Below are 71,315 nucleotides of genomic sequence, written 5' to 3' on the forward strand. Positions count from 1 at the left end.
CACGACTGACTGACAGTGTAAAGAAAGCGTTATATCAATTAGAGATTCAGACAGACATTCATCATCATAAAATCCTTCATCATAAATCAGCAAAGAAATCGATAATTAATGACATCTGTTACGTTTGTCAAGTTTTAGAAACATTTGCTTTTTTGAAAATCCTCACAAATGTAACAGAAAAAAGTAATTTAACTGGAAATGTCAGGCATAATGGGAACTGTTTTTGATCAGTGATTTTTTTGAGCAGACATTTAATATTAATTTTTTTTTATCTATCTGCCTGCCTTATCGTTAGTTTAGCAATGTCTTATGCTTGCATGTGTTGTTTTTTACAAAATGAGGCCCTTTTTGTGTGATTTGAAATATACTGTAATACAAGTATTTCTTTGTATGTTCCTCTCTCATAATTCATTTTGACTGCTTATATGTTGACAGCATTTGGAAGTTTGTGTTAATCTGTTATTCTCTCCTGCTACACAGCCCTGATATGTCCCTGAGTTATTTACCACGTTCCCACTGTTTAATGGTTACGATATTTGGTAGGTGCTGTACATTCTGTATGTTTGTTTGAGCAATTTATTTTGAGTGACACTCACTTCCCTCTCAGGGAAACTTGCTAATTTACTACCTCTCAAACAGATGCCACATTACGCCTCCAACATTTATACACACAGACACACATATATCACCACCAAACGCGTTCACATCTGCCCATACGTGCAAAATATGACAATCAGTTATCTGTGAATCTTTGTCATCGAGTGTTGAGTCTCCAGCTGAGCTTCAGCATCGCTTTTCCAGGAGAATCTTTATAAAAAGTGACTTACAGGCTGTTTTCTACCGCTGTGTTCGAATGAGATCCTGTTGTAATTGCAGAATGGAGTTATTGAATTGATGAGTAATTTACATCATCCTCAGGCTTCTGCACCCTTATGGTAGTCACAAAAATAAAAAACATTTGGCCCCTGAATCCTGAAGCCAGTATAGACAAACATACATTTATATTTGTTATACATATGTCATCACCAGCACAAGAAGAAGAAATTATTGGAAGACCATTATTTCAATCATGTCACATTTGCTAACATATATTGTCAGAAACGACCAAGATCTTGTGTTTATGTGCACTGCTGACTTGAAATGTGTGTGTGTGTGTGTGTGTGTGTGTGTGTGTGTGTGTGTGTGTGTGTGTGTGTGTGTGTGTGTGTGTGTGTGTGTGTGTGTGTGTGTGTTTGCGTGTTAGTGTGTGAGTGCGTGTCATGAAGAGTTGGTCTGGCTGAGTGCCATGCAGCTGGAAGCCATCATAGAACCAATTACTTTCTGTCTTTTGCTCAACTTTGCTCTTTCTTTCCCTTCTTCCTCTCTGCTCGTTCTCCTCATCTTTCTCTTCTGCTCCCATTTTTTCTCAGCCCGTCTGATTTTAATTCTGCAGGCATGTCTGTTTGTGAACCCAGACTTAGCTTCACAGTTAACCCCCTCACTCACTCCCTTCCCCTCCACCGACTGGAACAACTCGGCACCACAAACACACTTCCACTCCTTCCAACCTCCACCTCGTCCTCCTAAAGATGTCTGTTGACTTCCACTCGCCGCGCTCAGCACCTCGGCTTGTTGACTCAGATGGGACATGTTTGTAAGCCTGCGTGTCCTGCCAACACGGCGCGCGGACCGATTTACAGTAACATGTTTGAGCTGCAGCTCATGTCAGGAGCGAGGGGCGAGAAGAGCGTAAACACTGATTACAGATCGTGTACTGAATGAGTGTGTCACCAGAGAGAGAGAGAGAGAGAGAGAGGCAGTGAAGGAGGAAGGAAGTGAGAGAGTTAACAGTGTAAACAAATGAGGAGTGTAATGAGGATAAAGCACTGCTGTGAACAAGTGAGCCTTTGTCTTCACTCATACCTGCTCTCACTCGCCTCTCCTGCTGTCACACACACACACACACACACACACACACACACACACACACACACACACACACACACACACGTATTGTGTTTGGGTTTCTGGGAAGTGCAGTCAAATGGGAGTTTAACTCTGATATTCTCTACCTGTCCATCGGGAGGATGGGTCAAACAGAAACACCACCTTCATCCAGCACGTTTGAATGTTGTTCATAACCCTCGCAAAACTAAAAGAAAACACTGACATTGACATTTTTACTCACGTGACCCAATCTCAGGTTGAAAGGCAGCACTTCATTGCTGTGTATGTCACTTAAAGTCAGTTGCACCTGTGACCACACCCAGCAGTGATGTCACAGTGTACTGAGACACGCTTAAGTACACTTCTACATCACTGCAGCAAGGTGAGAAGGTAACACTACATCATATTCATAGGTGTGAATGGGACTTTATGTCTAGGGTGACAATGAAAAAACCTGAATGAAATACATTTGGATGGCTCGCTGAATAACAGCACTTATTATCAGGTTATTTGAATCCTCTGAAAATGTTTCTACATCAGTGTGTATGAAGTATGAACACCCCTGTTGCTCAAAGCGGGGACGTTTTTTTTATCCAGACAGAAAGTTGCAAATGAAAGTGACAGCAAGTTTGCAGAACCCTAAGAAAACAAATCAGACAACCATCATACAAAGAATGTCTCACTGTGCTGAAAGAGGCCGCTCATTCTGAAAAAGGGGCAAATAGTAACAACACTCGCGCACACACACACGCACACACACACACACACACACACACACACACACACACACACACACACACACACACACACACACACACACACACACAGATGGAGATGTGGCCGGGCGTCGGGCCAGATGCTCCAAGAGAAGGAAACTCACATTCTTGTGATGGGGAGTCATCAAGTATCAGGTTCCATAGACTCTGGCAGAGGCTGGAGAGCCCCCTCACCACCCGCCACCCCATCACACACACACACACACACACACACACACACACACACACACACACACACACACACATGCATAGGGGCACACTATAGCCCCGTCTATTTTGTGTGCATAAGGGTGGGTAAGTTGCATGAAAACAGTGAATTGCTGCCTTTTCTAATCTTGTCAGATCTCTGTCTGATTAATTTTTCAAATGTATCTTTATTTTCATTTTTTTTATTGACAATTTTTAATTGGACATAATTACTGTCGCTTTGGACAAAAGCGTCTGCTAAATGCCCTAAATGTAATGTATGTATGCCCATGACATATAAGTGGATATCTTCCTATTAATCTAAAAAATCTCTTTGCGATCAGAAAACTGACAGCTTGCTGCTCCACTAGAATACTTGTCCAACCCATCTCTGCTTTAATTTAGGCATTTCCCCCCATTTAAGGTGTACCTCTTGCAGCATACTTGTGAGATGATTTTATAGCGTTTTAATTTATTTGATACTCAAGATAACAATTGTATTTATTTACCTTGTTTGAGAGCATGACATTTGTGTTCTGTACCAAAGGGTGTGAGTAAAGGGTTACACATAACAAAGAAATAACAAGCATGGTGCCAAAAGGCAAATGAACACAAATCAAAACAAAACAAAGAAGAGCACGATTCATATCCCTCTATTTTCCATGAACAAGCACAAATGGGTGCAGTAATCTGCAATATACAGACCTTTTAAAGGGAGGGGGGACAATCAGCTCTGAGCTTGGCCGAGGTGCTGTGACTCACTGTACATTGATTTTGCAAGAGTTTGTGTGTTATCTACGAGACGACCTCATAAGCCTGTAATGAAAAAGCTGTTCAAACAAACACATTACCTGCAGTGTGAGGTCTAAAGGTCAAGTAATCAGGGAGGAAAGGATGGAAATACACAAAGTTGATGTGTTATTTCTGTTTTTATCCACCAGATGTCACTGTCAACCTAATCTTTTTAGAGCTACTGACACTCAAATAATCCAAGAATCTCATCATTGACAAGAAAAAGGAAGTTTCTAGTTATTTGTTGTGCATACAAGTAAAAATAATGGAGGTGTTTGGTCCTGGCGTCAAGACATCCGGGCTCAGGCCGATAGGTGTTGTTGTCGGCAATCAGGCCGATGACAGTCGTGTTGCCAGCAAACCTTATGATGCCGTTGGTGGCAACACAATCATACCTGAACAGGAGGGCGGAAGGGGGCTGAGGGTGCTGAGAGTCAGGGCTCAGGATGTACTTGGTGTCTTTCCACACAGCCAGGGGTCTGCCCGTCTCGGAGCTTGATGATGAGCTTGAAAGGCACAATGCTGGGAGAGGGCAGTGTGGAGGCCGAGGGAACGGGGTCATTTGTAGATCTATTTGGCATGTGAGCACATTGCAGTGGGTCCAGTGAGTCACGGGATGTCAGTGGTGGGACTTCAGACCTGTTACAGACCAGTGGTGGGACCCACTGAGGCTACAGACATGTTACAGACCAGTGGTGGGACCCACTGAGACTACAGACTCGTTACAGACCAGTGGTGGGACCCACTGAGACTACAGACTCGTTACAGACCAGTGGTGGGACCCACTGAGACTACAGACTCGTTACAGACCAGTGGTGGGACCCACTGAGACTACAGACTCGTTACAGACCAGTGGTGGGACCCACTGAGACTACAGACTCGTTACAGACCAGTGGTGGGACCCACTGAGGCTACAGACCTGTTACAGACCAGTGGTGGGACCCACTGAGACTACAGACTCGTTACAGACCAGTGGTGGGACCCACTGAGACTACAGACTCGTTACAGACCAGTGGTGGGACCCACTGAGACTACAGACTCGTTACAGACCAGTGGTGGGACCCACTGAGGCTACAGACATGTTACAGACCAGTGGTGGGACCCACTGAGACTACAGACTCGTTACAGACCAGTGGTGGGACCCACTGAGACTACAGACTCGTTACAGACCAGTGGTGGGACCCACTGAGACTACAGACTCGTTACAGACCAGTGGCAGGACCCACTGAGACTGCAGGCCTGTTAACGACCAGTGGTGGGACCTCACTTCAGACGAGGTGTGAGCGGATCCTGGACCGGTCCTTTTAGAATAAAAATGCGCTCTGTCCAAGATCCACTCGCTGCTTGGCGCCGGACCGGAATAGGTACCAACCGGAATAGGTATATAGCCTCAGTGGGTCCCGCCACTGGTCTGTAACAGACCTGTAGTCTCCGTGGGTCCTGCCCCCCTACAGACTTATTGAAAACATGAGGAACTAGTGTTGTAGTCTCACCCCCTCTAACCGAAGCAGCATCCGATGACGCAAAATGACGATATTTGCGTCATCAGAGGCTCTTTTTCAGAATAGAAATACAGATATCTCCCGTCTCTGAGGAAAATGAGGGAATGACCATTCAGAAATACTACAAAGCTTAATGCAAATGGGTGAAGTATTCCTTTAAGGGAATCGGTTAATTGGTATTTATGTGTGTGGGTGACGGGACAAGGAACTGTAGATCACCCACATATTGATGTGACATGTTGTATAGTTATCAAGCTGATTGAAACAGCTAAGCAGGGCAGAAGAGTGAGGCTGGCCCAAGCACCCGCTTTAGAGCTCCAGGAGAATACCTGAATATATTTAGATGGGGTGGGAGTAGAGGTTCAAACAATGCAGATGTGTGGGATTATTTGGAGTGTATGTGTAAATATAATGTTTTGGTCTTGCTATAATATAAATATGTATTAGTTCATATGGTGGTGGTCTCTACAAGGGTGTTCTGGTCCACCTAATCACCTGCAGACAGAAAGGTAAAAAAAAACTTTAATTAAATACTTTGTAACAGTGTTTCGTGTCCACTTATGTGCATCCGAGTGACCAACATGTGAAACCACAATATTTGATAACTCAAACTAGTTCAGGGTTGAAATGAAGGACAAACAACATAACTATCTGTTCTTCGTTCCTCTTTTACTGAGTCTGAAAATCTCTGTCAGGCTACTCCTCTTCCTTTTTCAGCGATGACTAGATGTCTGCGGCAGCAATCAATGCTGCTCATCAGCTCTGTAACTATACTGTAATTGTGTTTAACGAGTAAATAAATGCTAAAGGAACAAACATACCCGTCTGCACTCGCATTATCCATCTGTAAGTGTGTGTGTGTGTGTGTGTGTGTGTGTGTGTGTGTGTGTGTGTGTGTGTGTGTGTGTGTGTGTGTGTGTGTGTGTGTGTGTGTGTGTGTGTGTGTCTGCTGTTTATGATAATGTGATTTTGATGTCATGTGATGATGATAATTTTGTGCAACAGAATAAATATTTACAGTCTGTCTATGACTTGCTATCAAAGACATTTCCCTTCTGGATGATTTTATTTCAATAACTGTTGGACACTCACATAAAGTACCTTAAAAAAAACAACAACAAAAAAACTTTTTACCAAAGGTCTAATATTTTTTGTTGGAAGATGATTTCCAAGGCAAGGCAAGTATTTGTATCGCACCGTTCATACACAAGGTAATTGATAGTGCTTTACAGACATTACACATGCTACAAGTATATAATTAAAATAGAATAATTTATATTATCATACACAATTAATAGTTATTGTGTATAAAACAGCAGAATCTTGGCAGACACTTGATCAGTGATTCGGACTCAGAGCCTTTTCTGAGACAGAGCATCTCAGCACTGTTTTATGAGCCACTACCAGTGTGGCGTTCCTCCATGGTGACATGGTTTTCTTTCCAGGAACAACTTCGGTCTTTATCTGGGAAAATGCATCTATAACAGCCATAACATTGGAACTGAAACTATTTACATAAGATAAGATAAGATAGATAGATCTTTATTGTCCCGGGGTGGTGATTTGTTTTCGGCTCACATGACAAATGACAAACTGCATCAAGAAGAGTCAGTGATGGACATCACAAACCTATACTCCGTATATTTGCTAATTCTGTGCTAAAAACTCAGTGCTGCTGTTTAAGATTTATAGTTAAAATTACTGAAGTGTTTGATATTTAAAATGTGAATGTCATAACTTTTGCAATGGGAACATGTTGTGTTTTGTAGACAAACGAGACTAGTTCCAAGTTTGAGGTGCTGGTAGTCAATAGAGTACAGACGAAAGAATATGGAAAGAACCCAACTGACTAGAAGCCAAAGCAGGGAGAGGCCACACAAACCAACCTCTCAATCCCTCCTCTCTCTATCTGTCTGTCCCTTCTCTACCTCACTCTCTCTATCTGTCTGTCCCTTCTCTACCTCACTCTCTCTATCTGTCTGTCCCTTTTCTATCTCACTCTCTCTATATGTCTGTCTCTTCTCTATCCATCCTCTCTCTATCTGTCTGTCCCTTCTCTACCTCACTCTCTCTATCTGTCTGTCCCTTCTCTACCTCACTCTCTCTATCTGTCTGTCCCTTCTCTATCTCACTCTCTCTATATGTCTCTCCCTTCTCTATCTCACTCTCTCTATCTGTCTCTCCCTTCTCTATCTCACTCTCTATCTGTCTGTCCCTTCTCTATCTCACTCTCTATCTGTCTGTCCCTTCTCTATCTCACTCTCTCTATATGTCTCCCCCTTCTCTATCTCACTCTCTCTATCTGTCTCTCCCTTCTCTATCTCACTCTCTCTATCTGTCTCTCCCTTGTCTACCTCACTCTCTCTATCTGTCTGTCTCTTCTCTACCTCACTCTCTCTTTCTGTCTGTCCCTTCTGCACATTGCACACAGGTACATTGCATTTTGCACGCCAATTGTTGACTTTGCCATCTTTGTTACTTGGGCAGATCGTTCTCTTTGGTTGGGCTTGTGAGACAGGTATAGGCATTCAGACAATCAGACAAGGACAACCAACGAGAAAGACGGGCAGATCTGCAAGTAACAATGACCGCAAAGTCAACAATTGGTGTGCGAAATGCGATGTACCTGTGTGCAATGATCACAGCCAGGAACAGGATGGTAGTTTGTGACAGCTGAAGACAAAAGGGACTATGACATGAAAAGCTTCAGAAACAGAGATGAATCGTCAATGACAGTTAAGCTCACTCACCAAATGAATGTGGTGACATTTCTTCATTGCTGTGTTCTGTGCAATATTTTTTTTAATTATTATTGTACAAATGTGGCTTACCATCCATAGTTCAACACACTCGGTACCCTCTGATTCTTATTTTAAAATATAGTGCCAACATTCGCATCACTAGTACAACAATCACAAAAGAAGTCTCATCTGAATGCTCCTGTAATAACAGTAAATATTATCCCAGTAAATTAAACCTGGGATAGGCTCATTTTCATTTCTTCTTTCACAGACCCACTGATGTTTTATGGGGAAAGGTGTATGTTGTTGAGCTGAGTTCATCAATGTTTATTTACTATATGTGGCCATCCACTGACATTCTCCACATATTTTACAGAAATAGTTTTTCCAAAAATGTACATATGGAGTGTTATTTTAGGTGGGATTAACAGGCCCTAATGCGATTGTAGGAGCCATGAAATGTATTTCTCTTATGGGTAATTGGGCTGTGGGTGTGTGAGGGAGGCGTGTACCAGTGTTCGGGAATCTACTAATCAGCCTCACCTGTGTAGCCTACGGAATGTTTGTCAGTGGTGTAGGGTGAGCTCAGGGAAGGCACACTTTCTGTTTACCGCAAACGCAAACGCAAACGCAAACGCAACAACGATACAATGTAACATTCTGGACTGACTGTTTGCTACTACCAGCGGGAAGAATAAAGTGGTTATCCACAATAAAGTGGTGAATATAATCAGAAGTCGTCGTGGATTTTGTGTGGCGTGTAACGATAGTGGACCCTTGTTCCTTTGCTTAGCCTACCGCGGCTTTGAAAAAGTAGATGGACTTTATTGCCGCAATATTTGTAAACAGAAAAGCCAACTATCTGAAGAGGATTCACGGAAGATTGGTCTACATTTGGTCGCTATTCTTCGTGGAATATCCTGAATGCTTCATGCCTGGAAGGAAGTGAATGGAGCTACACGATTGGCTATAGCCTACACACGGTCGGCACCTTTGATTCATTCAAGCCCAGCTCGCATCTACTACGCCGACAACAGGAAGACGGCGTTTCATTCATTCAAGCCCAGCTCGCATCTACTACGCCGACAACAGGAAGACGGCGTTTCATTCATTCATCAGTCTCTCCGCTGGAAACGAGGTACCACATACGCTCGCAGTCAGACTGATACTGAACTGGTTAAAAAAGGTGGCTGTGAAAATGAATACACGATAATTGGATAAGATCATTCACAATTGAAAATGGAGTCTGAAACCTCAGAATTGGGCCCTACAAAGGGTCTCGATCAAAATGAATTGTCAGAGAGAAGACAAATTAAGCTGACGGCCAAGGCATTGGTTCTCAAAATTGAAGGCCTTCAAAAGGATCGCCAAGCAAAAGTTAACAAACTTAAAGGCGTCATGAAAGTGATGAAAGAGCTGATGCAAATTCAAAGTGGAGATAATGTTCTGAGTGTCCAGTCTCATCTCAAAAATGTGCACGCATTGTTTAATGATGCAACAAAGCTTCACAATGTTGTGATTCCAATGCTCCCTGAAGAGGAGCAGGAGAAACAAAATGCTTGGTTCACAAGTGTACACAATCACTATGTTGCATGTGTTGAAAATGTGGAAAAATGGCTCTCTGATGTAATTGGCCAGGCTGGTCAGGTTGAAAACTCGGAACAAAATGATCCTCTTGTTTCATCTAAGCCACACCTCCTGGATGCGGTGGGAGACAATAAAACACCACATGCTACAGAAAGCGCTCAAAATGATGTCACTAAAAACATTCCGAATGATGTCACTGAAAACATTCAGAATGGTGCTGGCCTGACGGAGGATGATGTGGGAAACATTGATGTGACATTGAACGCTACATTGGGGGTGGACGATGACATTAGACCGAATGACAGCATTTCTAATGCTCCTAGAGCATCACAGAAAAGGAGCTCAACTGGAACCAATCAAACTAGAACTACTGGTTCATCCACTCGCTCATCACGCATCAAGGTCGAGGCGGAGATGGCTGCGCTCATTGCCCGCCAAAGGATGTTGAAAGACAAACCTGCCTTGGAAGAAGAGGAGGCAGAGCAAGAGGAACTGCTCAGAAGGAAAAAGGAGCAGCTCAGACAACGAAAAGAGCAGCTTGATTTGAATATAGAAATTGCTGCATCAGAAGCTAAATTAAATGTGCTCCGAGACTCTGGAGGCTCTCATGCGTCTGGCGCGGGAAGGAGTGAAGCAAATGGAATGAATTCCTATCTGGAAGAAGGAGTAACCCAAGTAGGAAAATTGAATTGGAATGCTGAGACGTTTGTTCCTGTGGCAGCAGCAGAGCAGCCATCTTTGCATGGTGCAGAGGAACAATATTCTCATTTGTTGGATGCTAGGCCCAAAGTGAAGGTGTCATATCCAAAGGAAACGCTGTCCAGCCAGTTGCCCGAGATTGATCCTCGCGCTATGTTGGCTAGCCAGCCGCCACCACTGAAGCCAAGTGCGGCGCTGCATCCTCGATCTGCACTGTCTAGGCAGCCGCCATCGTGGGAGCCAAGCACGGTGACGCACACTCGTTCCGCACTGCCTAGGCAGCCTCCAGTGTTGGGACATGCTATGGAGCTGCATTCACAAGCTACGCAGTCGAGCCAGTTGCAGCCCAAGTCGTTGCACCACAAAATGCAGAACCATCAGGCATATCCACAGTTCCAAGCAGAGCCATCCCAACCTGCACCTTCAATACAGATTCGTGCTGACTCTGATCCCTTGCTATCGGTCCTGTACAAACAAAACGAAATTACATCTATGTTGGTAGAGCAGCAATCTCTCTCATCCCTTCCTAAACGAGAAATTCAAATCTTTGATGGAGACCCGATACAGTTTCAAACATTCATACGGGCCTTTGAATACAACATTGAACAAAGAACTCGCAGTGCCAAGGATTGCCTGTACTTCCTCGAACAACACACTAGAGGCCAGCCTCGGGAGTTGGTTAGAGGCTGTGAGCACATGTGTCATGAGGAAGGATATGTCAAGGCCAAGTCATTGCTTCAAGAACACTTCGGCAATCCTCTGAAGATCGCATCTGCCTATATGGAGAAAGCCTTCACATGGCCAGCTTTAAAAGGCGAAGATGTGAAAGCTTTACGAGCATACAGCATCTTCCTACGACAATGTTGTAATGCTCTTGGAGGAGTCCATTTCAGCCATGAGCTTGATGCCCCTACAAACATGCAGATGGTTGTTAGGAAGCTGCCCTACAAGCTCAAGGAAAGATGGAGAGAGGTTGCCTGTAATGTCCAAGAACGGTCCAACCGCAGAGCTGTCTTTCAGGACATTGTTGAGTTTGTCGAAAGGCAAGTCAAAATTGCAAGTGACCCTCTATTTGGAGACCTGAATGATATTCCAACTACAGGAAAAAGGGATGCAAAACATGCTAAATCCCAACCATATTTAAAGGCTAGAGGGAGTAGCTTTGCAACTACTGTCACCCCTATGGAAAAAGGGACAAGGCATGAAGAGAAAACGGCTGATGGAGCTAAAAAGAAGTTTTCACCTGCTGGAAAGAACTGCTTGTTTTGTGGAGCAGGACACGGTTTAGATCTGTGTCTTCTATTTGATGGGAGGTCACACAGTGAAAAAATGTCCTTCATGAAGGAAAAGAGGGTGTGCTACGGCTGTTTGTGTATTGGACACAGAAGTAAGGATTGCAAAAACCGTCTTTTCTGTAAGGTTTGCAATCTGAGGCATCCCTCCATGTTGCATATCCGCTCCAAAGGAACTGAAACTGGTTCAGTGCAATCAAAGGATGTACAAGCAAACAAAAAAGAAGCAAAACCAGTAGGTGATGGTGCTTTGATCTCTGTACAAACCAGTGGACTTACTGGGGTCGGAGAGCGTGATTGTACACTTTCCATACTACCTGTTCAAGTGAAGTCTGCAAAGGGAAGTGAAACAGTCATCACTTATGCCTTTCTTGATCCTGGGAGCTCTGCTTCATTCTGTACTGAAGGGCTAATGAATAGGCTGAATCTCACTGGGAGAAAGACTGGCATCCTACTCCGGACAATGGGTCAAGAGAAGGTCGTTGGCAGCCACATTGTGACAGACTTGGAGGTGGCTGGACTAGGAACAGACTATTTCTGTAAACTTCCTGAGATCTTCAGCATGCCTGTTCATCAAGGCAACATTCCTAGACAGGAAGACCTTCTGAAATGGCCGCACCTAAGAGGAGTGAAGATCAGTGGGATCGACTCGGAGGTGGATCTGCTCATCGGGACCAATGTTCCTAGAGCCCTGGAGCCATGGGAAGTTGTCAGAAGTGCAGATGGAGGCCCCTATGCAGTAAAGACCATGTTGGGATGGACAGTGAATGGTCCACTGAGAGGAGACTGTATTACTGACTCTGCCAGTGGAGAACAAAGGGTCTGTGTCAATAGGATCTCGGTTGCCACGCTTGAAGAGCTGTGGAGGCAGCAGACAAAAGCGGACTTCCCTGAATGTGTCCAGGACGAGCTTCAAGGGCTGTCTAGGGAAGATTGCCACTTCATGAAGTCCGTTACCGAGTCAGCTGAGTTAGCTGATGGGCATTACAGCATCGGCTTGCCTTTGAGAAGAAGCAATGTCAAAATGCCCAACAACAGGAATGTTGCAGTTCAACGCACTTTGAGTCTCAAAAGAAGGTTCATGAAGGACCGTTCGTTCCACGCTGACTACACCAACTTTATGAGCGACGTCATCTCAAAGGGCTATGCTGAGAGGGTACTCAACGAGGATCTGGACCGTTGTGATGGGAGGGTTTGGTACATCCCACATCACAGGGTGTACCACCCACAGAAGAAGAAGTTAAGGGTTGTCTTTGACTGTGCGGCAACATTTCAGGGAACCTCTCTAAATGCCCAGCTTCTTCAAGGCCCAGATCTCACTAGCTCGCTGGTTGGTGTCATAAGCAGATTTCGGAAAGAGCCTGTCGTACTCATGGCAGATACCACAGCTATGTTCCACCAGGTCAGGGTACCAAGTTCAGACTCAGACTTGCTACGATTCCTCTGGTGGCCCAAAGGAGACCACAGTCAGGATCTGGTGGAGTATAAAATGGTTGTCCATCTGTTTGGGGCTACATCTTCTCCAAGCTGTGCAAGTTTTGCCTTGCGAAAGTGTGCAGAAGACAACCAGACCCACTTCAGTCAAAGGGCTGTTGACACTGTTCTTCATAATTTTTATGTGGATGATTGCCTTGTGTCAGTCGCCACTGAAGAGGAGGCAGTGTCGCTTTACCACGAACTCTGTGCTCTTTGTGCTAAAGGAGGCTTTCAGCTAACGAAGTGGAGTAGCAATTGTCGCAACGTGCTTGCTGCCATACCTCAAGCAGAAAGGTCCCTGGAAGTTAAAGATCTGGACCTAGATAATGATGCTTTGCCAGTGGAGAGGGCTTTAGGTGTCCAGTGGTGCTTCCAATCAGACTCATTCAAGTTCAAAGTCAAACCCAAGGACAGGCCTCTGACAAGGAGAGGGATCTTATCTGTCACCAGCTCAATCTATGACCCCTTGGGATTCTTGTCACCCGTCGTCCTTGCTGCAAAAAGAATCCTTCAGAGTTTGTGCAGAAGTCAACTGGGTTGGGACGATGCTCTGCCGGTCGCTGTTGCCCAAGAGTGGACTGCATGGCTAGAGGAGCTTCATCAGCTGGAGAAGTTGAAAGTTGAAAGGTGTTTCAAATCTCCTGACTTTGGAGAGGTTTCTTCTTCCCAGCTTCACCACTTCGCAGATGCGAGTGAGGAAGGATATGGCACGGTGACTTACCTGTTGCAGTATAACATCAAGGGGCAGGCGCTTTTGTGATGGGGAAGTCACGTGTGGCTCCGTTAAAGTCCATAACAATCCCTCGCATAGAACTGACAGCTGCAGTGGTCGCGAGTAGAATGGATAAGCTGTGGAAAAGGGAGTTGCAGATGCCACTAAGAGAGTCTGTCTTTTGGACAGACAGTACATCTGTATCAACAACCAGACTTCAAGGTTCAAGATCTTTGTGGCAAACCGCGTGGCAGAGATACTCACATTGTCAAGTTCATCTCAATGGAGGTATGTGAACACGTCAAGTAACCCTGCAGACTTGGCTTCAAGGGGAGCTAAGGTTAACACTTTCTTGAGAGCTAAGGCTTGGGTGCTAGGACCCGCATTTCTCATCGAACCTGAGGTGAAGTGGCCAGTGAACATCGACAGTTCTGGGAAACTCTCTTCAGAAGACCCTGAGATCAAGGCAGCGGTGTCTGTGAATGCCATCCAAGTTGAAGAGGCTGACTCACTTATGCGCTTCATCAGTCACTTCTCCTCTTGGACTCGTTTGAAAAGGATGGTTGGTTGGCTGCTGAGGTTCAAGAGGCTGCTACTGCGTCTTGGACAAAAGCGGACACAGTTAAAGGAAACTCTCGCTCAGTCTGGCCTGGATGGGGAGCAGCTTGGAATGAGGCTTCAGGAGGAGATGCAGAACATCAAGGCGCAGGTTGCAGGAGGTCTTCTTTCGGTTGAAGAGTTTGATGAGGCAGAAAGGGCGATTATTCGCTTTTGTCAAATGAAGAGCTTTCCTGATGAGATAGCCTGTCTGCGGAAAGGGGAAAATGTGAAGAAAACCAGTTGCCTCTACAGGCTTGACCCGATTCTTGATGATGGTGTGCTTCGAGTTGGAGGTAGGCTTGGCCGTGCAGCCATGCCAGAAGAAGCTAAACATCCTGCCCTATTGGCCAAAGACCTCCACATTTCTACACTCGTTCTCCGGCACATACATCAAGCCACAGGACACAGTGGGCGTAATTACATGTTATCACAGTTTCGCCAGAGATATTGGATCCCAGGCGCATGCGTGGCCATAAGGAAAATCCTGTCGAGATGCGTTGTTTGTCGTAAACTGAATGCAGCACCGGGAAACCAACATATGGCAGATCTCCCTCTTGACAGGGTTTCTCCTGATGAGCCTCCTTTTACTCGAACTGGAGTGGATTGCTTCGGGCCTTTTGGAATAAAGCGGGGGCGATGCATAATCAAGAGGTATGGAGTCATCTTCACGTGCCTGGCTGTGAGAGCTGTACATCTGGAGGTGCTGTCATCATTGGACACCGATTCCTTCGTTCATGCCCTCAGACGCTTCGTGGCAAGGCGCGGTCAAGTATTGGAGTTGCGCTCAGACAACGGCACAAACTTTGTTGGTGCTGAACGCGAATTGAGAGAAGCGATCGGAAGTTGGAATCACATGCAGATCAGCAACGAACTTCTCCGGAAAAACATCAACTGGATCTTCAATCCCCCCACTGGATCTCATCACGGTGGTGTGTGGGAGAGACTAATACGGTCTGTGCGAAGAGTGCTGAATTCCATCTTGAAAACACAAAACCTTGACGAAGAAGGTCTTCAAACTGTTTTCTGTGAGGTTGAGGCCATAATCAACGGCCGTCCCATAACCAAAGCCTCCACTGACCAGAACGATTTAGAAGCGCTGACACCCAACCATCTCTTGCTCCTTAAGTCCAAACCTTCATTACCACCAGGAGTGTTTCAGAAAGAGGATGTATATGCTCGTCGACGCTGGAGACAAGTTCAATATATGTCCGACTTGTTCTGGAGGCGCTGGGTCAGGGAGTACCTGCCTCTACTTCAAGAGCGTCAAAAGTGGCAGAGCACCAAGCGGAACTTTGTCCCCGGAGACCTTGTAGTCATACTGGATGACTCTGCTCCACGGAACTCGTGGCTCACTGGAAGAGTCACCGAAGCTGATCAGGATGAAAAGGGACATGTTCGGCGGATTCGCATCATGACAAAAACAGGGTTCCTGGACAGGCCAATCACAAAGGTCTGTCTTCTTCAGGAAGCGGAAGATCCATGAAGATTTGTATTCTCTGACTGAGTTCCTTGCTACCTCCTCGTGGATTATGGTTTTTCGCAAGCTCCTCGTGGATTATGGTTTTTCGCAAGTTCCTTGTGGTTATGGTTTTTCGCAAGTTCCTTGTGGATTATGGTTTTTCGCAAGCTCCTCGTGGATTATGGTTTTTCGCAAGTTCCTTGTGGATTATGGTTTTTCGCAAGTTCCTTGTGGATTATGGTTTTTCGCAAGTTCCTTGTGGATTATAACCTTTTTATTTTTTGGCTGGACTGCTTTTCATTAACTCTTGACATGAACATGATTACTGGTCACATAGTGTTGATTCCATGTGGCTATGGTTAAAAAAAAAAAAAATCTGTTATTGTTCTATTGCTGTGTTATGGGTATAGGATATTATGAATTTCCTCTGCCGAAGTTTGTCTCCTACATGTTCAGTCATTTATAATTACGGTCTTCTCGTAATTAGGGGCCGGAATGTAGGAGCCATGAAATGTATTTCTCTTATGGGTAATTGGGCTGTGGGTGTGTGAGGGAGGCGTGTACCAGTGTTCGGGAATCTACTAATCAGCCTCACCTGTGTAGCCTATGGAATGTTTGCTACTACCAGCGGGAAGAATAAAGTGGTTATCCACAATAAAGTGGTGAATATAATCAGAAGTCGTCGTGGATTTTGTGTGGCGTGTAACGATAGTGGACCCTTGTTCCTTTGCTTAGCCTACCGCGGCTTTGAAAAAGTAGATGGACTTTATTGCCGCAATAGCGATCTATAATATATTTTGCATTTTAAATTGTCTGAAATTGTGCATTTGGCAGCTGAAATCCAAAAGAAAAACCCCTTGTAGAATATTGTAAGCCCCCTTATAATTTGTCTGACCAATATCTGATGCCGTATTCTTCGAAAGGCAAAGTGAAATCCTTAAAATGTGCTGGGTGTGTCACAGAGGATCTCTGCTGTCAGATATGACAGAAGAGGTGGGGTTACTCTGGTCCGTCGCTACAAAAGCCTCTGTGGAAGTCTCTGTACCACAGCTGACAACCCATGCAGCCTGCGTCAACTCTGGGACGTATGCCTGCATCACACTGCACAAAGGTAGGAGCACTTATCATTGGTTATCTCTAGTGTCGCACAGTAGTAGAGCACACTCATTGCAACAAAAATCACTGGTTATGCCTTTTCTTCTATTCTACAGTTGTGTAGAAACTACAGTAGAATTTAAATTACAATCATATTTGTGTCATTTATAATCTTATCAGTGATTCTTTTCATTATATTACAATGCATTATGGCGTTTTAAAATAAAAACAAAACAAAACACTACACTAACACATTCATTCACGCTGCATATTGCAAAGACGCTGGATGTGTTTGGACACAGCAGATGGCGCTCTGCTTTTTCACCACAAAAAGTGGATGAGCGTCCTGACCCACTCCCAGGACCGGACAACAATCCTGATCCAGTCCTGGGACTGGCATCTTGTTTAAGTGTTATTTTAGATCCACTACTGACGCTACTGAATATAACAGACTTAACACTTTTATAACAGATGCAACACTTTCTTAAGAAAACTTAGGAAGATATCGGTCAATGAGGACCAATGTTTTTGATGATATATTAAAATTCAATCGATTCATCGATCAGTCATCGATTATAGTTGCTACATAGTATATAGTAAATAAACCACAAAACAATATTTTAAATGGACAATTAATATTTCTGTTAAGTATTTGACACACACATATGCATTTTTATTAATCATAATGCATAGTAGAAAGACTTTATGTGCTGCTGAGTGACACCTATTCTTCACAGGATATTCAGAAGAATATCAACTGTTCCACTTCTGCTGCGTCCTCCTCTACTGCCACTACATTCACTGTAAGTCACTGTTCACAGTTCCGAGTAATGCTGTGTGCATTTTTTACATGCTTTCGGAAGGAATTCATTATTGTTATGGTAGCAGGAGCTCCAGCCCCTGATGGCACACCCAGACCTGCAGTCTGAGCATGACAACCCCCAGGAGGACCGGAAGGAGATGGACCCCGAGCAGCCAGACTCTGCAAAGAAGGAGACAAATCTGCAGAGGGCCAGGGCCCGCTTCCTCAAGGGAGTCTCCTACTTCTCTGGAGACATGAAGGTGTTTGGAGAATGGATGGAAAGTAAGCCAACACACATTTCTTACCTTCTCTCCCACTCACCCTAACAAAGGCAGAACAGCAGTGGTACTGGATATTAGGATTATTATTATTATTGCATTTTTTTGTTTTCTTCTCAGCCCGTGTGATGTCTATTTGTTCTGTTGTTGAAGGCCCAGTTAGAGTAGCCATCCTGTGGAAACTAAAGCTTGTGCAACATCCACTACAGGAAGCTGCTCCACATGTCATCGCCTTCCGTCTCTTTCTTTCTTTCTTTCTGTCCACTAGAGCAGTTTTTCTTGCTGCAGTTGCTGGACTGGGTTTTGCGTGGAGCTGCTCAGGTGATGTTCGTCAATAACCCTCTGAGCGGCCTCATCATCTTTGCTGGTCTCGTCTTGCAGAACTACTGGTGGGCTCTAAACGGCTTTGTGGGCACGCTCTTTGCCACCATTTCAGCCCTTATTCTGCAACAGAGCAGGTTTGAACAAACTTATGGCAATACTTTAATATATCATAGTATAATAATATAAACTTAACTGGATGATCAATTATTTTTGGTAGCAGGAAATGAGATGATTTTACACTGTGCTGTAAAGCAGGAAACATCCATGAATTCATTTTAAAACCTTTCATTCAGGGGTGCAATAGCTGCAGGGCTGTATGGTTACAATGGCATCCTGGTGGGTCTGCTGATGGCTGTGTTCTCAAATAAAGGGGACTGGTACTGGTGGCTGCTACTACCCAACGTCTTCATGTCTATGATGTGGTAAGCAACTTGCAACCATGGAATCCTATTGTAAATATTACTGTTAATACCAACACCAAATGCAGATGGAACCCAAGATTTCTGCCTTAAAGTCTGTTAAGGCTGTTATTCTAGTCCTGTTCTATGTTTTAAGGGTCCTGAGATAACTTCTGTTGTGATTTGATTTTTTTTTAAAATCTCTACCAACTTGATCACACATGCAGTACTTAGAAAACATTCACCAACTTGACAACACACTAAAAAAATCATCAACTTGGTGACATGTGAAGAGCTTTTAGAAAAAAAAATGCTGCAATAATCTCACAGTGCAAAAGAAAAAAAAAGCAGTTCCTAGGGTAGAATTTGAAGTTTTTAGTTTATAAATATGCTGAGATAATATTAAATGTGAATTGACTCTAATACAGATGGTGTCGTATCCTTGTGTTTCAGCCCCATCGTGTCCAGTGCCCTGGCATCTATTAACAGTCGATGGGATCTGCCGGTGTTCACCCTGCCGTTCAACATCCTGGTGTGTCTCCACATGGTTGCCACTGGACACTACAACCACCACTTTCCCCAGGTCCTCTTTCAGCGTCGCTCAGAGCTGCCCAACATCACCTGGGCTGAGCTGGACGTAGGCCAGGTGAGTGACAGTCGGGGTTGTTTATACATTACTTAAATACTCAAATGTCGCTCAGCAAAGGCCAGACTCTTCTCTGTTCTGGCGCCTCAGTGGTGGAACGAACTCCCGACCAATGTCAGGACAGCAGAGTCATTTGCCAAAAAGGCTCAAGACTCACCTGTTCAGACTTCACCTCGACTCTACATAGCATGACCCACTTACACCCCCCCCAAAAAAAAAAAAAAAACCCTTACCTATAGCACTCTGATCGTAGCACTGTTGCTCTTAAGGTACTACTTTACTCAGAGGACCTAACACTTGTTCTATTTTTAGCTCTTGCTTTATCAGCAATGATACATTGTGGTTTCTTTGTTTCCTTCTTTTGACAAATGTACTTATTGTAAGTCGCTTTGGACAAAAGCGTCTGCTAAATGACCTAAATGTAAATGTAAACTTAGCACACCTCGCTGTGAGCTGGAACACTGATGCTTCCAGATCACATGTTTTACCTTTGTTCTGGTGACATTTCAATGCTATGTCACTTTGATGTGATTTATCTGATCATCTTTAACACACTCCCTGCAAGGTACCTGACCAAAATCTTCTGTAGGCATCATGTGAAATTATGATCCTACCTTATATAAGCATGTACGTCAGTGTGAGTTGTGCAGCGGCATGCTGACAGCACAGTGATGGAAATCAATTACCGTCTCTACACTCCCCACAAGAGGTTATAGACATCTGTGAGTTGTAAATCACGCTTTGTTGTGGATCTAGTTCTTTGTAACCTGTCTGTCTGTGTGTTTTTTAAGCTTTTCATGTCGGTTCCTGTGGGAATAGGCCAGGTCTATGGCTGTGATAACCCTTGGACCGGAGGAATCTTCATTATCTCACTCTTCATCTCTTCCCCTATCACCTGTGCTCATGCTGTACTGGGATCTGCTGTAGGCATGGTTTCAGGTGAGAGACAATATCTCAACGGGCGAATGTAAGAGTCATGTATTGTAAAAAATGTAAAAGTCATGCTGTCCTAAAGCTTTCAACTACAAACAACGTTTTTTGCTTCCTTACATGTTTACAGAATTAATTCAAGCCACAATCTATGTTCAAAATCCAACATGAAATACTCAAAATCTATCCAAATGTATCAGCTGTTGAGGGCTGTGATTTAACATGTTGCAGGTTTGGCTCTGGCAGCACCTTTTGGAGACATTTACTTTGGCCTCTGGGGATACAACTGTGTGTTAGCCTGCATTGCTATCGGAGGAATGTTTTACGCTCTCACGTGGCAGGTGCACCTGCTTGCCATTACATGTGGTGAGTATACATATAATAACAAAGGAATATAATTCAGACGATAACATATATATATTTGTAATCTATGGTCACACTTATCACAGGATGTCATCTCACGGTTTCTCTCTTCTTCTCCTGTCCAGCTTTTTTCTGTGCATACCTCGGCTCAGGCATTGCCAATTTAATGTCCACGGTAAATATTTCTCACTCATATTTTTATATCAGCAATTACTAAAAATAAGTTACTAACAGCAATGTGATTTATTGTTTTCTCTACAGTTTGGTCTGCCAGCCTGCACTTGGCCTTTCTGTCTCTCCGCCCTGACTTTCCTCCTTTTAACCACGGGTACAAACAAGATCTTCAAGCTGCCACTAGCCAAAGTCACCTACCCCGAGAAAAACCTGGGCTTCTTCTGGAAGCTGAGGAAGCAGGAGAAAATGGAGAAGCTGGAGAAAGAGAGGAAAGAGAGTGAGGAACAGAAAAAAGCCATTGAGGAAGAAATTATACTGCACGAAAAAGAGCAACTGAGGATAGAGCTGGAAAGACTGGAAGAAAACAGAGCAGGAAGTGAAGCATCAGAGGATGGAAATGACGAGACACATGCACCGGGCGTCACAAAGCAAGATAACAAAGAGCAAGTAATCAGACAGAATTATCTAACCGAGGTCACAGGGGCTGATTATGTTTAAGATTGCATGACAGAGACAGAGACAGAGACAGAGGACCGGACATGCAAATGGAACTTTTGTAACTTAACGGGCTGAAAAATTGCTAGGGCACCTATTATACAGGCTACTGTAAAATGTCACCATTGCAAACTGCTAAAATTGACCATCCAAATTTGAATTAACCAGCAACAGGCTTTCTTACATGCAATTAAACTGCTCAGATCATCCAACACACCTGTATTACTACTGGTCACATTTACATCAGCTAAGAGTCATTATTTTGTTTGGTCATTTTATATATTGAAGGTTTAGAGAGGGGCCGGTGTTGGTGCGAACAAAGCCATGAATCAGAAGAATAAAACTTCATTTACTAATTCATGGCTACTCCGTTTTAAATCCCAAACCTCACAGTAGACATTTAACTGTTTGGTGGTGATGATTTTACTGTGATTATGTTTGTATTAGTTTCAGTAAGAGTACATATTGTAACATATTGTTATGAGTACTGTCCTTTATGTTGTTTTCTTCATGTTTTTGTTGTAAAAAGCTGCTATGTAAATGAAATCTGTATCTATTTTTTCCTGAAGCCTCTTTATTTGTCATTGTGAGTAGATGTACTGTATAACGAACAGTCTTTCACAGAAACCTGGATGGATGGAAGATGGAGAATTCAAAATAAATTAACCAAACGCTAAATGGTTTGGCCTTTGTTATAAATGACATCAGGTGTTGTTGCTGTTTTCAGAGTCATTCAAACAGTGCATGTGTGTAGCACTTTGTCAAAAATGTCACTTTGAAAAAGGATTGTTCAATTTGAAATAGAAGTGAGATGTTTTTCTGTAATTGTTGTGTTTTATTTGGCTTGTATGTGGAGTTTTGAAACAATGAGCCTTTTCCAAAAAAGAGTGTAAGCAATTGCAAAAAAAAAAAAAAAAAAAAAAAAAAAACCTAACTGTTTCCTCTGTTATAAGAATTTTGTATAACCACATGATTTTAGTGTTTTAATGACTTTAGTATTTCCACTGATGACCTAAACAGGGCCTAAAGCTATCCTGCAGAACCGCTAACCGTTATCAGGGGCCCTGTGCGCATGATGTCTTGTATTACATGTTTTCAATGACGCGTTATCTCCTGTGCCTTTAAAAGACTCAAGTCACAACAATGATTTGAGCACTTCCTCTGTAGCATCCTCACACGTTGTTGCACTGTAACTGCTCCTCTTGTACAAGATTAAAGTCAGACGTCGACTTTACTTATGTCTCCGATCTCGTTTACGTGAATTTATTCGTTTACGGAAAAATTATTTTAACATCCTCCACATTGATCTTGCTGTAATGATGGAAAACAGGGAATCAGCGGCGTCTGCTTCTACTGTAGACCTTTCTTCTGGTTCAGCAAAATCAGTTCAGTAAATTTGACCTAAAAAAGCATAGCCTACTGCTTTACTCTACTGATCTGCACAGGAGATCTTTGCATGTATTTATTTTTGCACAATGTGCCCGCAGCATTCCAGTGCTTAATGAAGCGAGTGGGTGCTGGTTTCGATGGTTGCACAGTTTACTTGGAAGGTGTAACCTGTTGTAATCATTGTTCAGCGAATTCAAGATTTAATTGATAGATGGCATGGGTGCCACTATCCGTTTAATCACATCGGTCAATCAGTCAAAATATGAGCTGCTTACGCCATACTCACACATAGGTTTGGTTGGTGGTTAGGCAGGGCAAAGAGATAAAGAAGGAGTTAGATCATTCATCTATCATCACCAAGTTTTGCTAAAACACACGTGCATGCATTTGAGAATGTTAAGACGCCTCCCACGTGCCTGAGCGCCAGTTGCTCTGTGAATAGAGGAACTATTTGTGCTGTGAGTGGATGTTTAAATCACAGAAACATGTGATGTGCTGCTGATCTGGAAACACATAAACGTGTCTGCCTCTTTTGAAATATTAACCAAGCAACAAATCGCTCAGATGAAAGACTTTTATGAACGTGAGGTCAAGTAGCCGTAACGCCTCTGGCTTCTTATGCTTCTACTTACTTACCTGTTCTGCCAGTTTCTCCCTCTTCATCTACTCCAAATGCAAATGGTTCCCGAAATGAGCTGACAGACTGGTGGATGGCGTGTGTCGGAAGTGTTTGACACAAACACTTTACGATTCCTTTTTTTTGTATGTAAAAACAATATAATGACAACAATGCTGATTTAGTGGTTTTTAAAGAAAAGTGTGTTCTGAAGCTGGATGCCTTACAGGTAAGTAGGTTGTTCAAGGGCATCTTCAGGTTGGACATGAAGTCTGTAAATGTTCGACACCCGAGGCCCATTAAATGGTTTTAAGATAAGCACCTCCCTGTTCTTTGTTTCTTGTTTCTATGCATTCTACACAATCATTAAGAATATCCCTGATTCACATTGACCTTTTTCAGCTTTAAGGTCATTTGCATGGAAAGGCAACTAGAGCAGACATATTATTCTGCACTCGTCACGGTTCCAAGCAAGACGGCGTAGTCGTCAGCGCTCCTACCGTTTGTGCAACATTTCTAGAAGCTTGCAAGACTTTCTTCCTCAATCCAAGCTTATGAGATAAATATGGAGATAAGATCAGATAACCGGGCACAGCACAAGCCAGAAGCTTCTAGAAATTTCTTTTACAAAAGTGCCTGGAGTTTTCTCTGAGCGAGAGGAACTGAATAACTTATAATTTAGTGAAAGGTGGGTTTATAAGGAGAGCAAAACCACCTTGAGGTGTGTATGATCGTATTATTCTTACATCATGATTTGCGTGGCATATTTTCAAGCTCATGCCGACTTTCTGGGTCTCTTGGTCTCTTTGGTGCCCTCCGATGAAAAGCATGAGTTAGAGTGAGAACTATTGAGCAGGAGTTAATTTTAGAATGCAATTTTAGAACGTTATGTAGCCTCTGGATGCACTTCCAAGCCCTCATAGCTTTGAACACGATGCGTCACTCAAATAGCTTCACACAGTTTTTTCACACGTGCAGTTTAACCTGACACATACATAATTCTTCCTGCCGGTTCAATTAGTATTTCTCAGTATAATTACAGGGTATGTTTTGAACATTGAAAGCTAAAACTTACAAGTGTTAAGAGAGACACCTGAAAATGACCCTGAACATTCCTGTTTTCTTGCCCTAAAGCTCAACATGGAACAGTATCACAGCTAACTCGCCAGAGCTGGTTGTGTGATGTGGTTCAACCCAAAGCAGATGTGCTGTGTGTGGACCGGAGAGAGGGAAGTTAGAGGGACCTCTAGTGGTGCAGCACAGCTATGCAGTGTCTTGTCAGAGGAGTGATAATGGAGTATGGACCATCTCAGTAGCATACTGGTTATAAATCTTAAACTCATTCGGCTTCATCAGACTGGAAATGCTGCTCTTGTAAGAGTGGTAAAACTACAATTCAGAGAGATTGAAACGTTCCCAACTTAGATTAGAAATTGCGTATCATCACATGATGTGTTATACTGCCAAAGAGTTGAGTTTCCTCGACGGTGACAGAACAAATTGTATTTTAGACAGATTGTATCACAGTCGACTCACAAGGGTCACGTTGCCCCGTCCCTGCGTATCAGTGATCAGGCGTCGTGTAATGTTTAATCTCACTGGCACACAAATGGATCACACAGATCAATCTGATGCCCACAGAGCTGAAGCTGCAGGGCATGTGATCACGAGCATGACTAGCTCTGCCGATAGTGTCGGTGGTGCTTCTCCATTTAGCAGGGCTGCATAGTTCAGATGGTTGTTGTGCTTTTAATGTGGGTCAAAAGTGATTTGTTCATTGATTGGTGTACAACTGTGACGCACGATGCTTTGAACTTGGTGATCAGTGGGTCATGACCAACTCCACTGCGTTTCCTGTCTGCCCACCTGCAGTCTTGCGGCTTGATATTCAATTTCATTATTATTTTTTTTTACAAATTCAATATAAAATGAAACGTTTTCAGAAAACAACTTTTATTTATATTTTATTCACGCGAAGAGCAACACAGTTTCAATAACATCTGCAGCATTTCATCCCAGTGCAAAAAGAAAGACAATTTGATTGGTTTTCCTGCACATGGTGGTACTCTACAATCCTCTGATCAGACCGGACACATCACTGATTCCCCGACTTCAACTGAACCAGGTACCTGACTGACCTCAGCAACTCTCGTCTCCTAAAGCTTATTGCAACTACCTTCACAAGAAACGGTTGTTTTTGAAAGAAAACATGATCAAACATCAAAGTCCCAGAGCCTCAATGAAGCAGATTAATTTGTGTGATTGCTGGCAGTTTCTTTTTTTTTCTTTTCTTTTTTACAATAGAACAGTAACATACAAGTATAAGATGTGTATTTAAAGGCATATTCATAATGCATTATCACACTGTCTGTGAGATGACCTGTGTGGAACAGGTCAATGGTCTAGTGAAATACTGTTGATAATCTCCACAGATCTTGTCTTTTCTCCACAGTGTGGAATGAAAAATCCTCTGCACTGTGATCCATCATACTGCAAAGCCCCACACGTCAGGAGACTGTAGACAGCCATGCCTTCCATACACACTATCATCGCTAAAGGGCCGATGTGAGCTGGGCTTCCCTCTGACTCGTCCCCCTCCTCCCGTTACCACTTGGACCAACCGGTAGAGATTGCTAGTGCAGCAACAAGCACGTGACCCTTTTAAAGAGGTTTCCCACCTGCAGGGACGAGGTAACACCGGGAATTGAACCAATGCGTTTCGCCTTTGTGAGACACATTTGAGGAAAGTCTTTACATAAATGAGACAAAGAAGCTTCAGAAGAAGATAATATGACAACAAAGTAGAGATGCCAGTCTCATGAAGACTGCTAAATTGAAATCCACAACATATACTAAATGATCCTGAAAATCATGACAGTGATGGAGTGGGAAAGTAAGCAGTACCACGTTAAATAAAGCTCAGGATGAGTGTACAAGTGTATTTTAACAAAATCTTGGAACAAAAGTTGGGGAAACACATTTAGACACAGTCTCAATAAATAGGTCCGTAAACTCCTCATTCTCAGGAGCGACATGACATGTTAACATTGGTGTAACTTCAAAGCTTCGGTATTTTACTTGGTTTATGAAGAGCTTACTGGGCAGATTAGTCATGCCAAATATAAATGTTCTTCTATAAACTGAATCTTCAATATACACATTAGCCCTTAAAACACAAACATTCGTCAGCAAATGACATCCCTGGGGTGGTTTTCCATCAAGAGATACAGTAAAAGTTTTCGTGTACATCTCCTTCCTATATACACACAACATAAAGCAAATCCTAAATTGTTAAAAGTCAAAATGTTAAAAACGGTACAACTGAAATCGCAGGGGAAAATGCTGTGAGGTAAAGCTTATTTACATTAAAATTACAGGTTTACAAGCACACCGTGTTAAAGAATGAGCCTGTACAGTGACTGCACTACAGGCAAAAAGCTATCAACATAAAACATGTTGATCGGAGCTAAAGTGGGCTTTTAACTGGTAGAGGAAGAAAGAAACTAACATTTGGCTCCAGCGTGCACTGCCTGCTCTCACCTAAGACACATTGGTTGTTGATTTAAACCTGCGCTGTTGTGCAGTACGCCATCTACTGTACGCTGGCGGAAGGTTTTTCAGTACATTCAATTGATGCCAACATAAATTTGGTATTTAAAGCCATCAATAAACCAACCAACCAATCTTCTAGGCAAATCATGACCAATTTAGTAAATCCTTCTGGTCGCATGAGTAACTAGAGTTCAGAATGGCAGGCAGCTAATTATATAACATAGCGATACAAGGTCAGTTTAATTCTAGAATAATTCCCCTCGACAGTACCGGTAAATTCAACATCTCATCACTGATAAATCCCTGACAGCTGCATTAACATATGTCCATTAACATATAACAATTTGTGATCAATTCCAGGACTGACACACACACACACACACACACACACACATTCTTCATATTCGTCTTTTTGAAGTGGCCTTCACACAGCTCATACAGTTAAGTGCCTGAGAGCAGGCTGAGCAAAAGGAGTGTGGGTGAAGCATGATTGTCTGCTCAGACACGAGGTTTAGATGAGCGCTGCAGAGGAGAGGTTTGGTCGACAGCTTAAAGTGTGAGGAGTGTGTGTTTGCGTCGGACAACTCTACCAGACACAAAAATCGGAGCCACCCTGAGCTACAACCCAAAGGACCAGTCGCAGAAAACGTAACACCTTGTCCACCTCGGTAGAGCGAAACCTCCGGCTTTGACGACAACTCTTATCCGGATAAAGGGAGTTAAGAGAAACAGTCCTAAAATAGTGCAAACACTGCTGTTGTCTTGACAACGCACCCCTGTTGCCCGTCAACGGGGTGCAGATTGGATGGAGTGGCTGTATTAGAGCCATTTTTGGAGCACTGACAGGTTCTTGCGCATCCAGCGCTGGTTCAGTCTGATGGTTTCCAGGGCTTCCTGCACGCTCCTCATCTGAGAGCCGCGCTCCTTCAGACTGGAGAAGAAACCCTGAACCTGTACACGGATACAAACACACTGATGTCAGCCAGATCACTTGGCATAACAGTTAACATTTGGCCCCAAATACACAGCAGATTAGATTAGAAGAAAAGAACATACTTGATCAAGGTGTGCCTGGGTGGAGAACTGAGAGGTGGCAGACTTAATGATTGTCTGGATGGCAAAGGAGCCCACGGGGAACCTAAAGCCAAACGCAGTGATGTTGTTTCATTTTTATGTAAAATAATCATAAAATGTATTCTCAGTGACCTTATATGAAGCTGACAGGGACTACTTACTTCTCTATGAGGCGGTCCCAGTTCTCTTGTATGAAATCCCAGGCAAACAGGTAGCCGGCAAAGCCTTTGCACACAGTGCTGATGACCAAAGGCAACTCCTGTGTCTGGATGATATCTCCCCTCAGACCTGCCTTTAGAATCCTGGATGGACCAAAATATGTGTTTAAATGCTTTTCAGTAAGTAAACAACACTGACACTGCACTAACTGGCAGTTAAATGTATGCTTAAGACATCCTCAGTGGGAAAGGAAACATGTTGCATGATACTGGCCAGAAGCACACAGACACAAAAACACTTACCATACGATACGCCGTGGCTCCTGAGTAGATGCTAGCCCGCGTAGCATCGCCCGCTTCTCTGTATCGTAGGTGACCCCTCCGTAACTACTGAGCAAAGTGTCCCAATCTTCATTTGATTGAGCCGCCACGGCGAATACCACTTGCTGCAAATCGCCGGGGATCCTACAGAAAATGAAGATGCAAACCTATTTTAGATCGAAAATGCAACAAAATTCAGTTTACTACAACTCAAATGTCAGATACCAATTCATTGAAGTGACATTCCCCGGTCCCTGCTAAAGATGGTTTAAGTGTAAGATGTTTGGGCTGCTCCTCTCACCCAGCTAACGCTGTTAGCATGACCTAGAAAAGCGACGCAAAAATTAATTCTGTTCCGATACGTACCGTGCGGTCCCGTTGGACTCCACATACTGTTTGAACAGGGCTTTGGCTTGCTGAACGCACTTCTCTTCATTAAGGCTACAGGCCGTCTGCAGCAGGGCTGAACGCAGCTCCTGCTTAGACACACTCTCCTCCTCGCTCCATGTTTGATTGTTCATCAGAGAACCAAACTTATATAGAATATAGGCCTGTCACATGTAAGAAAAACAAATCATGGATGGAACGTCAGTACACAGCAACACTACATTCAGCTAAACGGTTCACAAGAATGGGATGTAAGCGGATATCCTAGATGTCCTGATAACAATATCAGTAACTTATAACTTGTATCAATATATTCAATATATACAAACTTTTGAGGAATTTCAATGTTATGTGTTAACTGTAAGTATGCCTGTGAGTATATGTACGTACCTTCATGCGGGCCACAAGACTAATCTCTTGTCTTTTGTCAAGTAGCCGGTAGATTACATTGAGCTGTAACAAGGCCTCTGTCACAGGAGAAGTCTCAGTTTCCTTGGAAATGTACTTCAACAAGTTGAGGACTTGGTGGAAGGACACACGTCCCAGTCTGTTAAGAACATAAGAGAGGAGAGGAAAGAAGGTGGAGAACAGAAGCTTTTTAAAAAAACACTCCTACTGTAACTGAATGCAATTCAAAGAGCAACTATTTATGTTGTCCGCTATACCTGGAGAGAGCAAATATGTTGTGTATGAGTGAGGCACGGTCCTCGCGTGTGAGAACGCTGAAATTGCTGGACAAAGCATCTATAAGAGCAGCCCAGCCGTCGTCTCCATAGTGGACAATGTAGAAGCCTGTGTTTTTGTAGTTCAGCTTCAGCCACTTTACACTTTCTGGCACATCCTTCACAATACCTGAAAACATATACAGATTGTACCATGGGTCACAGTACTCGAGACTCTTGACTTTGTGTAGCAAGTTAATACTTTCGGGTTTTACCTGACTTGGTCTTCAGGTTGAATATCTGTCTGCATTCGGGGGCCAAACTGCAGTTGTCGGTTACGTACGTCACTGGAATATTCCACAAGCTAAAAGAGACGGCAAAATACAGTTAGTGTTGTTAGTGTTGTGTTTCTATGATATGCATGTGTGTGTGTGGTTATGTGACCCACCTGGAAGTCTGCGTGGCATTGTCAGACGTGAGCAGGAAGTGCTCCTGTGTGAGGGTCACCTGACCGCCCTTACGGCTTACGGTGACCAATGGGAAGCCTTTCTGTGACGTCCATGAGCTCATCATCTCCGACACATTCTGGTGTTGAGCCGAGACCTCGACCTGAGGACAGGGAGAGAAATCAAGTCCAATATCCATGTTGAAAAGGTTTTGGATGAAAAATATGAAGATAATTGTGGCATATTCTGAACAGAACAATGTATATAAACCACACAAAAAGGGAATTTTAACAAAGGCAAGAATAAAAAGTACAGTATACTGTGCTCTTACTTCCCTTTAAAGGGGAGTGGGAAAAAAAGAAGACAGCTCTTGATCAATAAATCATAAAATTCATATCCCAAGCCATTTACTACTTTTTGTGTTGATAATACAGCTCCTGAGATAATGTAGCTCTCTGTGTTTATGTGATGACAGTGAAAATAGCCAAACAAAGCTAAAGGCTGGCTGACAGGTTAGATGAAGTTAAATGTCAAATGTAGGCAAAGTGATAAACTACTCATGCATGCTGTCCATAGCACCAAAAAAGGCCGTGCACACACCTGTGTGAGGCTGTTCCAGAGGTCGGCAGTGTCCGTGTTTAACCCACTGAACTGTTTGAGGTATTCAATGATACCCTTTCTGAACTGTTGTTCCCCTGGCAGGGAGGCATTCAGCATCAGGAGAATGGACGCTCCCTGAAAGACACAAAGCATCTGTGATCACACCCAAAACAGAGAACTAACACGGTGAGGTCCGGTAGAGAAGTTCTCCATGAAATAAATTAAATCCATCCATCTATTTAAGTATATATATCATTTAGAAAAGTGTACCTTCTCATAGGAGACCGAGTCAAACATCTCTTCCACCTGTTCTGGCTTATTAACCTCAGTTGACACAGCGTGGGAAGAGTTAAGTGCATCTTTGTCCAAGGCTCTGAAGCGTACTGCCAGGAACAAATTACCCTGCAAACAAACGGAGGATTTACTGTAATGCCACACAATAAAGCACACAGCTGTATCTACTTTAAATATGCGAGGCAGATCTGTAATCTTACAATGTCCAGCTTGGGCAACACGGTCTGCAGCGACATGTACTGCATGTAAGTGGCAAAGCCTTCGTTGAGCCACAGGTCGTTCCACCAGCTCATCGTTACCAGGTTTCCAAACCACTGCAACACAATATCAGCGATAGACTAGGACCTGACTGTAGCATATTCACTGTATCTGCCACTTTCAGAAAACACACAGGCACACACAAACTACCTGATGAGCAATCTCATGCGCTACGACAGAGGCAACTACTTGTTTTTCCATAGGAGAGGACTCGTTGCCCACCAGCAGGCTGGTCTCTCTGAAAGTGATTAGACCCCAGTTCTCCATGGCTCCTGCCAAGAAGTCTGGGATGGCTACCAGGTCTGACAAAGGAGAAAGGACGAATATCAGGGTGTGTAAAGAGGGTTGTAGTTGGAGGAGGAACTAGAGTGTGTACAGTTTATGTGAAACAAGCAAGTACCTGTATGTACTTACCCAGTTTTTTGAGGGGGTAGTTAATTTCAAAGAAGTTATTGTAGAACTCCAGCAGTTTGGAGGCTGTGTCCAGAGCATAGTCAGTGTGCTCCTTCTTCTCTGGCACAGAATACACAGTCACCTAAAACACACATGTATAGCTCATCAATACAGCAAAAAACAAACCTCACTGAATACTAAATTAAATATACAAATAATGCAATAAAAGCAAAAAGGAGTCATAGTTGTGTAAGCCCTACCAGAGTTTCTGAGACATTTTTGCTGACAGGGGTAAAGTTAGCAACAATGAAGGCCACCAGGTAGGTGCTCATGTTGACACTGGTCTTTTCAAACTCATCTTGAATGAGGCCATTGAGGAGTGGTGTGCTTTTAGTCTGAAACACAGAGCATAAGGACAAGATTACTTTCAATTAACGAATACAGTGCTGCAGGCTAAAAACAATCCATGGTCTGTTTATTTATATCCACACTTAGTGTTTATTGGTCACAGTGGGAACAGAAATGATGCATTGAGTTGCACAACAAAAAATGTGACATAATGTACACAGTAAGTGACAAATTCATTTCTTGAAGTCCATTTCTTTCCTTTTTTGGCGGATCAGATTGGAGGGTGTTCCAACATGTGTTACCTTATTGTAAAAATAACTAATGTTACAGTACCTGAGGCATGTTGGAAAGAGTCCGGTACTTTGGTTCCCTGCTGATTTTAATCAGGAATGTTGCTTTGAAAGCTGGTTCATCAAAGCAAGGGAAGGCCTTCCTAGCTGCCAGTGGCTCAAACTGGGTTGCAGCTAAGACCCTGGTGACCAGAAGGGGATGAGTATGATCATGTTGAAATAACAAATTAAGATAAATGCTGTTAAATCAATATAACAGCCTATACTTTCTGTTTTTATTGTTACAGCATTGCTTTGTTGTTTCTATCAATACAGGCTTTAACAAGTCTTTACTCTGCCGGACATCTTTCAACTGTTGCAGCCATGTTTACCTTTTGTTTCCATCTTTATCGGTGTATGAGCTGTTGTAGAAACCGTCATAGGTGTGCGAGAGGTTGGCAAAGTAATCCAGGGTCAAAACGCAGTCCTGGCCTGCCTTCAGCTCGTTAGAGAACTGAACAGCTATCTGCTGTCTGGGTTTGTACTCCAGTACATTCACATCTCGGGCCTCCCCATCACCCAGCTGGAACACAGAAGTATTAGTTAACGACTAGCAGACAATGTAAGACAAGAAAAGGGTTTGAATCAATTATTTTGTTGAGGCACAAATTCAATCTTTGTATGCAAGTGTATAAAGAGGTTCTTTTCATCAAGTCAGAATGAAAACTAAATCATCTTAACTCTGTTATTACACACTTAATTTGCATTTGCCTTTCCAATCCTTACCTTGAAGGTAGCCTTGGTGATATTGAGATTAGCACTGTGCAGGACAATGCGCTTGGTGTTGTGAAGCACAGACATGGTGATGACAGTGCGGCCGGTGAAGGTCATGTCATTGAGGTTAGGGTTCAGGGTGAGGTCGTAGCTAAGAGGATGTATGCTGCGAGGCAGCCGGTACTGTGCCCATGGAAACAGTTCGCCATTTGTGGACATGGGGTAGACTGGCTGGATGGGAGATGTCTTGTTGGTCTTTGGACATCCCATCTGCAGAAGGTTGGAGGGTTGGGGTCAGTAGGGAGATGGGTATGACAGAGAGCATAAAAAGGGAAACAATCTGACAGGGATGTCGACATCATGTGTTGAAAGAGTCATGTTTAGTTATTTACAAAATCTACCCAACTAGTGAATATTTGCCTTACCTTGGTAAAGGTGCATTCAGGTAAGAAGTACAGTACCATGGTCATGGAGGCAACTATCACCAGGAATAACACACATACAACAATAGTACGGGCTGAGGGTCGTGAGCAAGACCTGAGACCAAAAAGAGTTTAACATTACTTACTGTGACACATTTACAAATTCAGAGTAAAAGGCGACATTTCGACATCTAAAAAGTATATTTTCAAAGCATTACCTGGGTGGAGCATGCCTGGTGTAAGGGGACGAGTTTGTTCTCTGAGCAGAGCTACGGTTCATGAAAGACATGCCCAGCAGGCGGGCTGAAGACTCGCAGTCCTCCTCGTCCTCGTACATGTCATTCTCTCCCAAGCCACGCACAAGCAACCGTGAGCTACGAGGCTCATACACCACCTCGTCTGGGTCGAGAGCAGGAAACGTCTGCAGAGAGCATAAGGAGCACACTCTGTTATTCTCCAGTTAAGCTGGGCACTGTTTCCCATATAATGTTAATTACTGGATTGCCTTCCAAGGTAAATGAATCATGGGGTAAGATGCATGGCAGGCGGTGAGGAGAGATAGGGGGATAATGGAAAATGAGAGAGAAGGGTTCATAATGACTGCAGAGCACTAAGGATGCTTTTTTTTATTAGGGATTGCAGGTGATACAGAAATAAATATATTGAACATAAAGGGAAGGGGAATTAAATTTATGAGGTGAAAATGGGTCAAGCTCTGAAGAGAAGGATGTAGCATCATCATCATCATCATGCAAATGAGCATCATTGACTATCCAGGATGGTCCTTAGCATGTATTGTATAGGATGACATGGGCATACTGGAAATGAAGTGGAGTCTTTGGCCAAATCCACGATATCAGGCTCTTCTTCAAACATGCTGTTCTCAATCATGTTCCTTGGCAGGTTGGCTCGGTCTGCAACACAAAGAGAAAGAGAAATTAGATAGGGGATTCTAAAAAGAGGAAATGAGAGAGGAGAGCGAGAATAGAATCCAAATAAATGATTACATACACTGAGACAAACAGTATGTTAACAAACAGTATGTGCTGTGATTTTTGAATTGTGTGAGTTTCAGAATTTTCCACAGAGGAGTAGTGGCAACAACCCAACACAAAGACACGTTATTGTGCGTCTTGGTTATGTGCAGGAAACATGAAGCCTTGCTTAACAAAGCTGAGTTTCTTCAGTTTCCTGTTAGTAAACCTCCGACAGCATTTCCTGGTACTTTGACCTACAAAAAATTGGTTCATCAGGCTGGATAAGACATACTTTAAAGTACAGCTGTATTTCCTTGGCAGTTCATTGAATTCATTATAAAACACAACAACAAAACTATAAAGTGTCCTCTAAAAACAGGAAAAAGCAAATACAATGACTATTTAATTTATCTGGCTTTGTCACTGCAGTTTAGAAAAGACTGCATTTCCATAAACTAACCTTCACCTTCAGCATCGTGACAAGAATGATGCCTTGTCTTACAAAATCCATCTCCAATCTCCCAAAGGGTTCTCCCCTGAATCATTCTCAGTAATAATCAGAAGCATGCTCAACTTCCTAATTTAATAATAACGAAAGTAGTACAATTCTTAAGCAATGAATGTCTCCTGTTTTTCGTCACGTTCCATTCGTTCTTTAACAAACTTAAGACAATGCATTTTCAGTCTCAGTGGTGATGAATAAGAGTGAAAGCACAGAGAGCTAGTGAACACTTACTGAATACACAGTGTTCATACACGAACAATCACACCAAACAAATGTGAGCTTCAGCTCTCCAAAGGAAAGAAATGCATGTAGTGAATACAGTGTTTCTAATAAGACAATACAAGCTGTCACTGTGACCCTGTCTGGACAACATAGCTGTGGTATGAATGTCTATTTATAGACTAATAGCTAAGTTGTGGGTGATGTGTAATGTCAAGAGGAGGATATGATCAAAATAAAACGTGATAACAATGATTGTCATATTCTTCTATCGTTTTGATATTGAAAGTTATTGCATATAATCAAGATGAGAGTGGCAGTTGATGTGGTGGTTGCCATCTTAACTACAATTACACACCATGCAAATGCAAACAAGTAACAACTACTGTACTACTGTGAAGCTTGTTCAAGCTATGTAAATACAGCATGTTCATATCCTGACTGGCTCTTGCTGTATAGACTGTATGGGCTCTGCGTGTTAACCACAATGATTGGTTGGTCAATAAAAATGTATCAGAAGGAAGCATCCATTTCTGCGTTCTCATCGTTATCTGATCAACATATGATTGCGAATTATGACTTAGGGTTTTTACACAAATATCTCGAGGTCACAACAAGAAAGCACAAACAGGAAGAGAAAAAAACAGGAAGTGCTGTGATTTGGTGATTTAAGATTTAGACCAAACTCGAACAAAATAACATCCACAGAGAAGAAGACAGTGTATGCACTTGGTTTTTGTTTGTTTTAATAAAGCCATGGACACCCTGGGACCATAATAGAGGTTATACAGCAGCTGGTTGCTCGTTGCCAGAGCTGAGCATAACTTATCAGCTCTCCACACCAAGACAAAGCATCAAACCACCAGGCTTCAACAACGCTGCTATTTTCCACAACTTGAGTATAAACAAGACAGCCATTGTTTACATTCTAAGAAATGTGTTCATGTCTTTATCCAGTTAAAATGTAATCAAACGGTTACACGAATAAACAACAAGGTTCACAAAGCCCCTCCTGAGTTTACGGTCATGTGTGGTAAAAAATGTTATCAAGCCACTGCAGGACCGTCAACAGACTGCGACACTGCGATTAAGTTCTCTTCTGAGAATCCACCAACTGTACAAAAAAAGAAAGAAAAGAAAGAAGCTAGTCGTTCAGAAAACATAAAGGTTTGGCTCGTCAGAAGTCAAACCCACCCCTCTCAACATGTGTCCTCGGGTGAATGTCACTCCCAGTGAGCTTTCTGCTAATGTCCTGTTATTAGCTGGCCTGCTACTGTTAGCTTGGAGTTACTGCACCGACCATCATCATTCCTTACCTGCACTGTTACTGTCAAACGGATCCATGGTAGGATATCTCAGACAGCTCCCGGCGTCCAGAGGAAGCGAAAAGGTTTACAGCAGCTCGACAGACCTGATGCTTTTTTTAGCTGGCCACTAAACTACCGCAGGCTATCATACGCACACAATAAATAGCAGCCTATCCTCACCGCTCCAATGTTAGCTACGTAGTAGCTAGCTTGCAACTATCGCTAGCCAACTTCTGTAAATTGTAAGTGACTGAAATACATTAGTTTGCTAACGTTAGCTTTAGCTGTTCCATAACTTTATCTGTCATAACTGTTTAGTAGACTAAAACGTGAATGCGGCGGGATGATCTAAAAAAAAAAAAAACAACAGAACCTGACACTAAAGATATAAAAACAAATGTTACTCTGACATGCTCGGTAACGAACGAGCGAATGACACTTTCCTTCCTCCCGACCAGTTGTTGACAACCTCCCATCAAATTACAATGCTGTCATCCTATTGGATATTACTATCGGGGGGGCGGGGACAGGTCACGCACATCAGCACATTCACGTATGCAAGTGTTTTACTACACTTGTGGGGACATTGCAGTACTTTACATTTATTCCATGGACGTTCATTCTAGTCGTTACATGCTTAACCTAAACCGCCCTAAATCCCTAACCTTAACCAATTTTCAGTGGTTATTTTAATACTAAACCATGTCTGAACTCTCAAATAAAGCCATTCCATTGTTTTATATTAATACCCTGGAGCCCAACCCTTAACTCAAAAGGTCAACCGAGTTGTATAACCATAACCTTAAGCTATTCATATTTTATTTTTTTTACCATAACACAAAATCTTAGCTCTGAAATAAATAGTCAATTAATACCAAGTGCATATGTGCGCTTACACACACACACACATACAAAATAGTCACAACACAAAGGTGCCTGGGGTTCAATGAACAGATTTATTGTCTTTTTGATAATCCATTTACACTGTCTCACTCACACTCACACTCACACACACAGACACACTCCACTACCAATTACATTTTTTGTTCTAAAAAAACTCTTCAGTAATATCAAACATATTAAAACTCTCAAATGAAAACGGACATACAAAATTCAAAAAATATACCCTCTGTGGCATTTGTCAACTTCAACGTCTTTCTGCCATATTTTTACTTAATTTGCTTGTTCAGCCAGTTTCTCAGCGTCTCCAGGTTCCTCTGAACCCAGCGAACATTTTTCTGCATGTTGTCCAGAGCAACCCGAGTAGCCCTCAGCTGAGACGCCTGTTCTTTGATGGACTCAAAGAACAACTGCACCTGGGGATCAAACAAGAACACAACTAACAATTACACCCCTAAGAATTTAAATTCCTCTTTCAGTTAAAGGGGCAATTATGTTTGCAACAATGTTAGCACACATGTATCAATGCTTAAGATTTTATAGATTACTTTTTAGGTCAGCACCACATCAGTTTACAATTGAGTATTATTAGAATTTCATTGTGCGAGTGTCTCTGTAGCTGAGCGGTTACAGCCACATTACAACATTTTCCTGGGTTCTATTCGGAACTTTGGAACCTTTGTTGCATGTCATACCTCTCTCCCCCCATTTTCCATACAAATGCAGGGAAACAGTGCAAAACTGTTTAGGTTTTCCAGACATTGTCATCACTAATTACCAGCACTATCACTAATATTGCTGATATTGCCAGCCAAGGCCAATAATAATAATACCAATGTTGGAATATTGGTCATCTCTAAATTGCCTTGTAGAATACAGATTATTTCAAGGTATAAGAGTGCATTTACCTCAGTGAGGTCCTCTGGAGATGAAAATTGGCTTGTGGTGCCAATGATGATGTTTCTTATACAAAATGAGCCCAACTGGAACCTGCGGAGCAGAAAGACAACAGAGAAGATGATCACACTTTAAGTAATATCTCTTATTTAGTTTTTTTGTAACTGTGGAATCAATAACCCAAGGTGTTGCTTGTGTTATTATCAGGTCTTTATTAAATCAAAGACCCATTCCACTTGTTATTGACCATAATGGAAGCAGAAAAGGCAGATCTTATGTTTTACACCACATTAGTTTGATGAGTTAAAAGCACTTTTTTTACAGAGTATATATACTGGGTAATACAGTACTATGATTTAAAAGGGTGAGGAAAGGTTTATTTTAATAGCATCACATGGTTTGACTTTGTATTTCTCAATTGTTTACATACTAATACTTGGCCTTGTGTTTGAGTTCTGAGAATATGAGGTATCCTTTCAGAAAACATGTGTAAACAACTGAGATTCATAATGTCTCGATTATGTTGCACTCACTTCTGAACCAGTGTGTCCCAATTCTTTTTGACAAAGTTCCAGGCGAGGTGATGTCCCAGCGGATTCCTGGCCACCATCAGGATGAGAGTGGACAGGTCCTGGGATTTAATCACTTTGCCTTGAAGACCAAACTCCAGCAGTCTGCAATGCAAAAACACACAATATAACCTACTCTATTAACGCCACATTATCTGCCACCACTTGAAGCGCCCCCATTGATCACAGTTTAGATCTGTAAATCTGTAACACTGACAGAGAATAAATATTATCTGCAGAACTGTTCAGCCACATACAGACTATTACTAAATCAGCATTTACCCAGCTTAAAAACATTGGCAAGAATTAAGGGATTACTGTCAAAACAAGACATGAAAAAACATGTTCATTTATCTTCAGTAGGTTAGATTAGTGTAATGGTATCTTCATAGGTCTGTAAAAAAAACAATCAAACTTGCCATGCTTAACTGTGATGCAATACCCCATGTTTGCCACATGGTGGCAGCATAACTGAGTGAAAAACGTGATAGGGAGAAGATGTACCTGTGTAGTTTGTTTGCGTCTCTGGTGCAGGTCAAGGCAAACAGGATTTTGCTTTTTTGTGCTGCAGAGAGGGAGATGTTGTATGTGTGTAGGAGTGAGGCCCAGCCGTGGTCATCCTGGGCTCCAACTGAAAACACCGTCTCTGCCACATCAGTGGGCAGGCTAGGGTAAACACAAGCAGAGATGTGCATATTAGTGATGAAATGTCAAATCTTATGGTCCAGTCTAGCACAGGGAATAGCTGCTGTTTTTGTGAATGACATCAGCTGTTGTTGACGGATTATGATGTGTTAAAATATAACTTAGACAGACATACTTGAGTGTACCATTGGACTGAAGCCAGTCTTTGAAGCTCCGCCGCGCACGCTCCAGACAGGGAGGGTCATCCAGGTGGCAAGCCAGCGACAAGACCTCCGACCTCAGCCGCCGCTCAGACACAGAGCCGCTGTCGCTCCACGTCTGCCGGTCGATGACGGCACGGAAAAATCGCAGGATATACATCTGCACATAGACAAATGGTATCCCACGTTAAATGAAACTGAATTTCATACTTTTCCTGAATATCAAACTGAATGTGTACTCTTGTCTTCTCACCCTCAGGTTGCTTGTTACATCAAACTCCTTCCTTTTCTCAATCAGCCGGTAAAAGGCCTCCAGATAGCCCAGTCCTTTGAGAAGAGGCACAGTGTGTGTCTCCAATTGCAGGTAACCAATCAGGTCCAAGCCTTTATTGAGTGGGAGATGACCTGACCTTTAGAGACAACAATATTTATGGGTGCTATTTTAGGTAGGATGGTTAAAGCTGTTTTGTTTATGTTACTGTCTGTCTTGTTGTCTCACACAAACACACACACACACACACACACACACACACACACACACAGATGCTTACGTGACCAATTGAAAGGCATTGTGTATCAAGTGAGTCCTGTCTTTGTAGCTGAGAGCAGTGTGGTTTTCCCACAGTAGTTTTGTCATCTCGTCCCAACCGCCATCCTCGTAATGAACCACATAATAGCCTGTCATGTCAGTGTTTACTTTCAGCCAGCTGACTTCCTCTCCTATGTGTATACTGTCTAAATGACACAGGAATAGCAAAAAGAAGAAAAATGGAAAATGGAAAATTAATATGACACAAAAGCAAAAGATATGATTGAATTATATTTAACATTTTCCCTCTTCCCTGTTACCTGTTTGCGTTGTCATCAGGTATCTGTGGATGGTGCTGGAAGCATCCGTCTTGTACGTCAGAGGGATATGCCAAAGGAAACTATACAAGAAAAGGGAGTTGTACAATGTAAAACCTCAAGTGTAAAACTGAGTTACTTCAGCTTAAAGGTAATAATGAGTGTGTAGCTGAGAGAGTAAAACCCAAACTAGTAGAGCAACGTGCAGTATTAACACAAGCAGGCTCACCCCTGTTGCAAAGTGGCCCAGAGAGGGTCAGAAGGCAGCACCGTCCTCAGGAAACTGTCCTGTCTAAGCAGCAGACGGGGCCCCTTCCTAGTAACAGTAACCAAGGGAACACCTTTCTGCAGAATCCAGGTGTTCATCATGGCTGTCAGGTCCATGTGTTCCCCTGCAAACAGGTACTGTAGGAGACAATACAACCACACCACAACGTGTGTTAAATGTATAAGAGGAAACCCAGGAAGAGTCACTGAGTGGATGTTTCTATTTACTCACTGCATTCTTGGAGGCCTGGCTGCTGCTGTAACAGTGTTTTCCTGAGATGAAGTCCTCTTCGGAGCATGTCTGGAAAACAACAAAACAAAACACAACGAAGCATGTACCATACACATTTCCCATAGTACATCACAGTGTTTTAAAATGTTAATGTGGTCTTTCTACCTTCAGTTGTGTCCAATTGACTTGTCTGCTTTAATGTTTGTCAATGTTTTGTAATTGATGCATGGCATGGCAGTGCAATCTTAAAATCACTTATAATTACATTACTGGCCAAAGATAATAACATTTTTGACATCAATAAAAACAGACATACTGTTTGATTAATTACCTACTTTATGTAACTTTCTAGTCCCAGCAAATTGATTTACGCACCATAATGAAATGCATGGAAAGCATCCATTAGGAAATGTAAAATGTACCCACATTCTAATATAGGGACCAAAAGTTATAAAAAGGGATTTATTAAATGATTGAAGGATTTACAATTGTGAATATCCCAATGAATGTAATTTGTGTTCGTACATTGGCTAGGCTGTCCCACAGGTCCTGGTTGTGTGCATTTTGGTAGCTGTATTTGCGGAGGTATCGTACTATTCCCCGATGGAACACATCATCTGTCAGAAAGTGTCGCAGCATGTGGAGAACACATGCTCCCTGGTGGGAGAGAGAGAGAGAGGATACTTTATTTATTCAACAAAAGTTATTATAAAGATCACTTAGAGTCTGTTTTCTGACAATTTAAAACCAGAAGTGAGCGACAAAAATATGTAATTTAAAATATACCCTGATTTGGAAGACCTACATTTCCACTAATAATATATAATATACTAATAATATGTAATGAATTGCTATGATCAACTGAGTAATCATCTGTGTGACTGAAGGCACAACACATGTATGACACTGAGCACATACTTTGTCATAGGAGACTGTGTCAAACATCTGTTTGATCTGAGTGGGGTTCTCTGCTGGGCTGGAGATCGGCCGAGAGGAGTTCAATGAATCATGAGCAACTGCTGAGAAACAGGTGTGCAGAAGATATTCCTCCTGCAAAATTGTGCACAGATCGGTATTAGGGATCGCTAGGCTTATTATTAATCTTCCACTATAAATCAATGAAGTCGATTTTCACATTAAACAAAGCACATACCACTTTGAGGTCAGGGTAGGTGGCCTCCACGGAAATGAACTCCATGTATCTGGCAAATCCTTCATTCAGCCAGATATCGTTCCACCACTCCATGGTCACTAAGTTACCAAACCACTGCAGGCATAATTATTAAGATTATGAGCATCTAAAGCCAAACAAACACCTGTACCCTGTATGCCATTAGAGTGTCACACTCTCACCTGATGGGCGAGCTCATGGCCGATCACCATGGTGACCCAGAGTTTATCAGACATGGAGGACGTGAGGGGATCAAAGAGAAGGCTGGTCTCCCTGTAGGTGGTCAGACCCCAGTTCTCCATCGCACCCGACTGGAAGTCTGGGATGGCTATCAGATCTAAAAGAGGGGAAACACAAGTCAGGGGACAAATAGTGACAGGACAAAGAGGGGGGACTGACAAAGTAGTAACGGGAAAACTGAACAAAGACTACCTTGTTTGGGGAGAGGATAGTGGATGTTGAAATATTCCTCGTAGAAGTCTAGCATTTTGACAGCAACCTCCAGGGCATAGCGGGTTTGATGCCATTTCTCAGGGGTTGCATAGATGGACACCTAGAGACACACAAAAGTGCATGGGAAAAAAAACAAGAGAAACGTGTCCATGAGAAGAAATACGGTTAGCAAAGAAAGGTAGAAATTCAAATATCGTCAGGGAGACCACACCTGCACTCCAGAAGATGTTGTTGCAGTGACAGATTTGAAGTCACAGATGACAAAAGCTACTAGGTAAGTGCTCATCTTCACACTTGCATCAAACTGGTCCTCCAGCAGGCCATCGCTCACTTCAACCGTCTTGACCTGAAATACACAAACAATTAGTTCTCATACACATTTCAACACGTGGCTTGCATATATGCAGCACTCACTATCGGCATGTTGGACAGAGAAATGTACTCTGGACTCCTCCTGATCCGTACGGAGAAGTTGGCTTTGAAGTTCGGCTCATCGAAACAAGGGAATGCCATCCGAGCACTCGTGGGCTCAAAGTGAGTTGAAGCTAAGGTTCTGAAAAGAGACGTCAGCAAATACCTTTAGAATGGTATAAACAATAAACTATTGAGCTGATTTTGGAACTTGTCTGTATGCGTAAGGTATTTTACCAAGCTTGCTGTGAAACAATCTGGCTTGTCTTACCTGGTCTCTCCTGTACTGGTTCTGTAGGTACTCTTATAGAAGCCATAGAAGCCTTCCACCAGTTCTGCCCCAAACTCAATATACAGAAAGTACTTTTGCCCGCTGCTGAGCACCCTGGGAGAGAAAATGCCGATCTGCTCATGGGAAGGGTTATGAAGAACTGGAAGAACCTAGAACGGGATGAGATGAAGAGAAGTTGGGTCCATTGTATGACAAATCGGCTGTAATGATAACTGCTCTGCATTTACAACTACCTGATGAGACAGATGAGCGAGGTTCTGGTCCACTATGGTGGCCTTCAAGATCTGCAGACCTTTGCTGTGTAATACAACCCAGTTTGTGTTGTTCTGGACATCAATCTGGATCTGCACTGAGCCAGTGAAGCTGAGACTTGTGAGGTCAGGGTGCAGGAAGAGATGGTAGTGAAGAGGAATGATATACCTGGGATACAGAAATATTTTTTCTTTTTTTAAATCAACGAATCAAAAGGCAGAGGACAGAGGAATAATCTTGTTAATTTCTTGGGTGCAGCTGTTAAAAAACAAACGCACCTTGGCAGGCGAAGGCGGCTCCAAGGGAAGGACAGATTACCAGTCCCCAAAGGAGACTGCTCTCCTGTGGGATGAGGAGGGCTAAACGCCTGTTGTGAACTGTGGGTGTGCTGGGACCCAACCAGAGACACATGGAATAATAGAAACAGCACGAAGAGCCTCACCACGACCATTGTGGGGGAAATGTTCTTGAACCACTAATTTTTGACAGGCTTTGACAGCTAATATTGAGCTTGGTCACATACCAAGCATGAGGATGGAGGACCACCTGATTAGTGTTGAATGCCTGATGGGATGACTTGTCCAGAAGTCACAATATCAATGTCAGGACGATGTCAGGACCTTATCTGTTAAACCTGAAAGACATGAGAGCAGGCTTAATAACACACAGCATACTGTACATCTCTCAATGACACTTATATACAACTGTTTTCTAGTAGAGTCCAATCTGCAATTGTACAGCTATGGTTTCAAAGGTTACCATCTTCAGTGTAACACCTGGACAAACATTTACAACCAGTTTCCCCACTGGGGATTATTAAAGTGTCCCCAGTTGTGTTTTAGGTCCTAACCACAACACAACTCAGCCTGAAGGAGACTCAAACACGTGACAAACAAACCCCCCATGATTTTCCATCCGGACAAAACGAGATGAGAACACACAGCTATAACTGTGAGGTGACAACAGCTGCAGGAACATAGTGGGCAGTAGTCGTGCCGTACACATACATGAGGCTCGTTACAACATTAATGGAACTAGCTGTGCAAGACTGTTATGAAGTTACAGCTAGTAAAGTAAGGCTCGTCTTATCTGCTTTAGAGAAATGTCGGAAGGTTTTACCTTGAGCGGTTTAGCTTCATCATCCTTCCTCATGTTCCTGCTGTTAAGTTTCACTTTCTCTTCCTGTATAACTCCCGCCCACTGCTGACAAAACTACCCTGGCGCGCGTGTGCGCGTGCGTGTGAGTGCAGGTGTGTTGTCTAATGCCCTGGTTGTGTTGATATGATCTGTTTCTTACCTCAGGCAGCGAACAGCCAGAAGCAGGTGTGACTCCACATTACTGCCCTGTCCTCGCGCTTTACCCGCTCTATAGACGCGGATAAAGCTCACACTGTGTATAAGAGCTCACATTGTCGCCCCCTCTTTCTCTCCCCCTGAGTGTGTGTGTGTGTGTGTGTGTGTGTGTGTGTGTGTGTGTGTGTGTGTGTGTGTGTGTGCGTGTGTGTGTGTGTGTGTGTGCGCGCGGTGCTGGCGTTTCATTGTTAGTATTTAAGGTCACAACAATGTGACATGTAAGTCCCCCATAATGCAATGCTCCTGGCAAAGCCAAACGGCATGCCCCCATTTCACACACTCACAGATACACAAAGTGCACAAACACACACACACACACACACACACACACACACACACACACACATATGAGGCAGTGATCACTGAAGCTACTATAAGTGAGACATGGCTGAACCATGCAGGGGTTTATTTTACCTTCCTATCATCTATTTGTGGACAGGTAAGAGCTTTCACATTCTAGTACTAATTATAGTGAATATTTTTTTCAAAATCATAAATATCCAATTTCTCAAAGGTTGTTTGTTTCTTTTTTTCTTTTGCTTTGTTTGAAACATGATGACTGCATTTGAGTTTAGTCAGTGGTGGGTGGAAGTAAAGTCAGTATTATTTATATAGCCCAACATCACAAATTTGCCTCAAAAGGGCTTTCATTTGTACAAAATACAACAGCATCCATCTTTAAGTTTATATAGTATAAATGGTGGCAGCCTTTAGAGGAGTATTAACTCATTCTTTAGATTAAGTCAAGAGCAGAAGGTTGTTTTCTAAGATTGAAGCACAACGACTGATATATTTGGAGTTGTTTGCAATAATGTTAAATGCATGAAGGATTAAGTATAAATTGGCACATAAATATGGAACATAGTGTTGTGTTGATGTACAATTTTAGAAATTCTGTTCATTTTTAAACAGAATGCCTCATATGTACAACTACTTCAACAGTGATGTGTTTGTGTGCGTCGCCTTCTGTTAGACCAAGATCTCTCTGCAACATAAACCCTCTCATGTTGTCCTCCATCATCTTTTAGGAGGGGTAGAAGGAGATCTGCTGGCCTCTCTGGCCCCTCCAGTCCACCTGTCAGGGGAGCGGCTGGGCTGGACCCTGCTGGTCTGTATGGTGAGTGACTTTAGGAGAGGGCACCTAGAGGTCAGCTGGAGGTCATCATCAGAAGGCTTCATGGCTAGCTCGCCATACAGTATCGCTGTCAACACGAAGCATCGCGGCAACAGCGCGGTGGCGATCACCAGAGTGGCGACCGGCGACTGGCCGTTGTACAGTTGCGTTGTGAGTCACAGGCGACGCCCGAAAGTCCCCAGGAGACGCCACACCGCCTCATCGGGTAGGACTACAGCTGATCATGAATGAAGCTCCTGTCATCTCATAAATAGAAGTTACTTTTATTTTACTTTTTTGGAATTTCAGATCATAAACACAAGATCTGCTATGGATATGGAGACACGGAAGGTACATTTTAATTGTTTGCAATCAATCCTTGTGATTCATACAGATGTTGTTACTGATGTGAGTCTCTGTGGTGTGCTCTCCAGATGTTGTTGTTGTGTGGACAAATACAGTGGTTGTTCTGGTTATGAGGCTGCTTCTCTTGAAGGTCATGGTCTTCAACACTTTGATGACCATTTATGCTGTCATTAAGTGGTAAGTGTGTAAGTCTAAGTGCTATCGGTCAAAGATAGCCAGGTTTTCACTCACCTCCATGGTGTCGCCTGCTGTTGTGTCAAAATGTGATTATCATGTCATTTCAGATGGTTGGAAATGGAGGGCTTCTGCTCCCCATGTGACCTTGAAAAGAAAACGTACCCAGAGAGGGGAACTCTTTCATGTCTGAAGTCTGCCTGTCTCACGTGAGGATTTCCACACTGGAAGAAGTTGAGCATATTCCAGGCTCAATGTTGGCTTTGTGATTATAGTTTTTTTGTACTGAGTTTTGGATTGGAATCTCATGGATTAAATGGGAAACTCTCCACCGTCTGGATCACAGGAGACGCAGTTCTCGCATGGCGCCTTTTTTTCAGCCATTTCGCATTGACATCCCAGGTGTTGCCGACTGTGGCAGTTGAAACAGATCCTGTCTCTGAGGCCAAACCTGGTATCTGATCAAAACCTCCCTTCAGACAGATGGGTTAGTGCACATGTTGTTGAACAAGTGTGTGTGCATGTGTGTGCGTTCGTGCCTGTGTGTAGTCTTTACACACTGAATTCTCTGTACTACTATTAGAAGTTAGTGAAAAAAACGTGGCTCAAGTTATAACTATTAAATGTGACATTAATAAATAGGAAATAAACTTGAACCGTTTTGACTTTATTGTTTTTTTTTTTAAATAAAACACTTGCACAACAATTCTTTTCCTCCATTTTTTTTTGTTTGTTTGTTTGTTTTTGGGCGCCTTGAGTAACACACTGACATAGCAACAGAGCACCACTACGTGGCAGTACAATCACATCTGACATTTTTTTTTATTATTATTATTATCCAACAGCAAGAATATGGAGCTTAACTTCCTCTACAGGACACTACGTTCATAAATAAGTTAAGTATTTCGACGTTGACCAGTCACTCTTCACCAAACTGACACTCACACATGATGTAAGAGATCAAATTAAGAAAAACTTGAGATTAAGCTGAATATGGCCAACCAAATGGGGTATAATTATACAGAATGCTGTATTTTTTAAAAGTCTAATAGTGTTGAGGGTCAGGTATCAAATGACATACATTTCCCACAACACACTGCTGAAGTGCATGTCTTAGCAGACAGATAAAGTTCTTAGTGAATTGCAGTGTTTTGTCTACACTCCAGTATCTTACACCAGTAAGGAGCAGCTCATCAATTCTGGCAGTAGGAGTAGGACAGTCTACAGTAGCAAACTTTAAAAAACAGGGAGTCTGAGGAGGAGATGGGTGCTGGTTTGGTGGTGAGTTATGATCTTTGTACATAGAAACAATACATTATCTGTCTTTGGCTCAACTGAACACAACAAAGAGTACGGAGAGCAACACACATGAGCCGGTATCATCATCACAGCCTCTTGGCAAAAATGGTGACATGATATTCAGAGGAAATACACATCCAAGCATGTCACCAGCTGGTTAAAAAAATAAACACTGACACACTCACACACACATTTTCACACACACTCACACATATTTGAAATCAGGACTGAGGAAAAAACAACAAATTCATACAGCAACAGAATAGTACTGATGGCAATTGCTGTGATAATATTCATAAAACATTCAAAAGAGAACCACTCACATTGACCGACATAAAAAATAAGACGCTGAGTCAAATCAGCTGACTGGAAGATTTTAACAAAAAATGGCAGCTCCATTTGTTCAACAGACTTTTACTTTGAAAGGATCAAAAATCTAATTATTGATGCTCTCCAAAAACTTGAGCCATCGGAGAGGACATTAAGTGAGAGGAAGAAACACTGATGTGGATTTGTTAATGAAAAAAAACTAAATAAAGTGCTTCTGTTAAAACAAACATCCTCTGTCTGAGGTATCAAAGAAAAATCACATCAAATGACACAAAAAAAAAAACTCTACGCCATTACACTGTGCACTGAACACAAGCTATTTACAGTTTGTAGTGTATATCTACACAATCTATTCACCCACACAGGTACGTTTGTGTCTTTGTCAAGTTGTCTAGAGATGAAGACAAATTGCGAAAGTCGTCATCGCATCTCCTGTGTTTTTCCCCAGAGGGCTGATTCTGCCAGTTTAGATGCAGTTAGTGTTGCCAGTATCTTCTGTGCCAAAAACACTAGTTCCCAGTGACTGTCCAGCCTGCTGTGTCCTCTCTACATGAGAGGAGTCAGCTCTCAGTATCAGTGCTCAGAAAAAAAAAAACTCCCCAAACTCTCTCTCTAGTGCACACACATACACAAGCCTCCCATTCCCGATCTTACATCAACGGCACGCTCAGAGCACACAGCAGTAGCAGAGCCAGCCGTGTGATGGGTTGAGAATCGGAATGTAAAGTGGAGGTGGCAGAGCCACGGGGGTAGATCCTCCATCTATCCCTGTGTGGGTGAAGACTCTCCATGTCCTTCTGGGCGCTGTACGCCGCCACTGTGAAGTTCGCGTCCCCGGTGGTGAGGAGATCAAACACACAGGAGTGGAAGTAAATGTCCTGCACCTCCAGCTGCTCTCTACAGCGTTCCTTCGCCCCCTCCACGCTGAAAAGCTGCGTGGCACCGTAGGGGGATGTTTGTGTCTGTGAGGAGTAGCTGGGCCGGCGCAGCTGCTGAAGCTGCAGGCCGAGCGCAGGAGGGGAGAGGGGCAGGGGAAGATGCCCGGCCTGGTCGATGCGTTCTCCACCGGGGCAGCCGTTCAGACAGAGCTGCAGGTCCTGCGTGGCATCGTAGGCCTGAGCCAGCTCCTCCGGGATCCGCACCGCCAGGGTCAGGTAGCGGCCCAACTGGCGAACGATTACAGTTACACCAATGTAGCCGGCGTGCAGCTCCACGTGGTACCCCGGGCTGCGCTCAGATATCCACAGAGCCCGGACCTTCCCAGTTTCACCTTCTGCACCCGCAGAAATGTGTATGGGGTCTCCGCTGCTGATGGTTCCATCATCAAAGGCAGCGGGGAGATTGTCTGTGACGGCCTGGTAGACCCGCTGGTCTGTGCAACCCTCATAGGGTTTGAAGATGATTGTGATCTACAGAGAGGGAGAGAGGAGATCAGGTAAGTTAGAGACAAGTGGATTCAATAAATGACAATGATTGATTTACATTTCACAGCTACAAAGTAAATCCATGAGATACTATATAGGACAAACACAACTTTCATCAAGGACAGGAGGAGCTGCGGCAATTAGTCTATTAGTTAATTGAAAGAAAATGTATATTTTCTGCTTCTCAAGTGTGAGGATTTACTTGTCTTATCTTTATTTGACATTTTACAGACTAAAGGAGGAAATAATCTGCAAATTAATGAATGAAAATAAACAATCAAATCATTAATTGATTACTTTTTCAACAGAAATTGATCCCAAACTACTCTGATTTATCGTTTAAATAATATTTTTATTGAGTATCTTTTGGTTAGAGAGAATTGATCACTGCGTCTTCATTATTTTCTGACATCTTCCTAATCTACTAAATTAATGAAGAAAAAAATATCAGATTAATTGACAAAGAAAATGATTAATAGTTGCAGCCCTTGAAATAAGGTGAAAGGTCTCTCTCTCACACAAACACACATATTATTGACATTCACCCATTACACATGTTATTGACTCTCATCGCACTACATTTGAGAAATGGCTAAATGACTTTTTAACAAGTAGTAATTTGACACAGCTATGCAAACATGCTGACACACACACACACTCACACACGCAGGGCAGTGGAGAGTGGAGGCAGTGGTGGATACAGGGTGTGGTGTGAGTATTACGGTTAGCACTAGCATCATAGTTCCGGTGAATAGCTGCTTTGTTCACATGACAGCCGTGAGGAATGAGGCCTGGCAGGCCATTAGGCCTGGAGGGTTGTTAATGTGTGTGTGTGTGTGTGTGTGTGTGTGTGTGTGTGTGTGTGTGTGTGTGTGTGTGTGTGTGTGTGTGTGTGTGTGTGTGTGTGTGCGTGTGTGTGTGTGTGTGTGTGTGCGTGCTACAGAGAGAGAGAGAGTGAGAGTGAGAGAGCGTGTGTGTGTGTGTCCCTAATAATTGTGACAAATAACTTAACCCACCTCTGACACAGGTTCAAACCTTCAGCTCCACGTGGAGCAACCCTACCATTTACTTAATGTGTGTGTTTGTGTCAATGTATACACGACTAAGTGTATGCATGGGTGTGTATGCGTTTTAATAATTAAAGCTATCGACTAGGCTAGAGAGGGCAGATCATCCGGGGGAAATATCAACAAAGATCACCTTTGTGTGGCTCGCCATCCATTTTGTGTGTGTGTGTGTGTGTGTGTCTTTTTGTCATAAAGGAATAAGTACCCTTAACACACATAGTTCTTAAGCTGAGTTTAAGGAGTGCCACTTATGAGACACACACACACAAATACTTGCACACACACTTGAGTAAACAGTGGGTCCTTTCACACATCTCATTCCATGTTATTAGAGGTCAGGCTATATGCACCCATTAACCAAGTTAGGTTTCCAACACTGCTTCAGTCACAAGAGATAGTCACAAGATCGGGCAAATAGCCTCACACCTGTGAGCCTGAGGCAGGGAGAGACAGACAGAAAATGAGGGGAAAGTAGAGCGTTTTCTAGTCTCACACTGGTCAGATTTATTACCGCAAGGCACAGAAAAGCAACTGAGAGGTCATTATAGTAAACAACTCTCTCTCTAACACACACACACACACACACTCACACACAAATAAAGTAGATAAGACCAGCTGCTCTCACTTTAGAAACTCTTTCTGCTTTAATAACAGCAGATTAGAGCCCCAGTTCTCTTCTTACCTTATTCGTTGCCGTGGCACTAGAGCCAGTTACCACGGGAACATTAGTGACCTGTACTGACAGATAGTCATTATCGATGAGAGGCCACGCCCCCTCGACCTTGCAGGTCTGGAAGCTGTCCTTAAACGTCCTCAGGTGCGGGTCCCCGAACAGCCCGCAGAACAGGTAGACAGGCCGAGAGTGGCCGTGGTCGTGGCCGTGAGCATGGGAGTGTGCGTGTGCGTGCACGTGGGAGTGCGCGTGGGCGTGCTGGGTGCGGCTGTGGTAGTTGCAGGGCTCGTGTGGGACCTCAGGGTGCGTGGAGGATGTGGGCCCGTCTCTGGAGCAATTCCTCTGGCTCATGAGGTCGGAGATGCCCAGTACGGCCGAGTGGAAGACCAGATTCCCCCGGCAGGACTTGGCTGTCCTCTGGGTGCAGGCCGAGTACGCACGTAAAGCCTTGCAGAACTCGGTGTGGAAGCCATCCACGGCTGGCGTCAGGTGGGAGGTCAGGGAGACGAAGTCGGTGGTGCACTTCTGGATACGACACTGAGGGGTGGCCACCTGGCACTGACCTGGAGAAGACATGCAGACATGTTAGAAAAGTGATATCATCACAGGAACCGTAGTCGTGATAGGTGACCAGCTAAAAGGCCTAAAAGATTATCACACGTCTGATAATGTGGATCATGTACTATAAGGGCTGGATTTAACTAGAAAAGGAAAGTTCATGTTCACAGAAGACAAATAACGCTACTTTGAACTCAAACACACAATGCTACCTGTTATAATCCAACCTAATAAAATTGGAAAAAGAACTGCCCGCTGGTTAAATGTCTTGATGAATCAGTAGGGCCGCTCTGTGAACGCAATAAACCTGAAGTGTAATAAACCAAAGAGCAGCCAGAGAGAAAAGATAAAGAACGTTTTTTTCCACGAGGAGTGAGATAATACTGCTTATATAGCCAAAGAGCACATAACACACACAGTGTCAGAGAGTGCAAGACAATACAAGGTGTGCTACGTACACAAACATTCAACCATGACTTTGTGAAGCTTAAAATGTTGCATTTGTGTCAGAAAGGTGTATTCATTTGTGATTCTGTGTAGCTTCAATATATAAAATACACAATCAGAAATGTGCCTTTGTTAGATAAAACTCAAATATGTTTTTGTCACTGTAATGGTTGTTTACAGCTCTGAGCAGCAGAGCAGGCTGACGTGAGGGAATGCATTCAGAAGACTGATTATTGCTATTATTCGGTCCCTGTTTACCCATTAGGAACACATTTCTTGGTCTGAAATTGTCCCAGATTTTTTAAACTGTTGCTATATTTCTGAATGTAACAAGGGTCAAACCAGCCTTTTATATCATCAGAGTGAGAGAGAGAGAGAGAGAGAGGGGGAGAGAGGGAGAGAGGGAGGGAGAGAGGGAGAGAGGGAGAGAGAGTTAAGAGCAAGAGAGAGAGAGATTAGAGACCAGACCTAATGCATCAGTCACAGCGTGCTCCTATTAGATTAGGCCAGACAGAGGCTCTGCAGTGTATGGGCAGCTGCACCCACACACACACACACACTCACACACACACACACACACACACACAAACACAAATAGCTATCTCAGAAAGAATGCTGCTTGTGCCCCCGTTAAACGTACACAGTCAGTGATCTTCAGATGGTGGTATGATCTCCTAATGGCCGAGCAAAACCAGAAAGTGCACGGTTTTTATTGAAATCGACAGATTCCCCTTGATGTCACACCATTATTTCACAACCACAAACACACACATGAACAAACAGCACATTCCAGCTCTTCTTTGTACGTGTATTTGATTTCGGAGCGTGACTGAGTCGGGCGTCACCATTTGGGGGCAGTAGTGCTCTGGGTTTTGGAAATCAAGGCGCAGGTACGGACCCCCACTCACACCACACTTCGGAATCTCTCTCCTGCCTGTTAAATACTGACACCGACCCACAGACACACACATGCACAGGCTGCCATCCATGCCAACCACCACTGTGCAGACGGTCTGAGCACTGAGGACACATTGTGTGTTTGACTGGCGCACCGAAAGCCTCCTTTCCTTCCTATCTGCCCCGCAGTACCTAAATACCGCTCCCAATCTAATCAGTGTGGGTTTATTCTCTTTCGACGGGGTATCGGAATCATGAGCTGCTCTATAAACACACAAAAGCACTCATTCACTGACATTTTCTCAGCAGGGTGACGTAACAGAGAGGAGTCGACTCTGTAACTGAAGAACTTGGGTTCAAACTGCTGACTTATATAAAGGTTAAAACTTCTCTGATGACAAGCATCGGCTGAAGTTTCACACCAGATGACCCTGCACTCTTGACTTTCTGTGGAAGCATCACGCAATAACAGAGGATTTTTTATAAAGATTAATCATATGGAGCATAATTCACATATTTTTGCTCTTCAAGACATCCAGTGATCTCCCTTTTAGAAAGCCTTACAGTTTCTAAGCACGTATAGCTATGCTTTCAAAAGAAAATCCTCTCTGTGCATATAAATATGTAATTAGTGGTAAGTCCAGTCGATGTGAGAAATACTGAATTGACTTGAACACGTTGATAAGGAGAGAATATATAATCCCTTATGTGGAGAATTGATGCACGAGAGCTGTTCAACACATCCACAGACTGGTTTGTTTCATCCCCTGGGCTGAGTATCTAAAACAGCCAGCAATGTCCACACCGATCCTTCCACATCCTACCACAATATTAACCTCTTTTTCACTCCATCCCCCCCTCTCCCAGGTCATATCTTCTTTTCTCTCAAGCCTCATCTGTTGTCCGATTTTCCCCCCGCCCCCGGCTCAAATCATATCCCTCCACCAGTACTATTCTGATGTTCTGTGGCAGTATTCTATTCTGTTTTCAGCAGTCAGCCCTCAGCCCTCTCTCACCTGCACCCTGAGGCCCCCTCTCCACCCTCTCCACCATCAGACAGAGGTCAAAAGATCCACCAGCCTAATCTCTCCGGCTCAGTTTAGCGATTCTTTGCCTCCCTCTCCAGCAGCTTCCACCTTCTCTGATCTCCGGAGATCAGAGAAGGATCCACTGGGATCATCTCTCAACCGAGGGAATGGCTTGTGAAGTGCTTATTGATCACCTTGTTGTGTGCACTCTCACACACACACACACACACACACACACACACACACACACACACACACACACACACACACACACACACACACACACACACTGAGCTCAAATCACACAAACAGCCCTCCAAGCTTTACAGGAGCTCACTACAGCATGCACTCGTCCTCTCTGGATCAGACATTCAGGAGCACCAACAATAGTCAACAACTCAAGACATTCCTGCCTCCCTGTACAAACACACACATGGAGCTGACAGCCGGAGTGGCAATGAAGTGCCTTGAAATATACATGCTATAACAAATAAAAAACAACAGACTAAATAATACACATTCTTTCCAGGTGACGCATGTGTAGCAGAAGGTGCCAAGAGGGTCTTTAATGCTAAGTGGGTCTCTCTGTTCCCACACCAGGCTGCGTGCAGAGGCGGTTTTGTCCCGCTGCCTGAGCCGTGTTAAACTAATTACTGGAGGTGTGACTGCTCAACAGACAGCCGCCACAACAGGCGACCCCCTGCACACACAGCAACACACAGATGTGACCCCCCCGTTCCGCAAAAAAAGAGCTGGTTTCTGTAAAAAGGACATTATACTGCCTTTTGCATTGAATGAAAAATACCAGTGTTATGATGAATTACAACTAACAAACAATGTGAATAAGTAATAATAGTTAATGATGGCCTCTGTAAAGCCACAGAAAAGAAGTCATCCGTGTCTTTAATCCTTGCAGACACCTTATTAACTTTCAATGTGTTTACTTCTTTGTTTTCTTCTCGTGCGGCTTACATTGTGTCCGTTTCTACAAGCACAAATTTAAAAATGTTTGCTTTTTCCTTTGAAGAGTCTACCTTGTGTCACTTTAATCACTTTGGCACTATGTCTTAACATGATTTGCACAAATTTGCAACATAAAATGTATTCCACATTATGTTTAGTCCGATTTACAACACAGTACATACTACATACTAACTTATAATGATCAGATTTATACTTGGGTATATTCTGTTTGTTTCGATATTGCTCCATGTCACGCTGAAATCTGTTATATATGGGCATTAGGAGAGATTCACCCTCTCTTCCCCTCCTCCATGAGCCATTAAGGGGCAGACAGGAGAATGACGGCCCAGGAGAGAGGAGGAGAAACTCGATCCGTGCTCAGACTGCTGCACTGCCGCTGGAGAGAGAGCCATTGTCAGGCAGCGTTGGGCCCAGCGCAGGAATCGGCCATGCAGTTATTACAAACGCCTAATAACTACTCAAGTAGCCTCTCTGATCGCGACTAAATGCAACAGACTGAAAATAAACATGGTTACGCGGCTTGTAGTTTGTGCAGCGCGCAGCAATTTGCGCAATATATAATTTTAAAAAAAGTGCGTAAAAATAACAGATTAGTTGCGCACTAGTTGTTGCAGTGTTGAGGTGTAGTTAGTTACCTATGTCAGCACCGCAGCAGAGAGCGATGATCAGCAGCAGCAGTGGCCGGAAGCGGCGCACCAACGACGGGGAGGCGAGGCGCTCAGCCCCGCTGCAACAGCATCCGGCTCTCCCCATCCCCGTCCATGCAGGGCCAGGAGGGGAGAGAGGACAGACCTCCAAAGGGCGAGGAGGGGTGGTGTCCAGGCCTTCTCGCTGTTTCTTCTTCTTCTTCTTCTGCTTCTTCTTCTGTTTCTTCTTCCTCCTCCTCCTCACTCTTCTCTCCTTCCTCTCCTCCTCGGGTGCGCAGGGGCATTAAAACACAGCTGCTCCGCGGAATGCAGGGCGGAGGGGGTCGGAAGGCAAACAGAGGAGGAAAAACAAAGTACAAGGAAAAGTCACTCCGACGACACTTTCACTTTTCCCCGGTACGAATCCGCACACCACGTGATATAAGTGCGCTCCCTCCGCGGTCGGACTTTCGCCCTGATTGTGATCACTCTGCGCTCTCCCCTCGTCCCAAACACGCACAATCACATCCCTCTCTTCCTCACCATGCAGGCCGGGGTTTCTCCTCCACTCCTCCCCTTTCACTTTCTCCTCCTCCTCCTCTCTGCCCCTCCAACAAATCAATAGAGAATCAACCAAACCCTGCTGGCGGAAAACCCGCCTACCACGACTCTTAAACACACACACACACACACACGCACACACACGAGAGAGAGAGAGTGAGAGAGCAGTCTACAAAATAATGAAGAGGCCAGAGATAAAAGTTGTAAAACGTTGGTAAGATGCCATTAAATCACTGTGTGTACTGAAGAGAATAATGGGTTTCCGATGTAGTGCTGCCAAGGTATTTTATTTGGCAGAGTGAAAGCTGATCAACACAAACCTTCTCAGACGTCACCATATTTCTTCATGTGTGTTCTTTTCTTTCTATTTAATTAATTCATATTTTAATGTATTAATATTGTTATTATCATTGTTGTAGCAGTCGTAGTAGCAGAAGTAGAATAAATCCTTCCACTGTTCCCTCCAATCTTTCCTTCTGAACAACAAAGGGAAACAAATCTCGTTGCCTGAGAGAGGAGCGTTTATAGACACGAGGGTGTGGTGAGAACCATAGTGGAAAGGCTATATGTAAATGAGCTGTAAGATGTTATAGTTGTTCTAGTGGCCTACATTCTGAGACAGATAAGTAACACACACCGACTTGGATTTGTTTCCCCTGAATGTGTTTGTGAGGGAGAAATACATAAAGAATATCTGCATCATGTTTTATGTCCAGAGCAGATCAGCATGATTTATGTTTGACAGTATGACTGTGATTTTTAATTGATTAATTTAAATATGATGTATGTATAGTCTAGTCTTGTCTAGATTTGTAAAAAAAAAAAAAAAAAAGATATATATATATTATATATATATATATATATATATATTATATATATATATATATATATTATATATATATTATATATATATATATATATATATATATATAGAGAGAGAGAGAGAGAGAGAGAGAGAGAGAGAGAGAGAGAGAGAGAGAGAGAGAAATTAAATTAAAAATAATGAATCAATTTTAATGAATCAAACTTTTGTGGGAGGTGACCCCAAATGTTTAAATCAGCTGCAAACACTTTGTGGGAAAAATGTTATTAATTGGTGGCTAAACGATACAGATTTGATCAAACATGTTTGATTGCTTGTTTTTCTGTTTTCAGATTAAAAGTACACAATAGAGAACAGAAACAAAACAGAGCACAATGCGAACACCCTTGTCCCACAAAGCAGTCCCGACTTAACAACACATCAAAGTGTAACAATCGTAAAACTGTAAAGTAAAAAAAAAAGGGGGGGCACAAGGTGAGCAGACAATGTAAACTTCGGCGATAATGAAAAGACACTGCCTACAGCAAAACAACCTGTACTTTGCTATTGTTATTGTTCCCTCCATACAGCTATAGTTATAAATGAATAACTTCACACCCACTTTCTGGAGGCAGTTGAAACACATTTCAAAACTTTTTATTGCAAAGATTTCCTACATGATACAAACGCCCTTTTTCAATGAGGTTATGGAGTTGGGCGGGCTTCAAAGAAAGCGCTGAAGCATCTACAATAGATCATTTTCAGTGTGCATATCTCCGGTGTGTTTGTTCCTTTGCTGCTCAGTTTATATTCTGTCAAGAGAATAAGTGTGTGTGTGTTAAAGGTGTGCATGCTTTGTGCAGAGCTGTAATCCTCTGCTGTCATGCTGCATTTTGCCAGACTGTGCCACCTTGGCTTGTTTGCATGCTGTGTACAAAATGTGCATATGTGTGAACATGTGTGTGTGTGTGTGTGTGTGTGTGTCTGTAACCGTGCAGCAAACAGAGCTGCTCTGTGGCTGATATTTTATGTGCCATGTGTCATAGCCGGACAGTTTCACTATAACATGACTTAACTACAGGACGTTGCCGGTCATAAGTTTGGTCATGGCTGCTTGCTCCCCACTGATTGTGTCAGTAAAATAAACACATACAGCCACTGTGAAGCTCATGAGGATTTCACAGTTACTGTGGCCAGAACTCAAACAGGCCCTGATATTAGATTATTGGCTTCCTGTTTATGCCAGAAGCCTCTGATCTCACCAATGAGGAAGTCTGCGCGTGTCCATGAGTCAGTAAATCTTGTCAGATGTTGTATTGAACAGTGTTCACGTGTTTATGTACAGTGTGTATAGTTAAAGTAGGCCTAGAAGAAATAAAAGAACAGACTGGTGGCAAATAAAGGAACAGTTTGGAGACTAAAAGTAGTCAAAAGTAAAAAGTCTTAACAGTGAAAACTGCCTCTCTGGCCGAACGGCCACTCATGTGCAGGTGATGCACACTAGGTGAGCATTTCATTTATGCACTAACACTTTGAACACAGATTGGTTAATTCAATTACACCAGTGCATATGGTGCTATTCATCACGACTAATTTCATATTTCATTCCAATCACACATCCGCCTACATAGACGCACACAAACCAAGAGAACACACGACCCTATTCATGGAGCTTGATTCTATATTTCATACTAATTAGTTTAATCAATTACACCACAGCTGAGCCCTCAGAACAGAGGACGCTGAAGCTAACTCACTCCCTTCCACACACCCACACCCACACCCACACACACACACACACACACACATTACAGACTACAGAGCTGCCTATCACACATGCATTCACACACTGCGCCTCAGGCACAAAGACTGTCTGTCTCTGAACGTCCAGCTTGTCTTCACCTCCACACCTCTGCCTCCCTTCTCCACTTCTGCCTCTCTCCACCTCCCCCTCCCCCCTCCCCCACCAACTCCAAACAGCCCGTCATTCAACAAATAGCTCTCGCAAGAGTCGTCTGTGTGCCAAAGTGTGGAAGTGTTGAGAGTTTGCATTGTTGCAAACATGTCAAAGGCTGTACTTATAAGGAAAGGTAACATGTTGCATTCCTTATCTGTCACACAGTCACACACACACACACACACACACACACACACACACACACTTGGCATTGAAAACTGGCTCCTAACTGCTAATTCAAGTCAAATGACTTGTTCAAGAAATGTTTTCATGGAATGAATGCATCACATTTTCAAAGCAGATGATATTTCATATGAAAAGTTACTTACAGTAATTGGTAAATAGTAAAACTGGTAGCCCCAGCTGTTAAAAAGAGAGGAAAAGTTCCCTCTAAACTTGCAGTGGAGTAGAACTATGAAATTTAAATTACAGTAAATGTACTCGGTTACATTCCAGCACTGCACACATATTATATGCAGTTCTTCTGTCATACTCGTTCTCTGTGCCAGCCAACACAATATACACACTAATATCACACACACTGTCTCACAGATGGGTGGTAAAGGGAAGCGGTGCTGCAGGTGTGTGTGTGTGTGTGTGTGTGTGTGTGTGTGTGTGTGTGTGTGTGTGTGTGTGTGTGCTTATATTCCTGATGTGAGACGATAACATAAAAGATAAAATCCTGGTATCAAAGCCTTGTGTAATGTGAGTGGAAACCCAATCCCATAATAGCTGTTTCACTCGCCGGCAAAACTCATGTTATGTTTCACTTGAGTTGGCCTTATCAGACCTCCTGTGTCTGCACATTCACTCCGCTGTTACAAAGAGAAGAGACCGGGGCTGGTTTCAGGTGTGTCGATGCAACAAAAAGTGTCAGAGTGGGAAAGTGAGAGTGCTCGTCTCGGGGTCGGTTTATCTGCTGAAATGCTGAAGTGAAATGTGGTGTCATCAGAGAGCTCAGATCAGTGGAGGGTGAGGATTCCAGAGAGGGAGATTATCACATGGATCCTTCTCTCCTTACACTCTCAGGCCCGGGCTCTCTTCCCCAGGCTGGCCTGCTGATGTGCAGTGATTGACTGGTGCTGATGTAAAGCCAAAATACTATCATGAAACTACAGTTCAAAATAGAAATAGAGGAGAGGAAATAGAACACATGATGATGAAAGTGCTTTCTGTTCCGGTTCACTCTCCGTCCTCTCTTTTCTCCCTTCTTCTGCCTCGTTTAACCACAGTTTTTATATTTGCAGAGCATGGAAACTAACTCTGGGTGTGTGGACTCCACTGCTGTGCATCTGCACATTTTTATACTGATTTAAAGACTTTTACATGTAAAAAGTGAACTATTTGCAACAAAGGGTGCAAGACAAGCGTAAAGAAATGTGAAATCCCACGTGACAAATTCACACATTATGGTTCTGCTATCTGTTTCCCATCTTTACGTTCACCCTTTTTCCTCTCCTCTCTTTATTTTCCTCACATTTAATCTTTTTTGTAAAAACATCTGAAGCACACACAGCTGCATCAGACAGCGGAGTGACAACGAAGTCTCTGTATTCTCTCGGCAAACACACACACACACACACACACACACACACACACACACACACACACACACACACACACACACACAGCAGTGAAGAAGGAAGCAGCTGAAGGATGTAATAGGGCAGATGAGGATCATGGGGTTGCAGTTTGGTTTGGGTCAGGGTGAATGTTTGGCAGCTGCGAGACAAAGACGCGCTATTAAAACTGCTCCCTTCTCGCCTCCAGCCCGCTCTGCAGCGAAGCTTGTTTTATCAGTCAATTTGCCAGCACACATCGAATTAAATTAGAAGCCTTGTGATTCTATCAACGCTCCTTTTGGGATAAGAGGCGGCTTTTTGTTCATATATACTTCCAGAAACTGAGACTTTTTCAAGCCTGCTGTACATCTGATCGTGGTCTGATCATCTGATAATAGTCAATCCTGTTTGACAGTGCTTTCTATGCAACTACTTTGATCACACACACACACACACACACACACACACACACACACACACACACACACACACACACAGAAGCAGGTCACTTTGTTAATGTGCTGTTTTCCACACACTGGAACACATGTGGACACACTGAAGCTTCACAGATATTTTGAGTCTTGCAGCCACAGATGGTCGGCTGGATGTCCTGCTGAGCCATCCACCTCCTCCAGTGGTAAACGCAACCACCTCAACACACACACACACACACACACACACACACACACAGAGAGAGAGAGAGAGAGAGAGAGAGAGAGAGAGAGAGAGCGAGCAGCATGGGCATCTATAAATCACCACACTCCTAAGCCATATGCTCATACCTGTCTGTCCAAACACCGGTGAGCCTCTCACATTCCAGCAGCCCACAACCTGACGGGAGAGCGAGAGACACAGTAGTGTGTGGTTGAGAGAGAGAGAGAGAGAGAGAGACAAAGAGAGGGGGGCCAGGTTTCCAATGAAATGTGCAAATTATAAGTGTAATCGTGAAAAATAAATGCAAATTTAAATGTGTTTCAATTCACTAATGTTATGTGAATATAAAGAGTTGGATCATCGAGATAAACGGTAGGCGGCACTAATTCTTCAGTCAGGTACCATTTAACCTTTGAAACGCAACAAATGTGGTAATTCAAAGACAGACTGTGAAATCTCTAACCGTGGAAACAAAACATGATTGTAATAAAGGCATTTATGTTTGTTTCGTGTCTTTTGGGGAACGTTTCCTCATCGCTCCACACAGATCTGACGTTTTTGCCTGCCACCATTTTTTGACTCTTCAGTGGATGCTTAAGTGACATGCTTCATGTACGTCATGATTTAATTGCTCATCATTGCACTTTCTTGCATTTGGCTTTTATCGATACACCAACTTTTCCGGCTCAGCCAAGCCTAAAAAGTGATTTTGACTTTGTTTTATTCTTTCAGTTTTTTCTATACACAAATTGAAAATGTGCCTAAACAGGTGGATAGGAAGGCACTACTGAGAGAAAGTGAGTGCGAGAGAGAGAGTGAGCTCACCACCCCATTCTCTCCTACATCTAGCTGTGTGTGCCTCCCTCTCTTCTCCTCCCCCTGTCCTCCCTCTCTTCCCCTTGGGATAGAGTGCTCACAGAGTGGCAGATGGGTGGAATGCATAATACATAGACTGTTTGGGGGGCTGGTAGTGTGAGCGCGTGTTGTGTGTGTGTGTGTGTGTGTGTGTGTGTGTGTGAGAGTCCATGGGGAGTAGGCTGTGGAGTCATTATAGATCTAATGGTTGTGTTTTAGACGCTGCGCCGTGCCAATCTCATTTGAAGTGCAAAAGCCAAATGAGTGTGAAGCGTTTCATTACTCATGCTCTGTGTGTGCACGCTCCACCTCGGCGGTTCATGTGAGGCAACAGATCAGTGATGCAGTCACAACTTCCTAACTGACATGTGAGATACATGTGTGTGTGTGTGCAAATTTACACACACGTGTGTTGTGAAGGACGTCTAAGGTGGATGCTAGACCGAGTGAATCCAAATGTTTTGTTCTCCACAAATTGTTGATTCTTCTGCCTCCCTGCGTGTGCAGACTGCCTTTATTTCACTAATTACTGTGATTAAAGCAAGATGAGGCCTATGTATCATAATGTTGTGTAATTAGCACTCGGTTGTGAACTAACAAGGCTTCCTCAGGCATAGGTAATGGATTTTGGATAGACAAGCTGAGCTGAGGCATGACTAATACAGAATGGGTAAGTATAATTAAAGCCTCCTCAATGGAAGACGGTTCCTCACACACTATAATATAGCGCAGTAGAAACAAAGCACTGTTGTAAGAGAAGTTCATCCAATGTACATCATGAATAACAGCAATGTCTCTTTCAGACCACTGACTTCCTTGAGAGTTAATGGGGGATATGTAAGATGTTTACCCAGAACCGATAAAGGAGGTTTGTTAGCTGATGGTAGCGAAAGCCACCACACGGAGAGGCAGCGTCGTTTTAGGCAGATAAACAGCGAAGGGGGGCGGGGCTAGGCGGCGGCGGGGGGAGGGGGGGGCAGAACACAGAGTGATAGAACAATGAGGACAAGACAGAACAAGAGGGAGCTGGCAGGTAGTTGTCCTCTGGAGATTCATTAGGCCTGTCAGAAATGCTGGCTGCGAATATGCTTGCACAGCAAGCTCCTCGGTAGGCACACACAAACATACACACACCGACGCAGGTTGCCGCAGGTGTATGGAGCTCTCATCTGCTGACAGGTAGGGATGAAAGCGCGATAGGGACGTTGGGAGTTGGAGTCACACCGTGAAGACAGCAGGCTGTGTATCTCCAAATGGCTGCTATGGGAATTAACATACCCTGACTGGAATTAAGTCTTGTGCTGTGTGGCACACAGTATTTCCAGTGATGAGTGAAAATGATTTTTTTTTGTTGGCATGTGACTATAGGGACTAAGTTTTAAATTTCAGTGAGTTTTGGGAGACTTTAAACATGGCAACCTAGCTTTCTATAGATGTACAACACTTAAAGGTTCTATATATGGGATTTAGAGCATTAAAATAGCAGCAATCTGCACAGGGCAGATAGTTTATACTTGGACAGGCATCTCAACATATACGCTGGTCTACTGGACAATTGCAGTACAACATCTGTGAGCTCCTGCTTCAGGGAGAAAGTATCAACACTGTGTATCAACTTGTCTGGTTAAACAGAGCTTCTGTGAGGGTGTAATGAACTGAAACAGTAGCATATTATATCAAAAGTAAACTGCCTGAACAGGAACCAATTTATCCACAAAAGCCTCCGTTTCTGTCTTCCTCTCCCGTTCCCTATGAATAAATCAATGAGTGTATTATCACTGTTTGTTTAAGGTGAGACGCTTAAGAAGAAAAATGACTAACAGATGATGAAATGACCTGAAATGTATGATGCAATCTGTGCAAGTGGAAGAGTCTTTTGTGTGCATGAGCATGCACGCATGCATATGCATGTGCATGTTCATCTTGGCACACGAGGGCTGTGTGTCTGGGCTTTGGGCAGTGTGTAAATCCCAGCATTTAGGTGGAAGAGAGACACCATCTGATTCCCCCAGCTGTTCCCGCAGCCGTTTCTCTGCCTTGACAGCCTGATCGCTCACAAAGAAAGGTACTGTATATACTGTACACAAACACGCAGGCATGCAGACAAATGCACACGGGGTGAGCTTACTGATAATAAGTCGAGGTTTTTTCTTTGCAGACAAGTGTCCAGTAAGCGAAGTGCCAGCCCCCAGATGCAGCCTCTCATCACACAGAGGACCTCAGTGCGAGATGGAGAGAAACTCCACACCAGCATCTGGAAGCTAGATGACTGTTCCATGTGTTCATGTCTCACTGGAGATCCATAAAGCCTGACCGACGCAGCCTGGGGACCCATCCTTTGTGTGTGTGTGTTTGAAAGAGAGAGACACACACAGAGAGGAAGACAGAGCCAGAGAACCATCTGTATATATTCCTCAGTTCCAGGAAAGTATTATATTTCATCTACACCCTACTGGCAATATACACTACATAACATTTTATATAATTTCCGTGGCCCCTATGTAATGTCTCGCCGCTAGAGGGCACATAAAAATAGTCTCGCTCTCTGTCTAGGAAGCCAATTTTTTTGTCATACACATTTTGACTTTTCAGTGGAAATGATCGGGCTGGTACAGTATCGCTCCCTCTCTTTTCTGCCGGGGGACTCAGCTGTGAGCTCGGATCATGGCACTATGTTTCCGTGACAACCAGACATCATTACCCAGTGCTGACACTAAAATAACAGACTGAATAATTTAGATGGATCCATTTTGAAACAGCATGCCAATTCACATCACTGGCCACAGACACCCTGCTTGGCACCCTGCAGACAGGCCCACCCAGGCCGTGTGAAGGGTGGGGTGCAGCGTCCAAAACGCATTTAACAACAATCCGAGTGGAAATGTCCTGAAACAACCATGGACATGATAGTGGTTGTATAATCTAAGTTAATGTTCTCTCTTGAGACAACAAAAAAAAACGTAATATTTGCATTATACAAAATGCATTTTGCTGCAAAAATATGGAAAGACATGTCATGAAAAATCCATCTCCCAAAATCTGAACTGAAAATGCTCATTTGGTGTTTATGTCAGGTTGAAAGAAGGTTTAGTGAAAGTAGCACATGGCTCCATGATCAAAGTTCAAAAGACATCATCCATCAGGACTAATTTCCATGTCTGATTTTCTCATTTAACTTCTTTTTTTTTTTTTAAAGATCACAGAAATTACAATTGATGACCGCCTATTTATCACCATGAAGCACTGGTACAATATGATAATAAGTAGGCCTAATTAGACAAATTGTAACAGATTTGTATCAAGTATGTTTTATCAAGAAGAAAAATCTGGGCCAAATGAGAGTTTAACAGCTGGGGACTTTGTTTTATTTCTTGTATTTTAACAAAACATGCTTAATTTGGGCGTTTGCCTAGCGTTCCACCCAGAGGTGGGAAGTAACGCAAATACTTTGTTATTGTACTTAAGTAGAATTTTCAGGTATCTGTACTTTACTTTATTTATTTTGTACTTTTACTCCCTTCATTATAAAACAAATATCTACACTTAATAATAAGTAATTAGGTAATAATCGATTTTTTTCTTATTAATATGATGAAGGTTCAGTTTACAAAAGCTTACAAAAAATAAATGTCCTTCAAAGTGACACATTTTTACTTGAGTAAAGAAGTTGAATTCTTTTTTGAACAGAAGTATCTGTACTTCTACTTGAGTATAGAATGTCTACTTCTGACACCTCTGGTTTCGCCTGAAATATTATAACTTATGATCATTTATTGCAGCTGAAATTACAAGCTAACACACACATACTTCCTTTCATCTCCCATAGGCTTCTTAAAAGAGGATATTTTCTATGTTTTTGACAAGCTTGTGGAAAAACATGAGCTTACAGCTGCAATTATGTCTTCACAAATTTAAGAAAAAACGAGTCACAAAGCAAAAACAGTCACATACATGTTCGCACGTCACACACAGTTCCTACTAATGGCTTCTTCAGATGGACTCAGGCTGCGAATCAAGTATTTGCACACATGCTTTCCTCAAGGCCTGTGTGTTAAGAAATGTTCAGACACCATTGTGTCTGCACATGTGTATGTGTGTGTGTGTGTGGGTATGTGTGTGTGTGTGTGGTGGTGGTGGTGGGTGTGTGGGTATGTGTGTGGGTGTGGAACTGCTCTCTTGTTATTTCAGTTCCTAGCCGTACGCACGCACACACCGAATCACCAGAGGGCTAAATAGAAGGGAGGGAAGGGAGTGGAGGAGGTAAATGGGCTCACAGGTGTCTCCCTACTCTGTGTCTCCTTGTCTCACTCACTTTGTCTCATTTGAATAATGTCTCATTATCCTCTCAACTCAAGAAGTCTTTAGTTTTGCCTTCACAGGCAAAAACGTGACAGTTGTTGAGGATATTTTAAGCATTTTTACAACCATAAAAACTGAAATACATGTCACCAAAAGCAGAGCCATATCTTGAATGCAAGTGTTGAACAGACCCACACATATGGTTTTAAACTCGTATTGAGAAAAACACTGTTTAATATTTGATTCTGAAAACATCTACATGCCAAAAAGTAAACACAAAATAAATAATATAGGACAGAGCTACTCTAATTAACACACAGTGGAATAGACTTTATGGTTTGTCATTATCAGTGTTTGTCCATCACTTCAACAGAAGACAATTTTAACTGAAATTTGCCATTTCCATTCTACATTTCTAATTAAGTGGATGATCATAATTTACATAAAGATAACTTCCAGCTCTTTCTTTCTCCCTTTTTTCCTTCTGACATGATATTTTACAATTTGACCTTATTTTGAGTTCTGGGATTTGGGGGAAAAAGAATCCTCCTGACGTACCCTGTCATCCTCTCTCTCTCTCACACACACACACACACACACACACACACAGACAGACACACGCACACACACCCTCCCCCGCCCACCAACCTTCAGGCAGTGCACCTGGGTACAACTCTTATATATTCATTCACACACAGATACACACACACGGACACAAATGTGTGCAGAGACCTTCCCTTCACACACAAGCGCATGCTCTCACACACACACACACACACACACACACACACACACACACACACACACACACACACACACGGCTTACAAGATTGTGTATCAAACTCGGTGTTTGTGCAGAATCGAGCTCCTAACAGCCGTCGTCAGGAGGTCTCCCATTAGGTCTTATAGCTGACCGCCTGGGAGAAGTCACAACACATACACACAGCAGGATTGATCTTCCTCAGTGGTATTGATTAGCCTAACTTCAATTCAGACTAGAAGATACCAGCTGTGTCAAGCCATTTGCTTCCTGAAGCGCTCCATCTCCTGCATGGAAGATGAAAATAATGACGCTGCGAGCTGCAAAAGGGCAGGAAGTCCACAGGGAAACAGTTACTGCAGATGAAGGTGGCTCCAAGCCGTTTGTTTTAACCCCTGCCCTGTGTGTGTGTGTGTGTGTGTGTGTGTGTGTGTGTGTGTGTGTGTGTGTGTGTGTGTGTGTGAGAGAGAGAGAAATACTGTTTGTATCATTCCTTGGGTTTATGTCTCATCTGGTTGGTGTGAGTGTATCCTATGTCATCTAGACAGTACGACTGTGTGTCCCGTGTAAGTCTTTCTGTAACTTTGCGTGTGCCGTTTAAACACTCACACAAAACACACACTCAAACACATAGCTGTGAGCAACATCAAGGCGAATCTATTCAAATTATGGTTTCGCAGTATTTCATTCTCCCAGGACAGGAAAGTTATTGTTGCATTATTGATAAAAGCATGAATACATTTCTTTTCCAAAGCCACAAGCCAAAGATGATAATCAGCTGCTCTGTTTGAGTTGTTACTTCCCAGATATTCTCTACATTTATCACTATTAAGTCTGAGTTTTTAAACAGTCTGAGCTTTGCATTCAATTATATTATTATAATGTTTTTCAAAAATGCCCTGCTAAATGCTGCTAAATGTACTGCATGTTGTTTAAGTGCTGAGCAGTTAATAAGCTGTTACAGTATTACATTTTCAGTACCAAGTAGAGAATGGATTACTATAGTACTCTCCATTACTTCAACATTTTGGGGGTCGGCTTACTCAGATGTTGATGGAGGGTTGATATCAGTTCAGTCGCTCCGAGTTCATTAAAGAATTGGCTGTTTGTTGAACCATATTGTATTTTTTAAAAGACAATAATTCTGTGTTAAATACAGAAGATATGACCTGTGGGTGTGGAGGGTTTGGAGTTGTTTAAAGATGCTTTTGATGGAACTGGGTTGGGTGATGAAAGTAATGCAATGTGAAATGCAGTTTTCTTGTCTTCTAAATAAGTTTCCTAAAACACTTAGTATCACATATTTTCATTCCTCTGTATCCCTGCCTTTAAAATATTCATTTTACTGCATGCAACAACCCCATGGGTGGAAACTAAACAGCAAAACAGCTAATGCCAGAATGCCTGTCTGGTAAATAATCTGCAGGACACTAAGAACTTCTCTATAGCTCCGATTCCTGAGAACCAGCTACGGTTTACAGAGAAACTGCACACAAACACATACATGACAGTAAATCACATGTGGTCACCTACGGCCTTGTGTGTACAAGGTGAGCAACCATGACAATCTGGAAACCCATCTATCATGTCATTGAAATGGAAGCCCCTGGAAACACGCGAGTATGAGAAAAAACTTAGGAGAGAAATAATAGATATGACAAACTAACACATCAATGTGTGTCCCCGAGTGTCTCTGAATTGTCTGATGTTTTATTGTGTGACGCTTGCACTACTATTTGCACATTGTCAACATATATTTGAGGCTTCCTGTCTGGCACATCAGCTCTTCAAACATCCACCTGATCCGACTCACTTCTGTTTAGACTCGAGACAGCTGTCCAGCTCTCTCTTCTCCAATTCAAAAATGTGTCTCTTCTTCTCTCCCCCCCCCCAGTTTTCCCTCTTTGCCCTCTCCGTATTTTGACAAGCTGGCACACTCAAAGGGCATTGTCAAAACGTCAAGATTTATAAAATATAGATATAGAAAGAGATGTAGCCCGCAGAGGCAGAGGAGGAGGGGAAAGAAGATGAACGTGGGGAATATATGAGAAGCATTAAAAAAAAGTCGGAAGACAGAGTGAGAAAAGAGATATGAGCTCTCTGTGGTAAAAGACAATAAAGTGCGAAAGGTTTTTCCTTTGTTTGATGTCCTTCCCTCAGGGTGTTTTGTGACAGAGACCGCGGCAGAACCCCAGTTAAAAGAGGAGAAATGACAGGAGCCATTTCTCTCTTTTTCTCTCTTTGGCCCTTCAGGATAAGGGCTGCTGTGTATGTAGGAGTGTGTGTGTGTGTGTGAGAGAGAGAGAGAGATAGAAAGAGAGAGAGAGAGAGAGCCCTTGGGGTCTAATAAATCAGAACTGCATTGAACGGGAGGGTCTTGGAGGATCCTGCGTGGGAAGACAGGTGTCCATAGCATTCTGGGGCAGAGGTTATGGTCAGACACATCAGTCATCTCAAACAACACACGCACATACAAACACAGGCAGGCCGAAATTACCCAGAGACAAAACCCATTTCCTCCTCGTGTACCTCATTACCATGTCACAGCCCTCCGCTTCACATTTGGTTTTCATTTTAAAAGTGAAATACCGCTGTGATCAAATAATGAGAAGGAATGGCAACGCGAGCCGCTTCTGTAAACAGTTTACCATTGATTATTCTGCCGCTTATTGTGTTTCATTGTATTTGCCTTTCAGTTTTAAAAAATAAGCAAGGCAGGCACCTTTGCGCACACAGTAGCGGCGGTTCCCCCCGACGACATTAGCATAATAATAGTTCACAGGCTGGAGTTATGGGAACGAAAATAAAAATTGTTCTTTTACTCTGCCGCACGCAGCAGTATTCCGCTAAGACATCTAGTTATTATACATGACAAATATGAATTAAAGACGCGGGTTTGAGCTGGGATGAACGTGGAAGCAATCCGCACCTCTCTGCTGTTCGTGTGTGAACAAGTGTCTGTGCTTGTGTATGTCTATGTGGGTGTGTGTGTGTGTGTGTGTGTGTCTATGTATCCGTGTGTGTGTGTGTGTGTGTGTGTGTGTGTGTGTGTGTGTGTGAATGCCTCTGGGTTACAGATAGGGGAATGTTGCATGCCTCTTCTCTGTCCTCCTTTCCACCCTTCCACTCAGAAAAATGAAACCCACAGATACACACAAACTGTCCACACACACACACACACACACACACACACACACACAACACACGCACACTCACGTACACACTTGTACACACATGTAGACAGTCAAAGAGTGAAGGGTCCTGCAGAGTTCATAAGCTAGTGAATAATAAAAGCTCCACTCTGGACCTGACTCTGTCTGGTGTAATAAAAATGACATGAATAAGATTTTTGTTGTACGTGTGGGTGTCCGTGTGCATGCAGATGTGTGTGTGTGTGTGTGTGCTCTCTATGGTAATTAGATGAATTATTCACTGTTTACTGATGAGGAAACATTTAGACTCCCAGGAGTGGTGCTCAGAAGAATGCCTCACCTATCTCCTCTTGCCCTCTCTCCATCTTTAACGTTTTCTTCCCCTCTTTCCCACTTTCCTGCTCGCCCCCCCATCCCACTTTCACCATCTCTCTCCATTACTGGAGCCGTTGGTTCTAACAGCACGTCGTTGTGGGATGAAGGCTCTGTTGCAAGAAACACGCTGAAGTCTTCCTTTGCCTTCAGCTCCAAATCTCTGTCTTTACTGATCCGACTGACCTAGTTGAGGAACAATGTTCCGATGGTAAAATCTATGTTATGAAGAACACAGTAGGAATCCATTTGCATGTATTAAGTGGAGGTATGGGATTTTCGGCTCTTCCTCTTTGGGGCTGCCTGAGCTGAATTAGCATCACTTCACTGACTAGATTCAGACATACAGATATACACACACAAGTAAGCCAAGTTTAATCTTTCTCTTACACACCCAGGGTACACACAAAAGCACGCATACACACATATTCACATAGACAACACACTTAATACACCCACTAATCAAGTTCCTATTACCAGGAGGAGGCTTTCACACATGGGGACCAAACTCCCTTCATCTAATTGGTCCACTGAGAAAATTGCTAAGCTGTTCACATCTGCAGGGTTACATACACACATATATACACCTTCCCTACACTCTCTCTCACACACACAGACACACGCATACACAAACACATGCGG

At 43.1% G+C, this 71,315-nt stretch overlaps 4 protein-coding genes across 8 annotated transcripts; 2 read left to right on the forward strand and 2 right to left on the reverse strand.

The window, feature by feature from the left end:
* The first annotated feature begins 16,778 nt into the window (after window positions 1–16,778).
* Window positions 16,779–22,078, forward strand: slc14a2 (solute carrier family 14 member 2). 5 transcript variants are annotated; one of them, XM_084025028.1, is made up of 10 exons: window positions 16,779–16,859; window positions 17,581–17,646; window positions 17,729–17,927; window positions 18,133–18,381; window positions 18,541–18,669; window positions 19,099–19,291; window positions 20,083–20,230; window positions 20,453–20,587; window positions 20,710–20,759; window positions 20,846–22,078. In XM_084025028.1, the coding sequence occupies exons 3-10, from the start codon at window positions 17,917–17,919 to the stop codon at window positions 21,254–21,256; spliced, it is 1,326 nt and encodes a 441-aa protein (XP_083881154.1). In that variant the 5' UTR covers window positions 16,779–16,859; window positions 17,581–17,646; window positions 17,729–17,916; the 3' UTR covers window positions 21,257–22,078. The 5 variants fall into 5 exon arrangements, with proteins under 5 accessions (XP_083881154.1, XP_083881151.1, XP_083881152.1 ...); XM_084025025.1 differs by having other exon boundaries at window positions 18,192–18,381; XM_084025026.1 differs by having other exon boundaries at window positions 17,732–17,927; window positions 18,192–18,381.
* Window positions 22,079–27,246: 5,168 nt separating this feature from the next.
* LOC311023707 (leucyl-cystinyl aminopeptidase-like) lies at window positions 27,247–44,537 on the reverse strand. The gene is made up of 43 exons (XM_084025699.1): window positions 44,479–44,537; window positions 43,638–43,993; window positions 43,341–43,527; window positions 43,087–43,256; window positions 42,819–42,957; window positions 42,616–42,750; window positions 42,384–42,504; window positions 42,134–42,288; window positions 41,934–42,047; window positions 41,699–41,830; window positions 41,306–41,437; window positions 40,781–40,849; window positions 40,511–40,686; window positions 40,285–40,364; window positions 39,987–40,170; window positions 39,689–39,845; window positions 39,411–39,595; window positions 39,095–39,256; window positions 38,555–38,695; window positions 38,033–38,114; window positions 37,395–37,540; window positions 36,234–36,280; window positions 34,036–34,130; window positions 33,435–33,637; window positions 33,220–33,331; window positions 32,807–33,064; window positions 32,413–32,603; window positions 32,085–32,223; window positions 31,664–31,798; window positions 31,425–31,545; window positions 31,161–31,312; window positions 30,953–31,066; window positions 30,729–30,860; window positions 30,459–30,593; window positions 29,861–30,021; window positions 29,688–29,776; window positions 29,416–29,602; window positions 29,141–29,297; window positions 28,730–28,914; window positions 28,346–28,507; window positions 28,046–28,186; window positions 27,867–27,948; window positions 27,247–27,761 (listed from the first exon to the last, which is right to left on the reverse strand). The coding sequence occupies exons 2-43, from the start codon at window positions 43,808–43,810 to the stop codon at window positions 27,630–27,632; spliced, it is 5,970 nt and encodes a 1,989-aa protein (XP_083881825.1). The 5' UTR covers window positions 43,811–43,993; window positions 44,479–44,537; the 3' UTR covers window positions 27,247–27,629.
* A 419-nt stretch (window positions 44,538–44,956) lies between these two features.
* Window positions 44,957–46,599, forward strand: LOC311023101 (uncharacterized protein). Its single transcript, XM_084024767.1, has 5 exons — window positions 44,957–45,151; window positions 45,741–46,052; window positions 46,136–46,177; window positions 46,261–46,369; window positions 46,477–46,599. Coding segments are annotated over exons 1-5 (519 nt in total). The 5' UTR covers window positions 44,957–45,096; the 3' UTR covers window positions 46,478–46,599.
* A 1,266-nt stretch (window positions 46,600–47,865) lies between these two features.
* On the reverse strand, window positions 47,866–56,218 carry rgmb (repulsive guidance molecule BMP co-receptor b). The gene is made up of 4 exons (XM_084025350.1): window positions 55,965–56,218; window positions 55,709–55,931; window positions 51,169–51,722; window positions 47,866–49,404 (listed from the first exon to the last, which is right to left on the reverse strand). Exons 2-4 carry the CDS (start codon window positions 55,824–55,826, stop codon window positions 48,646–48,648), a joined length of 1,431 nt encoding a protein of 476 aa, XP_083881476.1. The 5' UTR covers window positions 55,827–55,931; window positions 55,965–56,218; the 3' UTR covers window positions 47,866–48,645.
* Window positions 56,219–71,315: the final 15,097 nt, after the last annotated feature.

Source organism: Eutrigla gurnardus (genome assembly GCF_963514095.1).
Source record: "Eutrigla gurnardus genome assembly, chromosome: 13".
Lineage (NCBI taxonomy): Eukaryota > Metazoa > Chordata > Actinopteri > Perciformes > Triglidae > Eutrigla > Eutrigla gurnardus.

Excerpts from the sequence above, each read along its gene's own strand:
- slc14a2 (XM_084025025.1), top strand. The coding sequence starts at position 16,809 with ATGCAGCCTGCGTCAACTCTGGGACGTATGCCTGCATCACACTGCACA. Across the intron at positions 18,670-19,098 it reads GTCTTCATGTCTATGATGTG|CCCCATCGTGTCCAGTGCCC; the intron begins GTAAGCAACTTG and ends CTTGTGTTTCAG. Across the intron at positions 20,760-20,845 it reads TTGCCAATTTAATGTCCACG|TTTGGTCTGCCAGCCTGCAC; the intron begins GTAAATATTTCT and ends TTTTCTCTACAG.
- LOC311023707 (XM_084025699.1), bottom strand. The coding sequence starts at position 43,810 with ATGGTCGTGGTGAGGCTCTTCGTGCTGTTTCTATTATTCCATGTGTCT. Across the intron at positions 40,171-40,284 it reads CCTGATGACAACGCAAACAG|ACAGTATACACATAGGAGAG; the intron begins GTAACAGGGAAG and ends TGTGTCATTTAG. Across the intron at positions 32,604-32,806 it reads TCACCAAGGCTACCTTCAAG|CTGGGTGATGGGGAGGCCCG; the intron begins GTAAGGATTGGA and ends TCTGTGTTCCAG.
- LOC311023101 (XM_084024767.1), top strand. The coding sequence starts at position 45,097 with ATGGCTGAACCATGCAGGGGTTTATTTTACCTTCCTATCATCTATTTG. Across the intron at positions 45,152-45,740 it reads TATCATCTATTTGTGGACAG|GAGGGGTAGAAGGAGATCTG; the intron begins GTAAGAGCTTTC and ends ATCATCTTTTAG. Across the intron at positions 46,178-46,260 it reads TGGATATGGAGACACGGAAG|ATGTTGTTGTTGTGTGGACA; the intron begins GTACATTTTAAT and ends TGTGCTCTCCAG.
- rgmb (XM_084025350.1), bottom strand. The coding sequence starts at position 55,826 with ATGGGGAGAGCCGGATGCTGTTGCAGCGGGGCTGAGCGCCTCGCCTCC. Across the intron at positions 51,723-55,708 it reads CTGCTGCGGTGCTGACATAG|GTCAGTGCCAGGTGGCCACC; the intron begins GTAACTAACTAC and ends TGTCTTCTCCAG. Across the intron at positions 49,405-51,168 it reads GTGCCACGGCAACGAATAAG|ATCACAATCATCTTCAAACC; the intron begins GTAAGAAGAGAA and ends CCCTCTCTGTAG.